At 45.7% G+C, this 72,089-nt stretch overlaps 1 protein-coding gene and 1 long non-coding RNA gene across 2 annotated transcripts; one reads left to right on the top strand and one right to left on the bottom strand.

Moving 5' to 3' along the window:
- Positions 1-33,597: 33,597 nt before the first annotated feature.
- On the bottom strand, positions 33,598-55,029 carry LOC135055474 (uncharacterized). The gene is made up of 2 exons (XR_010243758.1): positions 53,529-55,029; positions 33,598-34,274 (listed from the first exon to the last, which is right to left on the bottom strand). It is a non-coding gene; the product is annotated as an uncharacterized LOC135055474 (long non-coding RNA).
- Positions 55,030-55,370: 341 nt separating this feature from the next.
- Positions 55,371-66,971, top strand: UBE2Z (ubiquitin conjugating enzyme E2 Z). The gene is made up of 7 exons (XM_063959597.1): positions 55,371-55,675; positions 56,216-56,288; positions 57,211-57,398; positions 57,635-57,746; positions 57,848-57,960; positions 64,935-65,025; positions 66,114-66,971. Exons 1-7 carry the CDS (start codon positions 55,485-55,487, stop codon positions 66,282-66,284), a joined length of 939 nt encoding a protein of 312 aa, XP_063815667.1. The 5' UTR covers positions 55,371-55,484; the 3' UTR covers positions 66,285-66,971.
- The last annotated feature ends 5,118 nt before the right edge of the window (positions 66,972-72,089 follow it).

The raw sequence follows: 72,089 nt of genomic DNA, 5'->3' as shown, positions 1-72,089 counted from the left end.
TAAAAAATATACTATTTTTAATTTTGGGTTTTTCATCAAACAGGAGACCGTGGATATCCTTGCACCCCCTGGCTCATGACTCCTTACCGTAATCCCAGGCCAGGACCACAGATGGCATTTAACTCCGCGCTTACTGCCACTAGGCAGCTGGTGGAGCGCACAATTGGTGTCCTTAAAGGGCGGTTTCGTGTGCTCCACCGCACTGGTGGCGACATCATGTATTCGCCGGAGATGGCAAGTAAAATAGTGGTCCTGTGCGCAATACTACATAATATCGCAATAAGGAGTAGTGTAGAGCTTCCACAGGCAGAGGAATTGCCTGATGAGGAGCCAGGGGTTGTTCGACACTTCGGTGGGGGGAGTGTTACACGGAGGGGGAGCCAAGTCAGGGCAAGGATTGTTGCCGAATATTTCAGGTATAGTGTTTTTATATTATCTTTTTTATTAAAATTAAAAGCACAGTATGCTTATGTATTATTTTTAATGTTGTCATTTGTTTTGTTATTGTAAAGTGATTGTGTAATGCTTTTGTTGTGTTGGAATGTGTATTATTTCTTATAGTAAAAATCCGGAAACTTGTTAAGGTTTAAATTTTTTAAGTGAAAAAAAAAACAATGTGATGTTGCTAAATAGTGTCCTTATTTGTTTTATATCCTAAAATCCTGATTATGTAAACAAACACACAAAAAAATGATACTGAATGTTGCCCACTTTGTGACTGTCCAGCTGAATGATCACAAAAACTGTGGTGAGTACACAGATATGTATAGTAATTTAGACAAAACTGTGTGTCTGTGTTTTTTTTTTGTGTAATTATTTTTTTGGTCTAAAATTTGCTTCTGCGAATGCGTATTTCCGCTCGAGCGAAATAACACTCTGCTCTTCACAGCATTGCAAAGATCAATAAAGTTATTAGAAATGACAACATAGATTTTTGACCAATCACATGCTAACAGACACTATAAATATATGCCCAAATAAGGAAAACGCCATTGCCATGATGCGTGCTGCACCTTTCACCAGGCGGGAGCTCCGCGTCCTGGTTGCGGTGATGGACCGCCGCGTAGGCCGCGTTGGGCGCTTCATCCCAAATAGGGTTAAGCGTGAGGCCTACGCGGAGGTCCGCCGCCTGCTGCGTTCTCGCGTCCGCAGCAGGCGGACAATCATACAACTAGAGAGGAGGTGGAGTGATCTCCGCAGGAGGACTCCAGAGCTGTTGGCGGAGATCCGCCAGCAAATACGTACAATGCATACACGAAGTAAGTTACATTACATAAGATTATTAGCATAAATTGTGCTAATGGGGGTAATTCCAAGTTGATTGCAGCAGGAATTTAGTTACCAATTGGCAAAAACCAAGTGCACTGCAGGGGATGCATATTTAACATGTGCAGAGAGAGTTAGATTTGGGTGGGGTGGGTTCAATCGGCAATATAATTTGCAGTGTAAAAATGAAGCAGTCCGTTTTTACCCTGCACAGAATAAAATAACCCACCCAAATCAAACTCTCTCTGCACATGTTATATCTGCCTCCCCTGCAGGCCACATGGTTTTGGCCAATTGCTAAATAAATTCCTGCTGCGAACAACTTGGAATTACCCACAATTTACACTAAGTGGTAGGCTAATTGCAACACTGAGTGTCTATTTTGGTACAATAGGACAGTGTGTGTGGTTAGGGCAAACAGTACTGACTGTAGCAAAGTGCCACCAAACAAGTGCATGTTTTGCAGAATTAATAACCATGCAGGAAACTGTACCCAAAATCTTGATCAGTGCTGTCTATATAATAAGGTGCCTTGAATAGTGATCTGGTGATGTTGCCTAGACCATTCAATATGACTCAATGGAATAGATTAAGGAATGAGCTTCAAAATAATAGTTTGTTCTCATTTTGATTGCTGTGGGCAACATGAAGAGGTTTTTACAATGTTTTTTAAGCAAAATTAAATAAAATAAAAATTAACATGGAACAGAACAGTGAAATTTCTACTTGTTTAGTATGTAATTTAACATGCTAACTAAATTCAATAAAAATTATCTTTATAGGACGACAACAACGCCAGAGCTCTCAGCCCCCTTCCCAGTCCCCCTCCCCTTCTCACTCCCCCTCCCCTTCCCAGTCCCCCTCCCCTTCCCAGTCCCCCTCCCCTTCCCAGTCCCCATCAGCTTCCCAGTCCCCCTCAGCTTCCCAGTCCCCCTCAGCTTCCCAGTCCCCCTCAGCTTCCCAGTCCCCCTCAGCTTCCCAGTCCCCCTCAGCTTCCAACTCCCCCTCAGCTTCCCAGGCCCACTCCACTTTCCACTCCCCTTCTCACACCACCTCTCCATCTCTTTCTGTGACCCCTTCTCCTCCTTCCCATACCCCTTCTCCATCAACTTCAAAATCCCCTTCTCAGCCCCCCTCACCCTCTATTGGCTTAACTTTCTCTCCGCCCCCCTCGCCCTCTCAATCAGACCCACCCTCTGAAATTTTTTGCCCAATCCAGCCTCCTTCCCCCATCCCTCCTCCTTCCCCCATCCCTCCTCCTTCCCCAATCCCTCCTCCTTCCCCCATCCAGCCGCCTTCCCCACCCAGTGAGTGGGCACAAGAAGCACCTGATGATTTTCCTGCCAACCATCATGTTGCAGAGGAAAGTAAGTGTTTGAACATGTTGATACAAAAAAACAAAAAACCTACTTACACTTACAATGACAAAACATGCAGTGTTGTACTGTTGGAATTGTTGTACCAAGGACAACTATTTGTGTGATTCTTCATGGTCTACATGTTGCATTTACATTTTTGAGAGTGTCATTATATGTACAGTGTTTATGTGGGCAATGTTTTGTGTGTCCACTGTAGGTCGACACTCATTAGGTCGACAGGGTTGCCAGGACAACAGGGTTTATATGTGTTAGTTTTTCGGGGAAACAGTTAGACCAGAGTGGAGTTTAGTATGTTGTTGGTCTTTTACACTTGTGCCTGTGTAGTCTTAATATTTTCACTTACAAATCACATGCTTCACTTTGTTAGGCAGCCTAATGACACAATGATTGGTGGTGTGAAAGTTACACTCACAAAATGTTTTTGGGATAAATTCAAACCTGTTTGACCTTATTTAGTAAGGGCAGCTTTCAGGGAGTGTGGGCATGCTAGGATATGTTGTCCTGAAGATGTTGATATGCAGTGTGATGAGGCTGGACCAAACCCATAAAAATTAGAAAATAAACACAACAGATGTGAATGAATGCCAACATGGTGTAACATTGACGAAGATGGTAGTTATCTTGAACATGGGATGTCGCCCATAGCAAACAATAAGATTATACTTTACAATTGTGTAACCACTTCTACAAGATAAGATTATTATTTTTGCTTGTTTGCTATGGGCAACGCTCCATCTTAAATAGAACTCACATAGTAGTAAATGTACCCCATGGTCTCGTAAACTGTTAAAATATAAAAAAAAAGGCTGAGCAGGCTTGTGTGTTCTGATAATGAATGTACCATAAAACAGCCATGATGTAGTAACTTTGCCATTAAGCAGGCCTGTCCAAACTGCGGACCTCCAACTGTTGAGAAACTACACATCCCAGCATGCCCTGACACAGCTTTGGCATTCCCTGGCCCCTAAACTGTGTCAAGGCATGCTGGTATATGTAGTTTCACAACAGCTTGAGGGATGCAGTTTGGACATGCCTGCATTAAAGTGTGCTTTGTGCCTTGCTTGTATAATAAGTAATGTGAGTAAGTTAGTAATGTTTATGTTGGCTCTTAATTTCAGATGTTGCCGTTGGAGATCCCACTTCTTTTGGGGAAATTCTTCAAAACATGAAGATACATTTACAGGCCTTGCTGGGTCTGGTTGACCAAATGCAAAAGTTGCATTAGTTTTGTTTAACAAATGTTAATATTTTAATTTTTTCTATTATAAAAATCAAAAATGTTACCAAATAAAATAAATAATTTTTTCTAGTTAAGCGGGTGTTTAGTATTTATTAATGCAATACAGGAGCAGCAGATTGCCTATCACACATTTATTACCTTCAACATTTCATACATCTAACGTAAGTTTGGTTTAAAATTAAAAAATACATATGTTGTTATTGTCTTAAAAAACATGCAAACACCTTCATTCACATACTACAACGCTATTAAAAAAACAAAAAAGAACAAGTAGACCAAGCACATTTCAAACATCTATATTTCTAGTTAAAAAAAAACAAATAGATGAGGTACAATTATGGCTACAAAGTGTTCTTCAGGTATTTTAAAAAGACTTAATTGATCATGAACATTCCAATTCATTTCACTAATTGAATTCGTAATTGAGGAGGGCTTGTGGACTTTCAATTGTAAGGTGTTCTTCCACTTAATAGTTGAAAAAAACCATTGTGGTGCGTTTTTCCTTTAAAGTGAGCACTTTTAATGTAAAATGTGTAAATCTACTACAACTTAGTATTTTGACGATTAAGTATGTGTTAATGCGATGGTTTCGCATTGCTGCGATGTTTTCGCATTGCTGCGATGTCATTTGGCGTACGCCCACTTTGTGTAATACTGCGTACGAATGAGCAACAATACGTTGGGGGCGGATGTTCGCAAATTTACTACATTAACGCAAATTTACGAATAGGTTGTGCGAACGAAAAACTTAGCGACCAACTCGGAATGAGGGCCATAGACTGTTGCTTAAATACTGAATTACATTTAATAAGGCTATCTATACCATCAACAACACAAACATCAAGAGTAATAGGACCAAACTAACAATAATATAGGAACAATGGGAGTCATTCCGAGTTGTTCGCTCTCTAGCTGCTTTTAGCAGCATTGCACACGCTAGGCCGCCGCCCTCTGGGAGTGTATCTTAGCTTAGCAGAATAGCGAACAAAAGATTAGCAGAATTGCGATTAAATCATTCTTAGCAGTTTCTGAGTAGCTCGAGACTTAAGGTGCATACACACGGAGAGATTTTGACTATAGGTGCATACACACGGAGAGATTTTGACTATGAGAGATTTTGACTAACTTTTCCCTTGAACTGGCAGTAGGAGATTTTGACTAACTTTACCAGAGATTTTGTCTAACTATGCAAGAGATTTTGGCTATGGGAGATTTTGGCTATTGGAGATTTTGACTATCTCATTTAAATAAGGGGATGAGTGTCATATATAGGATGATTTTACAGGGTGGCTGGTATTTAAATAGCTAAAAGTAAAAAAAAAATTTTTTGCGTGGGGTCCCCCCTCCTATGTAAAACCAGCCTCGGGCTCTTTGAGCCAGTCCTGGTTGTTAAAATACAGAGGAAAAAATGAGTAGGGTTCCCCTATATTTAGACAACCAGCACCGGGCTCTGCGTCCGGTCCTGGTTTAAAAAATACGGGGGACAAAAGACATAGGGGTCCCCCGTATTTTTCAAACCAGCACCGGGCTCCACTAGCCAGGGAGATAATGACACAGCCGGGGGACACTTTTATATTGGTCCCTGCGACCGTGCCATTACCCCCCCAACTAGTCACCCCTGGCCGGGGTACACTGGAGGAGTGAGGACCCCTTAAATCAAGGGGTCCCCCCCTCCAGCCACCCAAGGGCCAGGGGTGAAGCCCGAGGCTGTCCCCCCCATCCGTGGGCGGTGGATGGGAGGCTGATAGCCTTTCAATAGTAATATTGTTCTTTACAGGTGGCCTACAGGTCCCAGCAAGCCTGCCCCAGCATGCTGGCACTTGGAGAGCCACAAGTGCCAGCATGCCCGGACATAAAGGGCCCGCTGGCACCTGTAGTCCACCTGTAAAGAAAATATTGAAAAAAAAACACGACACATTCTTTAAAAAATCCTTTATTAAACTGGGTCTTCACCTGGGGGCGGCGGCCTTTAAGCTCTTTTGCATGGCCGCCGCCTTCCCAGGGCTTCCGGCGTCTTCACCTGGGGGGGCGCCACCTCCCCAGGGCTTCTGGGGTCTTGCTCCGGCGTCTTCACCTGGTGGGCGGCGGCTGCTAAGCTCTTTTGCATAGCCGCCGCCCATCCAGGACTTCCACGGCGTCTTCAGTCTTCAGGAGCTCTTCTCCGCTCCTCCTCCGCCGTCGGACTGAAAGCCGCTGCCTCGCGCTGACTTATATAAGTCAGCGGGAGGGGGCGGGGCGATGATGCGGCGAGCCGTGATTGGCTCGCGGCGGCCATCTTGAATTTCAAAAATGACGCTGAGTCGCCATTTTTGAAACTGGTACCGCTCCGCTGCCAAACTCTGCAAGATAAAGGTAAATTTCCCCCGCCCGCACCGCTGGCGCAACCCGCCGTCGCCCGCACCGCCACCGCCCACACCGCAACCCGCCGCCGCCCGCACCGCCACCGCAACCCGCCGTCGCCCACACCGCCACCGCAACCCGCCGCCGCCCGCACCGCCGCCACAACCCGCCGCCGCCCGCACCACCGCCGCCTGCAACATCGCTATCGCTGGGAAAAATGCTGGCCTCTTAAAGTATTAGCGATTTTGACTAACTTTTGCAGCGACATAGCCAAAATTGACTTGCCTGCACTGACTATTTTTCCCAGCGATAGCGACCTAGCGGGGACGCGCATCGCTATCGCTGCCTGTATACACACGGAGCGATCTGCACTAACTTTCTGAGCGATTTTGACTATATAGTCAGAATCGCTCAGTTATATCGCTCCGTGTGTATGCACCTTTACTCCTACACTGCGATCAGCTCAGCCCGTTTTGTTCCTGGTTTGACGTCACAAACACGCCCTGCGTTCGGCCAGCCACTCCCCCGTTTCTCCAGACACTCCCGCGTTTTATCCTGGCACGCCTGCGTTTTTCCGCACACTCCCAGAAAATGGTCAGTTTCCGCCCAGAAACACCCACTTCCTGTCAATCACACTCCGATCACTTCAACGATGAAAATTCTTTGTTCGGACGTGAGTAAATCTACTAAGTTTTGTGCTAAAATACTTAGCGCATGCGCACTGCGTACCATGCGCATGCGCATTTTTGCCTTAATCACTCCGTTGCGAAAATCTGCAACGAGCGAACAACTCGGAATGACCCCCAAGGTCCAGTATCATAACTGTAGAGAAGGCAAATGTTTCTGGTACTGGTTTGTTACTATGTTGTACTCTGATAGCTTCTGTATTATGCAAACAAAAGTCAGGGCGATGTAATGCATGGAGCTCAGCTTCTCAAATACAAGCTGTTCAGCATCAAGAACTACATAGTTTAAATAACCTAAGGCTCTCCAGCTGAAATTGGTGAACAAATTAGACTTTTCATATGCTGCAATGGCTGCCAGTTGTTGGGTACCTGTCTCTGGGGGTCATTCCGAGTTGATCGCTCGCTAGCTAGCTAGCTGTTTTTAGAAGCCGTGCAAACGAATTGTCGCCACCCAATGGGGAGTGTATTTTCGCTTTGCAGAAGTGCGAACGCTTGTGCAGCAGAGCGCCTGCAAAATCTTTTTGTGCAAAACAAGACCAGCCCTGTAGTTACACTTCGTGTGCATTGATTCTAACGATGGAGGAGTGGCTTTTGAAGTCACACACCCGCCCAGCGAACGCCCAGCCACGCCTGCGTTTTTCTAAGAACTCCCTGAAAACGGTCAGTTGACACCCATAAACACCCTCTTTCTGTCAATCTCCTTGCAGCCGGCTGTGCGATTGGAATCTACGCTAGAACCAGTGCAAAGCCACAATGGACTTTGTACCCGTACGACGCACGTGTACATTGCGGTGCATACGCAGGCGCAGATTAGCCGTTTTTTCCACTGATCGCTACGCAGCGAACAACAGCAGCTAGCGATCAACTCGGAATGACCCCCTCTGTGCAATGTATAAATCCGGATGTGTATTACCTTGTAATCCATAACTGCCAATAGGAATGTGGCTTTCAATAGGCCTGTGTGGGATGGTATTGGAACCCCAGCGCTTGGGATGCCGGCAGACAGAATCCCAACAGCGCCATCATGATGCACAAAATCCAGATACCTGCTAGGTAAGTATTCTTACCCTCCAGTGGCGCACCCAGGGGGGGTTTCCGGGCACCCAGAAACCCCCTCCACCCAAAAAAAAAAAAAAAATATATATATATATATATATATATATATATATATTTTTTGCTGCATGAGTATTATTAATGGCTGTCTAGCGTCCTCTGCAGCCTGCTGTTCTCCTGGTGGCACTTGTAAGTGCTTAATAAAAGTTTACTTTATTTCAATTATAGTACATATATATCCATGTGCATACATATATACACACGTATATACATACATATAAACACACACATATGATATATATATATATATATATATGCGTATATACGTGGACTGTATGTATGTATATATATATGTATGCATGTTTAATATGCTATGTGTATATGTATATATGTATGTATATATATGTATGTATATATATATATATATATATACGGTTTGGGGATGCCGGCACTCCGTCTCCAGACTGTTTAGATGCCCCGGTGCCTCCAATACAATGCTAAGCAGCAAGGTGATATGTAGAACAGAGAGTAGTGGCACTCACACGGACTTCTATAGTATCCAATAAACGGGCGCAGTACGCCTCTGCAGGTTAACCTGCAGAGGCGTACTGCGCCCGTTTATTGGATACTATAGAAGTCCGTGTGAGTGCCACTACTCTCTGTTCTATATATATATATATATATATAAATATATGTGTGTGTGTGTATATACGGTATATATATATATATATATATATGTGTGTGTGTGTAGATATACATATATACATACACAGACACACTAGTTTTACAGACCCAGCATATACTAGGTTACCTCAGTCCCCACCCCCGTGCTTGGCTCCACCCAGTTCTGGAAACCCCCCCATGCAAATCCTGCGTTTGCCACTGTTACCCTGCTTTTCTACCCTCCTAACTATTCCTACCTGCATCCAGACCCTGCCACCCCCCACTGCAGCCTAAAGTGGTTAACCCTAACCCTCCCTTTTTAGTGCCCAACCATCCTTCCCCGCAGCTTAACCCTATTCCCCCCCCCCACGCAGCATAAGCCTAAACCACCATCTAGTGCCTAAACCTACAACCCCCCCCCCCCCCACGAAGCCTAACCCTCCCTGGCATACTTACAATTGGTTGGGATTCCGGCACCGGCATCGTGATCGATGTCTGAATCCCGGAGTCGGTCTTCTGCCCAGTGTACTTTCTGTCGGCATCCTGAACGCCTGTATGCTTACCGGATCCTGCCTGTGTCACAGTGTACTACACAGCAGGGAATGAAGGTGTCACTGTGTAATACATTATTGACAATGAGGAGGGGGGGGGGGGGAGTCACTATGTCATATATGTTTGGCAACTGGGGATGTCACGTGTAAGACATAGTTGTCAAATGGGGTGGGTCATTGTGTCATTGGTATTCTAGCGCTGCAGTATTTCTAAGGTGGTGGAGACAGTAAAGCAGAGGGTGAAGCCAATTGTGAATTTAAGGCTTTGGAGACAGAGGAACATCCATGTGAAGATAGCAGATACAGTTGGTTACACAAGATAGTACAGAAAGGGGGAGGCAGGGGGTATCAGAAGAGAAGATATATTTGGGTGTGGTCAAAGTAAAGGTGGTACTAAGCGCAAAATGAGCTTACAAGTTCTCAAGACGAAGAAGTGGGAAATGTGAAGGGTTGCGGCCTCTGTTGGGAAGGCAATGGAGTGAAGGGTGTGCAAAATAGGGTGATGAGTAGTGTACATGGAAGGTAGAAGCCTAACTGTGGAATGGACTAGGAGCAGAAGTGAGTTGGACAGTTGTAAAAGTTGCTCAAGTAGTTTAGAGTCAAAAGGAAAGAGAACCAAGGTACTTCGAGAGAGAAGTTGGGTTGACAGGTTGTTTTACTTAGTGTTGGCGAGAGGAGTGTGTGTTTAAAGGAGGATAGAAATATGTCAGTGGAGAGAAACAGGTTGAAGAAATGAGGTACATGTAAGAATGCACTGGAGTGAGGGTGTGAATAAAATAAGAATTTACTTACTGATAATTCTATTTCTCGTAGTCCGTAGTGGATGCTGGGGACTCCGTAAGGACCATGGGGAATAGCGGCTCCGCAGGAGACTGGGCACAAAAGTAAAGCTTTAGAACTACCTGGTGTGCACTGGCTCCTCCCCCTATGACCCTCCTCCAAGCCTCAGTTAGGATACTGTGCCCGGACGAGCGTACACAATAAGGAAGGATTTTGAATCCCGGGTAAGACTCATACCAGCCACACCAATCACACCATATAACTTGTGATCTAAACCCAGTTAACAGCATGATAACAGAGGAGCCTCTAGAAAAGATGGCTCACTGCAGCAATAACCCGATTTTTTTTTGGTAACAATAACTATGTACCAGTATTGCAGACAATCCGCACTTGGGATGGGCGCCCAGCATCCACTACGGACTACGAGAAATAGAATTATCGGTAAGTAAATTCTTATTTTCTCTGACGTCCTAGTGGATGCTGGGGACTCCGTAAGGACCATGGGAATTACACCAAAGCTCCCAAACGGGCGGGAGAGTGCGGATGACTCTGCAGCACCAAATGAGAGAACGCCAGGTCCTCCTCAGCCAGGGTATCAAATTTGTAGAATTTTACAAACGTATTTGCTCCTGACCAAGTAGCTGCTCGGCAAAGTTGTAAAGCCGAGACCCCTCGGGCAGCCGCCCAAGATGAGCCCACCTTCCTTGTGGAATGGGCTTTTACAGATTTTGTCTGTGGCAGGCCTGCCACAGAATGTGCAAGCTGAATTGTACTACAAATCCAACGAGCAATAGTCTGCTTAGAAGCAGGAGCACCCAGCTTGTTGGGTGCATACAGAATAAACAACGAGTCAGATTTTCTGACTCCAGCCGTCCTGGAAACCTATATTTCCAGGGCCCTGACAACGTCTAGCAACTTGGAGTCCTCCAAGTCCCTAGTAGCCGCAGGCACCACAATAGGTTGATTCAGGTGAAACGCTGAAAACCACCTTAGGGAGAAACTGAGGACAAGTCCTCAATTCCGCCCTGTCCGAATGGAAAATCAGATGAGGGCTTTTACAGGATAAAGCCTCCAATTCTGACACGCACCTGGCCCAGGCCAGGGCCAACAGCATGACCACTTTCCATGTGAGATATTTTAACTCCACATATTTAAGTGGTTCAACCAATGTGACTTTTGGAACCCAAAAACTACATTTAGATCCCAAGGTGCCACTGGAGGCACAAAAGGAGGCTGTATATACAGTACCCCTTTCACAAACGTCTGAACTTCAGGGACTGAAGCTAGTTCTTTCTGGAAGAAAATTGACAGGGCCGAAATTTGAACCTTAATGGACCCCCATTTCAGGCCCATAGACACTCCTGTTTGCAGGAAATGTAGGAATCGACCTAGTTGAAAATTCCTCCGTCGGGGCCTTACTGGCCTCGCACCACGCAACATATTTTCGCCAAATGCGGTGATAATGTTTTGCGGTTATATCTTTCCTGGCTTTGATCAGGATAGGAATGACTTCATCCGGAATGCCTTTCTCCTTCAGGATCCGGCGTTCAACCGCCATGCCGTCAAACGCAGTCGCGGTAAGTCTTGGAACAGACAGGGTCCTTGCTGGAGCAGGTCCCTTCTTAGAGGTAGAGGCCACGGATCCTCCGTGAGCATCTCTTGAAGTTCCGGTTACCAAGTCCTTCTTGGCCAATCCGGAGCCACGAATATAGTGCTTACTCCTCTCCATCTTATAATTCTCAGTACCTTGGGTATGAGAGGCAGAGGAGGGAACACATACACTGACTGGTACACCCACTGTGTTACCAGAGCGTCTACAGCTATTGCCAGAGGGTCCCTTGACCCGGCGCAATACTTGTCGAGTTTTATAAACATGTGGAAGACTTCTGGGTGAAGTCCCCACTTGCTGACAGTGCTATCACATGATTTTCCGCCCAGCGAAGAATCCTTGCAGCTTCTGCCATTGCCCTCCTGCTTCTTGTGTCACCCTGTCTGTTTACGTGGGTGACTGCCGTGATGTTGTCCGAATGGATCAACTCCGGGTGACCTTGAAGCAGAGGTCTTGCTGAGCTTAGAGCATTGTAAATGGCCCTTAGCTTCAGGATATTTATGTGAAGTGATGTCTCCAGGCTTGACCCTAAGCTCTGGAAATTCCTTCCCTGTGTGACTGCTCCCCAGCCTCGCAGGCTGGCATCCGTGGTCACCAGGACCCAGTCCTGAATGTCGAATCTGCGGCCTTCTAGAAGATGAGCACTCTGCAACCACCACAGGAGAGACACCCTTGTGCTTGGTGACAGGGTTATCCGCTGATGCATCTGAAGATGCGACCCGGACCATTTGTCCAGCAGGTCCCACTGGAAAGTTCTTGCATGGAATCTGCCGAATGGGATTGCTTCGTAGGAAGCCACCATTTTTCCCAGAACCCTTTCATTGATGTACTGAGACTTGGCTCGGTTATAGGAGGTTCCCGACTAGCTCGGATAACTCCCTGACTTTCTCCTCCGGGAGAAACACCTTTTTCTGGACTGTGTCCAGGATCATCCCTAGGAACAGACGACGAGTCGTCGGAATCAGCTGCGATTTTGGAATATTGAGAATCCAATCGTGCTGCCGCAACACTACCTGAGATAGTGCTACACCGACCTCCAACTGTTCCCTGGATCTTACCCTTATCAGGGAATCGTCCAAGTAAGGGATAACTAAAATTCCCTTCCTTCGAAGGAGTATCATCATTTCGGACATTACCTTGGTAAAGACCCGGGGTGCCGTGGACCATCCATACGGCAGCGTCTGAAACTGATAGTGACAGTTCTGTACCATAAACCTGAGGTACCCTTGGTGAGAAGGGTAAATTGGGACATGAAGGTAAGCATCCTTGATGTCCCGAGACATCATGTAGTCCCCTTCTTCCAGGTTCGCAATCACTGCTCTGAGTGACTCAATCTTGAATTTGAACCTCCGTATGTAAGTGTTCAAGATTTTAGATTTAGAATCGGTCTCACCGAGCCGTCCGGCTTCGGTACCACAACAGTGTGGAATAATACCCCGTTCCCTGTTGCAGGAGGGGTACCTTGATTATCACCTGCTGGGAATACAGCTTGTGAATAGCTTCCAAAACTGCCTCCCTGTCAGAAGGAGACATCGGTAAAGCCGACTTTAGGAAACGGCGAGGGGGAGACGTCTCGAATTCCAATTTGTACCCCTGAGATATCACCTGAAGGATCCAGGGGTCTACTTGCGAGTGAGCCCACTGCGCGCTGAAATTCATTGAGACGGGCCCCCACCGTGCCTGATTCTGCTTGTAAAGCCCCAGCGTCATACTGAGGGCTTGGCAGAGGCGGGAGAGGGCTTCTGTTCCTGGGAACTGGCTGATTTCTGCAGCCTTTTTCCTCTCCCTCTGTCACGGGGCAGAAATGAGGAACCTTTTGCCCGCTTGCCCATGAAAAGACTGCGCCTGATAATACGGCGTCTTCTTATGTTGAGAGGCGACCTGGGGTACAAACGTGGATTTCCCAGCTGTTGCCGTGGCCACCAGGTCTGAAAGACCGACCCCAAATAACTCCTCCCCTTAATAAGGCAATACTTCCAAATGCCGTTTGGAATCCGCATCACCTGACCACTGTCGTGTCCATAACCCTCTACTGGCAGAAATGGACAACGCACTTAGACTTGATGCCAGTCGGCAAATATTCCGCTGTGCATCACGCATATATAGAAATGCATCTTTTAAATGCTCTATAGGCAATAATATACTGTCCCTATCTAGGGTATCAATATTTTCAGTCAGGGAATCCGATCACGCCAACACAGCACTGCACATCCAGGCTGAGGCGATTTCTGGTCGCAGTATAACACCAGTATGTGTGTAAATACATTTTAGGATACCCTCCTGCTTTCTACCAGCAGGATCCTTAAGGGCGGCCATCTCAGGAGAGGGTAGAGCCCTTGTTCTTACAAGCGTGTGAGCGCTTTATCCACCCTAGGGGGTGTTTCCCAACGCACCCTAACCTCTGGCGGGAAAGGATATAATGCCAATAACATTTTAGAAATTATCAGTTGTTATCGGGGGAAACCCACGCATCATCACACACCTCATTTAATTTCTCAGATTCAGGAAAACTACAGGTAGTTTTTCCTCACCGAACATAATACCCCTTTTTGGTGGTACTCGTATTATCAGAAATGTGTAAAACATTTTTCATTGCCTCAATCATGTAACGTGTGGCCCTACTGGAAGTCACATTTGTCTCTTCACCGTCGACACTGGAGTCAGTATCCGTGTCGGCGTCTATATCTGCCATCTGAGGTAACGGGCGCTTTAGAGCCCCTGACGGCCTATGAGACGTCTGGACAGGCACAAGCTGAGTAGCCGGCTGTCTCATGTCAACCACTGTCTTTTATACAGAGCTGACACTGTCACGTAATTCCTTCCAACAGTTCATCCACTCAGGTGTCGACCCCCTAGGGGGTGACATCACTATTACAGGCAATCTGCTCCGTCTCCACATCATTTTTCTCCTCATACATGTCGACACAAACGTACCGACACACAGCACACACACAGGGAATGCTCTGATAGAGGACAGGACCCTACTAGCCCTTTGGGGAGACAGAGGGAGAGTTTGCCAGCACACACCAGAGCGCTATATATATACAGGGATAACCTTATATAAGTGTTTTTCCCCTTATAGCTGCTGTATTTTTTAATACTGCGCGTAATTAGTGCCCCCCTCTCTTTTTTAACCCTTCTGTAGTGTAGTGACTGCAGGGGAGAGCCAGGGAGCTTCCCTCCAACGGAGCTGTGAGGGAAAATGGCGCCAGTGTGCTGAGGAGATAGGCTCCGCCCCCTTCTCGGCGGCCTTATCTCCCGTTTTTCTGTGTATTCTGGCAGGGGTTAAATTCATCCATATAGCCAGGAGCTATATGTGATGCATTTTTTGCCATCCAAGGTGTTTTTATTGCGTCTCAGGGCGCCCCCCCCCCAGCGCCCTGCACCCTCAGTGACCGGAGTGTGAAGTGTGCTGAGAGCAATGGCGCACAGCTGCAGTGCTGTGCGCTACCTTGTTGAAGACAGGACGTCTTCTGCCGCCGATTTTCCGGACCTCTTCTGTCTTCTGGCTCTGTAAGGGGGCCGGCGGCGCGGCTCTGGGACCTATCCATGGCTGGGCCTGTGATCGGTCCCTCTGGAGCTAATGTCCAGTAGCCTAAGAAGCCCAATCCACTCTGCACGCAGGTGAGTTCGCTTCTTCTCCCCTTAGTCCCTCGATGCAGTGAGCCTGTTGCCAGCAGGTCTCACTGAACATAAAAAACCTAAAACTAAACTTTTCACTAAGCAGCTCAGGAGAGCAGTTACAAAGCCGTCACCGGAATCCCAACAGGCGGTGAAATTCCGCCACCGGAATACCGCGACACAGGCTATCTCCCTCCCATAGAGGGAGAATATAACCTGTGGTGAGCGCAGCGAGCCACTGTGCCTGCAGCACGGAGAGCCCACAAGGGCGAGCATACTGGCAGATGGGATCCCACTGTCGGGATCATGACAGATGGGATCCTGTAAACCGGTTTTCAGTACGTATTCCCATATAGTGTAAGTACACAGCTTAAAGCTGGGTACACGCTACACAATGTGTGTACCAAGCGACGGGACCCGGCAATGTGGGGGGGTCATCATCAAGGTAATAGCTAGGCCCTGAATATTTAAGCTCTAAAAAAAAATTAAAAATTATTTTTTATAAGTCCAAAACAAAAAACACGTTTTTTCAATCTATGTTTTAGGATTTTATAGGTTTTAAAAATTTCAGTTTAGGAATTCATACATTACATGAAAATAAACCAAAACCACATAACATATCATTATGTGTGAAACACTGTGGCTTTATTATAGATGTGTCTTGCTGCATTTGCTCCCGCAATGTGCTATGCCACGGGAGGCTGCAATCCATTTGCAGCCGTGGCTTTCCCATAAAAGCGAATGGATCTCAAAGGCATGTGTACGGTGCGCTCACATCCACAAATCTCTTGAGAAGGCAGTCGTACTGTGGGGGTTATTCAGAGTTGATCTCAGCATTAAATTTGTTAGCAGTTGGGCAAAACCATGTGCACTGCAGGGGGGGCAGATATAATATGTGCAGAGAGTTATGGTGCCCATACACTTATGAGATTATCGGTACTAGCCTTCGATTTCGACCACATCTGTCAGAGAAATCGGGGGATTGTATGCACATTTAAGGTACCTTTCGAAGCGATGCGCGGGCATGCCGGTCGAATCTCGCGTCTCAAGATATTATGTGTTGTAATTAATATTTATCGAATTGGGGAGTGATCGCATGCTGTTTTTTACCACTTTCAATTTATCTCATCGCGATGTGCGATATGTGAAGACAAGAGACGACTTCCTGGCCACTCCTCTTCCCCTCACTGCGCACATGACTGGAGAGGAGGCTGGTAGCACGCTGCAGAGCTCTGCACTTATAAACCCAATGATTATTCCCTTTTGCCAACACTGCCCACCGTTTCTGCTGCTCTACCCACATTTATATAGGCCCCTGCCCAAAATGCTGCGCCACTGCAAGTCCCAGCCAGCCGCGTCCTAAACGCCATTATACTGTGCCACTGACCACCAATGCTTATTATTGTTATTTAACACCACTGCCCACCATTTCTGCTGCTCTACCCAGGATTATACAGGCCCCCTGCCCAAAATGCTGCACTTCTGCAAGCCCCAGCCAGCCGCGCCCTAAACGCCATTATACTGCACCACTGCACCACACACCAGTAACTGGAAAACAAACTTTATTTAACCTGTATGTTTATTAATTTTCCTTTTTTGCATTCTGTAGATGTCTTATGAGAACCGTGAGTTCCTCTCTGGCTTCATCAGCCTGTACCGTGAGGAGGAGTGTCTGTGGCTGACGTCCTCACCGGATTACAGCAATAAGCAGAAGAGGGAGGCTGCTTACACACGGATGGTGGACTACTCCAAGCCCACCTTCTCTGCTGCCTCGGTGGCCTGGGTCCGTAAGTAGATCGCAAATCTACGGACAGTCTTTGTGAAGGAGAATCGCAAAGTGGAGGAGTCCAAGAGATCAGGGGCCGGCGCAGACAACGTGTATGTGCCACAGTTGTGGTACTTTAAGGATCTCAATTTCCTCCTCGAGAAAAAGTCTGCTAAGGAGTCCATGGTGGTGATGGCCGAGTTCGAGGAGGGAAGTCTGGACGAGGCTGAAGGGGTAAGTTGCCTTTTTTTCCCTTGCAGGGCCGCGTATAGTTGCATCAGGTGGTCCCAAGGAGGAAATTGGCTCTGAAAAAACATTTAGACTATCCACTAAATATGTTTCTCTTTACCCTACAGACACCCGAAGAAGACCTCAGCCGGACCCCTGCCCTCATCAACATCTCCCCTGAGGAACCTACCTCTCCGCCGCGACCTACTGGGAAGAGGAAGCCGCGCAAATTTTTTTTGTAGAGGACCCTCTCCTAGTGGAGGCACGTTCCCAACTGCTGCGTAAACCTGATGAGTTTGACGACTTTGCTGCATATGTCAGCAAAACAATGCGGAAGGTTTCTGTGCAGCCTGGTGTCGCAGGTGTTGTACGAAACACTCAACAGGGCATCTGACACCGGAGTGGAGAGTCCGCTGCCCTGAACCTAAAGCACCTGCTCCTCAATTCCCATTGTCCTTTTGTTCCCCACCACCCACCTACCCTACATCTACTACTTCCCATCCAAGCTATCATTCCAGGTATCCGCAACCACAGGCCCAATCCAACTACCCTTCCTCCACTTTCCATCCTCCTCAAACCCCTCCTCAGCAAATCATCCACCCTTCCCGTTTTCGCCAACCCCCAAACCCATCCACGCACCCTTCCCCCGCTTTCCAATCTCCTCCTCAAACCTGCTACCCTTCCCAAGCCAGCCACACATCCACCGTCTCCTCCGCAATGATGACCTCCTTGATGTCACAGGGGGGACAAGTGGACGAGGAGGAGGAGACAAGTCTCTTTCAAATGTAGGGTTATTCTCAATTACTGGTGCCCTTGTTATACATGCCAACAGATGTGGTGCACTGCAGTCTGATATTACGGTGAGTGTCAACGCTTTCAGGCGGATAATGCACACATGCTGCTAGGGACAGGTTGATGGTACCGGGGACCCATCTTCCTGCCCCTAGCTGCATGTGTGCATTGAGCCCCTGGCTGCGTTGCCACTCAACACTGCAGTATCAGAATGCACCACATCTGTTGGTATATATAACATTCCTGCTGCCCTGGTATATACGGTGATAGATCTGTTGCACTATGATATACTGCGTTTTAGTGGCGCCGCTTTCAGGTGGACAATGCACACATGCAGATTGGGTCCGGTTGATGGTGCCGAGGAGCCTGAAGCCGGTCCTACCTGCATGTGCGCATTATGCCCCTGAAAGCACTGCCACTCTAAAAACAATGTATATCATACTGCACAGTATATCATACAGCACTTATATATTGCAACAGATGTGCTGCATTTTGATACTACGGCGTTGGGTGGCACCGCAGGCAGGGGCACAATGCACACATGCAACTTGGTGCAGGTTGATGGAACCGGGGACCCGTGTGCATTGTGCCCCTGCCTGCGGTGCCACTCAACGTTGCAGTATCAAAATGCACCACATCTGATGCAATATATATAGCATTTTTTTTCCATTTTATACATGTAATGATGCACATGTGGTGCATCATGAAAACGTAATATTTGCTGACATCTAGCCATGTCGGCCACATATGTCTTGCAATAAAAAGGAACATATTTTTTCTAAGCAATTTCATGTGCTTCATCATGAAAAGTTTATACTGTTTGCAAAAGTTCAGTCATGTTGGCTACATATTTAAAAAAAGTTATAGGCATTTTTATACTTTTCTCAAATGGGAATGCTGACCTTGCATTGTGATACTGCACCGTTGGGTGGCACCGCAGGCAGGGGCACAATGCACACATGCAACTTGGTGCAGGTTGATGGAACTGGGGACCCACATGCACCACATCTGTTGCTATATACAGGTTGAGTATCCCATATCCAAATATTCCGAAATACGGACTTTTTTGAATGAGAGTGAGATAGTGAAACCTTTGTTTTTTGATGACTCAATGTACACAAACTTTGTTTAATACACAAAGTTATTAAAAATATTGTATTAAATGACCTTCAGGCTGTGTGTATAAGGTGTATATGAAACATAAATGAATTGTGTGAATGTAGGCACACTTTGTTTAATGCACAAAGTTATAAAAAATCTTGGCTAAAATGACCTTCAGGCTGTGTGTATAAGGTGTATATGTAACATAAATGCATTCTGTGCTTAGATTTAGGTCCCATCACCATGATATCTCATTATGGGATGCAATTATTCCAAAATATGGAAAAATCCGATATCCAAAATACGTCTGGTCCCAAGCATTTTGGATAAGGGATACTCAACCTACTATAGCAAGGTCAGTGTCACAACTGAGGGCCTGAGCTGACGGGAGGCAGCCTCAGTTGTAGGGGCTGAGATGTACCGGAACCTGGGAGGTTGTATCAGACCCCTGGACATGTAAGTAACATGAATAATAACTGCCCGAAGGCGTGACCACGACAACTTGGATAAAAGTCAATGATGTTTATTATGACAACTCCGCAACACAGCAGCAGTAAAAGAAAACGTAAAAGTCAGCAAATAATAAATACAGTTCCTGGGTACTACAGGATGGCAGGAGCCACAGGGCACTGGTAGTGTGAGATAGTTCTTATGATCTTCTAGATGGAAAGTCCTTACCAGGCCCGACTGTAGCAATGGAGATAACCCAGGATTGTGCCAGCTGATGTTCCAGGAAAAGCTGGGTTGCTGAAGGTAAAACAGCTGCTGTGGATACTGGCTGGAACCAGACTGTTGTTAGCACGGAGTGGATACTGGCTGGAACCAGTTAAATAATAGATGAACTTGGGAGCGATGAAATATGAACTGAAATGTAGAACTTGAGAGCGGAGAAATAATAATACCGGTGGAGAGTGGTAAAGTGTAGAAAGGACACCGGCCCTTTAAGGGAAGCTGTACTCTGCTGAAAGCTGAGCTGGAAGCAGGTAATGTTGTAGCTGGAAACAGATGAATCCACAATGGATTGGAGAGTCAGGCTACACCGCAGGTGGAATGCTGGTGCGGGTCTCTATGGTGGAAGTCTTGAGACAGGAGCTGGAACCTGGAAGACAATCACAGGAGAGAGACAAACAGGAACTAGGTTTGACAACCAAAGCACTGACGCCTTCCTTGCTCAGGCACAGTGTATTTATACCTGCAGCAAGGAAGGGATTGGCTAGGCAATTATGCAGATTAACAATACTGACAACAGATTGGAGGAAATGATCAGCTGACAGAATCCAAGATGGCTGCGCCCATGCAGACACTTGGAGGGAAGTTTGGTTTGTAATCCATGTGGTAATGAAAACAGTAATGGCGGCGCCGGCCACTGGAGACAGGAGACGCCAGGCTGACAAGTGCACATCCAACCACGCGGACACAGCGGAGGCCGCGGCTGACGTAATCGCCACTCTGACACTCTGCATGCAGAAGCTCAGGGACGGCGGCGGAGGCCGCGGGAGACGCCATGCCAGATGTAATAAGGCGTTACTGTGACAGCGTCTCAGAGAGACAGGAGAGGATGCAGGAATGTGAACATTAGGATAACAGATGGGATCCGGTCCTGGAGCGCTGAGCCAGCCTTAGGAGGCATCTGATGGGTAAGAAATGGCGTCCAGATACCCGGATCGTGACAGCACCCCCCCCTTTAGGAGTGGCCCCAGGACACTTCTTTGGCTTTTGAGGAAACTTGGAATGGAATCTCCGGACCAAGGCAGGAGCATGGACATCAGAAGCATTGGTCCATGAACGTTCCTCAGGGCCGTAACCCTTCCAGTCAATAAGATACTGTAGTTGACCGTAACGGTGACGTGAGTCCAGGATCTTGGCCACTTCATACTCAACGCCTCGTTGAGTTTGGACTTTCGGAGTTGGAGGAAGTGAGGAATGAAACCGATTCAAGATCAGCGGTTTCAACAGGGAAACATGGAATGTCCTGGGTATTTTTAAGAAGGGAGGCAACTGGAGTCTGTAAGCAACAGGATTGATGACTTGTTCAATCTTGAAAGGACCGATATAGCGAGGTGCAAACTTCATACTGGGAACTCTTAACCTCAAATTCTTCGTGGATAACCATACCCGATCACCCACCTTGAGAGCAGGAACTGCTCGACGCTTCTTATCCGCAAACTTCTTGTACCTGAACGATGCCTTGAGCAGAGCTGATCGTACGCTCTTCCAGATATTGGCAAACTGATGCAAGGTGATATCCACTGCGGGAACAGAAGTTGCTGGAAGCGGTTGGAACTCAGGGACTTTAGGGTGGAATCCAAAGTTGGTGAAGAATGGTGTTGAAGAAGATGAAGAATGATACTGGTTGTTATGACAGAACTCGGCCCAGGGAAGTAATTGAACCCAGTCATCTTGAGAGGAGGACACATAGATGCGGAGGAAGGCCTCCAAGTCCTGATTCACCCTCTCGGTTTGACCATTGGTCTGAGGATGGTAAGCCGTGGAAAACTTTAGCTTGACTTGGAGGACTTGACATAAACTTCGCCAGAATTTGGCTGTGAATTGAACTCCTCGATCTGAGATAATTTCTTCAGGAAGACCGTGGAGTCGGAAGATCTCTTGTATGAATACTTGAGCCAACTTGGAAGCTGACGGAAGACCGGTGAGAGGAATGAAGTGTGCCATCTTGGTGAACCGGTCAACTACCACCCAGATGGTATTGAACTTGTTGCACATGGGTAAGTCTGTAATGAAATCCATCGACAAGTGGGTCCATGGTCGACGGGGAACGGATAGTGGAACCAGTTGCCCCGCAGGCGACTGGCGGGATACTTTATGTTGGGCACACTTTGGGCAAGATGCAATAAACTCCAAGACGTCTTTTTTCAGAGTTGGCCACCAATAGGACCTAGAGATAAACTCCAGGGTTTTTTGGATACCTGTATGTCCGGCAAAACGGGAAGCATGGGCCCAATGCATGAGCTTCTTCCTTAGCATCGGCTTCACAAAACTTTTCCCTGATGGGGGCGTAGAGTCCATCCCTACCGTGGAGAATGCCAACGGATTTATAATAGGATGCTTGTCTGAAGACTCTGACTCATTTTCTTGCTCCCATGAGCGGGAAAGGGCATCGGCCTTGCGATTCTGAGAGCCCGGACAGAACTGGAGTTTAAAGTCGAACCTGGAAAAGAAAAGTGCCCATCTGGCCTGACGAGGGTTGAGACATTGTGCGCCCTTCAGGTATAAAAGGTTCTTGTGGTCTGTAAGTATGGTGATTAAATGAGAAGCTCCCTCCAACAGATACCTCCACTCTTCTAGAGCGAGCTTGATGGCTAGCAACTCCTGGTCGCCAATGGCATAGTTGCGCTCAGCTGGGGAGAACTTCCGGGAGAAGAAACTGCAAGGATGTAAATGGCCATCTTTAGCCCTCTGAGATAACACCGCTCCTACTCCAACGGAGGAGGCATCCACCTCTAGGATGAAAGGAGAGTCGATGTCAGGCTGTTTCAGGACAGGCGCAGAGATGAACCTCTGTTTTAAAAGATGAAAAGCTTGCATGGCTTCTTCAGACCACTTGGACGGGTTAGCACCCTTCTTGGTGAAAGCAGTAATAGGCGCCACAATGGTGGAAAAGTCTCGTATAAACTTTCGGTAATAATTGGCGAACCCTAAGAACCTCTGGACCCCTTTGAGGGTTAAGGGTACCGGCCAATTCTGAATTGCTTGTAGTTTCTCAGGATCCATCTCTAGTCCGGAACCGGACACAATGTACCCTAGAAACGGAATGGACTTGACTTCAAAGACGCATTTTTCTAATTTGCAATAGAGATGATTGACACGGAGACGGGACAGAACCTCTTTAACCCAAAAACGATGTTCCTCTAAATCGTTGGCAAAAATGAGGATATCGTCTAGATAGACCACGACATGACGGTATAGAATGTCTCTGAAGATCTCATTGACAAAATGCTGGAAGACAGCTGGAGCATTGCTCAATCCGAAGGGCATGACGAGGTACTCATAATGTCCGTCACGGGTGTTAAAGGCGGTCTTCCACTCGTCACCCTCACGGATCCGGATGAGATTGTATGCACCTCGCAAGTCCAGCTTTGTAAAGATGGTAGCTCCGCTAACTCTGTCAAAGAGCTCAGTAATCAGGGGTAAAGGATAACGGTTCTTGATGGTAATGTCGTTCAAACCTCTGTAGTCGATGCACGGCCGCAGACCACCATCTTTCTTTTTTACAAAAAAGAAGCCTGCGCCGGCTGGGGAAGAAGAAGGTCGAATGAACCCCTTTGCTAGGTTCTCTTTAATGTATTCCTCCATAGAATGCGTCTCAGGCAGAGACAACGGATAAGTTCGGCCTCGAGGTGGAACCTTCCCTGGAACGAGATCAATCGGGCAGTCCCATTCTCTATGAGGAGGAAGGATATCAGCAGAAGCTTTACTGAACACATCCGTGAAATCTTGATATGGAGGAGGTGGAACATCAGACGACCTGGGGGAGGAAGAACAGACAGGCAATACTTTAAACAAACATGTCTCTGCACAGGAGGAACCCCATGCCAGGATTTGCGTAGTCGTCCAATCAATTGTAGGATTGTGAAGACGGAGCCATGGAAGGCCCAGGACCACAGGATGTGTGGCTCTTGGAATCACTAAAAGTGAAATAAGTTCGGAATGAAGAACTCCCACTCTCAGACGAACTGGTAGAGTCCTTAGAGCAATAACAGTATCAAAAATTTTACTGCCATCCACGGCAGTTAAGGAAAAGGAGGAAGGAAGTCTCTCGGTGGGTAGGGACCACCGTTTAACATAGGCTTCAGTAATAAAGTTCCCAGCTGCTCCGGAATCAAGGAGGGCAATGACGTTCCGATAACGTTGAGCAACTTGAAGCGAGACTGGGAGATTACAATCATGAGGAGATGGAGAGGAGATCATTACTCCTAGCCGGCCCTCTCCTGGGCGAGCTAGGGTTTGGAGTTTTCCCGGACGTTCGGGACAGGCATTGATGGTGTGAGACGGAGCTGCACAGTAAAGACAAAGAGACTCAGAGAGGCGTCTTCGGCGCTCAGCAGGAGTTAAACGGGAACGGCCAATTTGCATGGGCTCATCTTTAGATGGTGACAGTTGACGAGGAGGAGGAGCAGAAGATTTTGGAGCAGATGATCTTCCACGCTCAGTTGCTCTCTCTCTGAAACGTAAATCAACTTTCGTGCAGAGTGAGATTAGCTCATCTAACTTAGAAGGTAAGTCTCTGGTAGCTAACTCATCTTTAATAAGCTCAGATAAGCCATGCCAGAATGCAGCATACAGGGCCTCGTCGTTCCATGCCAGTTCGGATGCCAGGATCTGGAACTGTATCAGATATTGTCCTACAGTACGTGACCCCTGGCGTAAACGGAGAATCTCGGATGAAGCTGAGGTTACCCGGCCTGGCTCGTCGAAGATGCGCCTGAATGTTGACAAGAATGCAGTGTAAGAAGATAGCAGGGTGTCGGACCTCTCCCATAACGGTGATGCCCAGTCAAGGGCGGAGCCACTGAGAAGAGAGATAATGTAGGCAATTTTTGTACGGTCACTGGGAAAATTGCCAGGTTGTAGCTCAAACTGAATCTCACACTGGTTGAGAAATCCCCTGCAGAATCTTGGAGATCCGTCAAATTTTGCTGGCGTTGGAAGATGAAGACGTGGAGCAGAAATGGGTAAGGTGGGTGGGGTTATAACTGGAGTCACTGTGGCTGACGCACCAGATGCGCCTGATCCACGGAGAGTTGTCTGAATCCCATCCAGCCGAGTAGAGAGATCCTGGAGACAGCGGATGATGTGGCCCTGTGCAGCCTCCTGATGTTCTAGTCGGGCTGCCAGTTCTTGCATCGGCCTGGCCGCTTGATCCTGGTCTCCGGCTGGATTCATTAGGTCAGTGCTTACTGTCACAACTGATGGCCTGAGCTGACGGGAGGCAGCCTCAGTTGTAGGGGCTGAGATGTACCGGAACCTGGGAGGTTGTATCAGACCCCTGGACATGTAAGTAACATGAATAATAACTGCCCGAAGGCGTGACCACGACAACTTGGATAAAAGTCAATGATGTTTATTATGACAACTCCGCAACACAGCAGCAGTAAAAGAAAACGTAAAAGTCAGCAAATAATAAATACAGTTCCTGGGTACTACAGGATGGCAGGAGCCACAGGGCACTGGTAGTGTGAGATAGTTCTTATGATCTTCTAGATGGAAAGTCCTTACCAGGCCCGACTGTAGCAATGGAGATAACCCAGGATTGTGCCAGCTGATGTTCCAGGAAAAGCTGGGTTGCTGAAGGTAAAACAGCTGCTGTGGATACTGGCTGGAACCAGACTGTTGTTAGCACGGAGTGGATACTGGCTGGAACCAGTTAAATAATAGATGAACTTGGGAGCGATGAAATATGAACTGAAATGTAGAACTTGAGAGCGGAGAAATAATAATACCGGTGGAGAGTGGTAAAGTGTAGAAAGGACACCGGCCCTTTAAGGGAAGCTGTACTCTGCTGAAAGCTGAGCTGGAAGCAGGTAATGTTGTAGCTGGAAACAGATGAATCCACAATGGATTGGAGAGTCAGGCTACACCGCAGGTGGAATGCTGGTGCGGGTCTCTATGGTGGAAGTCTTGAGACAGGAGCTGGAACCTGGAAGACAATCACAGGAGAGAGACAAACAGGAACTAGGTTTGACAACCAAAGCACTGACGCCTTCCTTGCTCAGGCACAGTGTATTTATACCTGCAGCAAGGAAGGGATTGGCTAGGCAATTATGCAGATTAACAATACTGACAACAGATTGGAGGAAATGATCAGCTGACAGAATCCAAGATGGCTGCGCCCATGCAGACACTTGGAGGGAAGTTTGGTTTGTAATCCATGTGGTAATGAAAACAGTAATGGCGGCGCCGGCCACTGGAGACAGGAGACGCCAGGCTGACAAGTGCACATCCAACCACGCGGACACAGCGGAGGCCGCGGCTGACGTAATCGCCACTCTGACACTCTGCATGCAGAAGCTCAGGGACGGCGGCGGAGGCCGCGGGAGACGCCATGCCAGATGTAATAAGGCGTTACTGTGACAGCGTCTCAGAGAGACAGGAGAGGATGCAGGAATGTGAACATTAGGATAACAGATGGGATCCGGTCCTGGAGCGCTGAGCCAGCCTTAGGAGGCATCTGATGGGTAAGAAATGGCGTCCAGATACCCGGATCGTGACAGTCAGCATGATGCATAATGAAACGTTTATTTTGTTGTTCAAAAGTTCAGCCATGTTGGCTGCATATACAATTATGCCTGGAAATAAAAAGCATATATTTTTCTATGCAAACTCAGTTTGCCAAATAAAATATTTTGTTATACGACAAGCAATGTGTGGTGTAATTTTCTTGCAGTACTTTGATAATAGCCTTGCAGGTTTCAGGCATGATGTGTCCCAAAGCCTGCGCAGAGATACAGGTCCCATAGTTCAGGTCCTCAAAGGTTTATATATCTCCCATATAGGCCAGCCCACTATTTACATTTTTCATAATCTGGCAGATAAATCTTGTGTGCTTTTGGGCAGCATGAGATGAGCTCGAATTCGATCATACGATACCAGTCGTTTTCCGGTCGTAAGGGCATGAGATAAATCTCAGGATTGTACGCGCATCGAATGCAGTAAAAATGCACTTTCGATGAGATTTGTCTCAAGAAAGCAATCGCACAAGTGTATGGCCAGCATTAGATTTGGGTGGGGTGTGTTCAAACTGAAATCTAAATTGCAGTGTAAAAATAAAGCAGCCAGTATTTACCCTTCACAGAAACAAAATAACCCACACAAATCTAACTCTCTCTGCACATGTTATATCTGCCCCCCCCCCCCCCCCCACCTGCAGTGCACATGGTTTTGTCCATTAGCTAACAAATTTGTTGCTGCGATCAACTCTGAATTACCCCCTGTGTACGCTGCACAGCAATGCTGTAACGGACACATCTGTATATATGAATTACATATGAACTGTTCATTCCACACATTTCCACAGTAAATTTATACAGTTTCAGCTTAAATAACAACATTAGGTCTTTTTAGGTTCTAGCAGTCAAAAATAAGAATTTACTTACCGATAATTCTATTTCTCGGAGTCCGTAGTGGATGCTGGGGTTCCTGAAAGGACCATGGGGAATAGCGGCTCCGCAGGAGACAGGGCACAAAAGCAAAGCTTTCCGATCAGGTGGTGTGCACTGGCTCCTCCCCCTATGACCCTCCTCCAAGCCAGTTAGGTACTGTGCCCGGACGAGCGTACACAATAAGGGAGGAATTTTGAATCCCGGGTAAGACTCATACCAGCCACACCAATCACACCGTACAACTTGTGATCTAAACCCAGTTAACAGTATGATAACAGCGGAGCCTCTGAAAAGATGGCTCACAACAATAATAACCCGATTTTTGTAACTATGTACAAGTATTGCAGATAATCCGCACTTGGGATGGGCGCCCAGCATCCACTACGGACTCCGAGAAATAGAATTATCGGTAAGTAAATTCTTATTTTCTCTATCGTCCTAGTGGATGCTGGGGTTCCTGAAAGGACCATGGGGATTATACCAAAGCTCCCAAACGGGCGGGAGAGTGCGGATGACTCTGCAGCACCGAATGAGAGAACTCCAGGTCCTCCTTAGCCAGGGTATCAAATTTGTAGGATTTTACAAACGTGTTTGCCCCTGACTAAATAACCGCTCGGCAAAGTTGTAAAGCCGAGACCCCTCGGGCAGCCGCCCAAGATGAGCCCACCTTCCTTGTGGAATGGGCATTTACATATTTTGGCTGTGGCAGGCCTGCCACAGAATGTGCAAGCTGAATTGTATTACACATCCAACTAGCAATAGTCTGCTTAAAAGCAAGAGCACCCAGTTTGTTGGGTGCATACAGGATAACAGCAAGTCAGTTTTCCTGACTCCAGCCGTCCTGGAACCTATATTTTCAGGGCCCTGACAACATCTAGCAACTTGGAGTCCTCCAAGTCCCTAGTAGGTGCAAGGCACCACAATAAGCTGGTTCAGGTGAAACACTGACACCACCTTAGGGAGAGAACTGGGGACGAGTCCGCAGCTCTGCCCTGTCCGAATGGACAAACAAATATGGGCTTTTTTGAGAAAAAAACCACCAATTTGACACTCGCCTGGTCCAGGCCAGGGCCAAGAACATGGTCACTTTTCATGTGAGATGCTTCAAATCCACAGATTTGACTGGTTTTAAACCAATGTGATTTGAAGAATCCCAGAACTACGTTGAGATCCCACAGTGCCACTGGAGGCACAAAAGAGGGTTGTATATGCAATACTCCCTTGACAAAGTTCTGGACTTCAGGAACTGAAGCCAATTCTTTCTGGAAGAAAATTGACAGGGCCGAAATTTGAACCTTAATGGACCCCAATTTGAGGCCCATAGACACTCCTGTTTGCAGGAAATGCAGGAATCGACCGAGTTGAAATTTCTTTGTGGGGCCTTCCTGGCCTCACACCACGCAACATATTTTCGCCACATGTGGTGATAATGTTGTGCGGTCACCTCCTTTCTGGCTTTGACCAGGGTAGGAATGACCTCTTCCGGAATGCCTTTTTCCCTTAGGATCCGGCGTTCCACCGCCATGCCAACAAACGCAGCTGCGGTAAGTCTTGGAACAGACATGGTACTTGCTGAAGCAAGTCCCTTCTTAGCGGCAGAGGCCATAAGACCTCTGTAAACATCTCTTGAATTTCCGGGTACCAAGTCCTTCTTGGCCAATCCGGAGCCATGAGTATAGTTCTTACTCCTCTACGTCTTATAATTCTCAGCACCTTAGGTATGAGAAGCAGAGGAGGGAACACATACACCGACTGGTACACCCACGGTGTTACCAGAACGTCCACAGCTATTGCCTGAGGGTCTCTTGACCTGGCGCAATACCTGTCCCGTTTTTTGTTCAGACGGGACGCCATCATGTCCACCTTTGGTATTTCCCAACGGTTTACAGTCATGTGGAAAAAACTTCCCGATGAAGTTTCCACTCTCCCGGGTGGAGGTCGTGCCTGCTGAGGAAGTCTGCTTCCCAGTTTCCATTCCCGGGATGAAACACTGCTGACAGTGCTATCACATGATTTTCCGCCCAGCGAAAAGTCCTTGCAGTTTTTGCCATTGCCCTCCTGCTTCTTGTGTCGCCCTGTCTGTTTACGTGGGCGACTGCCGTGATGTTTTTCCCACTGGATCAATACCGGCTGACCTTGAAGCAGAGGTCTTGCTAAGCTTAGAGCATTATAAATTTACCCTTAGCTCCAGTATATTTATGTGGAGAAAAGTCTCCAGACTTGATCACACTCCCTGGAAATTTTTTCCTTGTGTGACTGCTCCCCAGCCTCTCGGGCTGGGCTCCGTGGTCACCAGCATCCAATCCTGAATGCCGAATCTGCGGCCCTCTAGAAGATGAGCACTCTATAACCACCACAGGAGAGCCACCCTTGTCCTTGGATATAGGGTTATCCGCTGATGCATCTGAAGATGCGATCCGGACCATTTGTCCAGCAGATCCCACTGAAAAGTTCTTGCGTGAAATCTGCCGAATGGAATTGCTTCGTAGGAAGCCACCATTTTCTACCAGGACCCTTGTGCAATGATGCACTGTTTTTAGGAGGTTCCTGACTAGCTCGGATAACTCCCTGGCTTTCTCTTTCGGGAGAAACACCTTTTTCTGGACTGTGTCCAGAATCATCCCTAGGCACAGCAGACGTGTCGTCGGGATCAGCTGCGATTTTGGAATATTTAGAATCCACCCGTGCTGTTGTAGCAGTATCCGAGATAGTGCTACTCCTACCTCCAACTGTTCCCTGGACTATGCCCTTATCAGGAGATCGTCCAAGTAAGGGATAATTAAGACGCCTTTTCTTCGAAGAAGAATCATCATTTCGGCCATTACCTTAGTAAAGACCCGGGGTGCCGTGGACAATCCAAACGGCAGCGTCTGAAACTGATAGTGACAGTTCTGCACCACGAACCTGAGGTACCCTTAGTGAGAAGGGCAAATTTGGGACATAGAGGTAAGCATCCCTGATGTCCCGGGACACTATATAGTCCCCTTCTTCCTGTACGTTATCACTGCTCTGAGTGACTCCATCTTGATTTGAACCTTTGTAAGTGTTCAAAAATTTTTTAGATTTAGAATAAGTCTCACCTAGCCTTCTGGCTTCAGTACCACAATATAGTGTGGAATAATACCCCTTTTCTTGTAGTAGGAGGGGTAATTTAATTATCACCTGCTGGGAATACAGCTTGTGAATTTTTTCCCATACTGCCTCCTTGTCGGAGGGAGACCTTGGTAAAGCAGACTTCAGGAGCCTGCGAAGGGGAAACGTCTCGACATTCCAATCTGTACCCCTGGGATACTACTTGTAGGATCCAGGGGTCCTGTACGGTCTCAGCGCCATGCTGAGAACTTGTCAGAAGCGGTGGAACGCTTCTGTTCCTGGGAATGGGCTGCCTGCTGCAGTCTTCTTCCCTTTCCTCTATCCCTGGGCAGATATGATCTTATAGGGACGAAAGGACTGAGGCTGAAAAGACGGTGTCTTTTTCTGCAGAGATGTGACTTAGGGTAAAAACGGTGGATTTTCCAGCAGTTGCCGTGGCCACCAGGTCCGATGGACCGACCCCAAATAACTCCTCTTCCTTTATACGGCAATACACCTTTGTGCCGTTTGGAATCTGCATCACCTGACCCCTGTCGTGTCCATAACATCTTCTGGCAGTTATGGACATCGCATTTACTCTTGATGCCAGAGTGCAAATATCCCTCTGTGCATCTCGCATATATAGAAATGCATCCTTTAAATGCTCTATAGTCAATAAAATACTGTCCCTGTCAAGGGTATCAATATTTTTAGTCAGGGAATCCGACCAAGCCACCCCAGCTCTGCACATCCAGGCTGAGGCGATCGCTGGTCGCAGTATAACACCAGTATGTGTGTATATACTTTTTATGATATTTTCCAGCCTCCTGTCAGCTGGTCCTTGAGGACGGCCCTATCTATAGACGGTACCGCCACTTGTTTTGATAAGCGTGTGAGCGCCTTATCCACCCTAAGGGGTGTTTCCCAACGCGCCCTAACTTCTGGCGGGAAAGGGTATACCGCCCATAATTTTCTATCGGGGGGAACCCACGCATCATCACACACTTTATTTAATTTATCTGATTCAGGAAAAACTATGGTAGTTTTTTCACATCCCACATAATACCCTCTTTTGTGGTACTTGTAGTATCAGAAATATGTAACACCTCCTTCATTGCCTTTAACGTGTGGCCCTAATAAGGAGTACGTTTGTTTATTCACCGTCGACACTGGATTCAGTGTCCCTGTCTGTGTCTGTGTCGACCGACTAAAGTAAACGGGCGTTTTAAAACCCCTGACGGTGTTTTTGAGACGTCTGGACCGGTACTAATTGTTTGTCGGCCGTCTCATGTCGTCAACCGACCTTGCAGCGTGTTGACATTATCACGTAATTCCCTAAATAAGCCATCCATTCCGGTGTCGACTCCCTAGAGAGTGACATCACCATTACAGGCAATTGCTCCGCCTCCTCACCAACATCGTCCTCCTACATGTCGACACACACGTACCGACACACAGCACACACACAGGGAATGCTCTGATAGAGGACAGGACCCACTAGCCCTTTGGAGAGACAGAGGGAGAGTTTGCCAGCACACACCAAAAACGCTATAATTATATAGGGACAACCTTATATAAGTGTTTTCCCTCATAGCATCTTTTTTATATATTTCTAACGCCAAATTAGTGCCCCCCCTCTCTGTTTTAACCCTGTTTCTGTAGTGCAGTGCAGGGGAGAGCCTGGGAGCCTTCCCTCCAGCCTTTCTGTGAGGGAAAATGGCGCTGTGTGCTGAGGAGATAGGCCCCGCCCCTTTTTCGGCGGCCTCGTCTCCCGCTCTTAACGGATTCTGGCAGGGGTTAAATATCTCCATATAGCCTCCGGAGGCTATATGTGAGGTATTTTTAGCCAAAATAGGTTTTCATTTGCCTCCCAGGGCGCCCCCCTCCCAGCGCCCTGCACCCTCAGTGACTGCCGTGTGAAGTGTGCTGAGAGGAAAATGGCGCACAGCTGCAGTGCTGTGCGCTACCTTTAGAAGACTGAGGAGTCTTCTGCCGCCGATTCTGGACCTCTTCTTATTTCAGCATCTGCAAGGGGGCCGGCGGCAAGGCTCCGGTGACCATCCAGGCTGTACCTGTGATCGTCCCTCTGGAGCTGATGTCCAGTAGCCAAGAAGCCAATCAATCCTGCACGCAGGTGAGTTCACTTCTTCTCCCCTAAGTCCCTCGTTGCAGTGATCCTGTTGCCAGCAGGACTCACTGTAAAATAAAAAACCTAAGCTAAACTTTTCTAAGCAGCTCTTTAGGAGAGCCACCTAGATTGCACCCTTCTCGGCCGGGCACAAAAATCTAACTGGCTTGGAGGAGGGTCATAGGGGGAGGAGCCAGTGCACACCACCTGATCGGAAAGCTTTGCTTTTGTGCCCTGTCTCCTGCGGAGCCGCTATTCCCCATGGTCCTTTCAGGAACCCCAGCATCCACTAGGACGATAGAGAAACAGGTAATTTTAGGTACTAACAGCCAGATGTTAGACTGTGTTTGAAAAATGACAGTTAGGAGCTGATCAGTTGCTACTTTATTCCCGTGCAATTTATCACTCTCCAAGGCTTGATAAATCTTGGCATATGTATGTTTTTCCCTGGTACATAAAATGAAACTGAAATTTTGAGTGTAATAGGAAAGGATTAGAATAGGTTAGAACCTAAGGGTTTGGTATCTGTTACCGCTGCACGGGATGCCGAATGTCAGTATACCGACATCGGCATCCCGAGCGGTAGGATGGCGAGCGCAACGAAGCCCCATGCGGGCTCGCCACAGGTTCTATTCTCCCTCTCGTGGACACTCATAGAGGGGGAATCACCTACCTTGCCCATATAACGGCAGCAGTATGGTGCCCTCGCCGGAATCCCGGCGTCGGTATTGTGACAGCTGGGATCCCGACGAGCTAAGAATCCTGAGCTTAGTGATAACGCACCAGGCAGTCAGCTCCTGTCATTTTTCAAACCCAGCGGCAGCCTGTAACTTGACAGTTAGGAGATGACTGGCTGCTGCGTTATCACCTTCCACTTTATCACTTCTCCAGGCTATATACATCTGCCCCACAGGATATGCGGGCACAAGTTCTGATAGTCTTACACCCCAGCCCACAGCAGCAAGTAGTAATCCATCAGCTGTTTGGGCATGCAGTCTCAGTAATTTACCAGCTTGGTCATGACCAATCTATGAAATTACATTTAGCAGATTTGTTCAAATGAGAGTGGTTCCTTTGTTTTCTTTATAATGAACAGTCTTTACAAGTACATAAGTCATGGAGGGGTAGTGGCAATAGTTAGAGGGAGAATACGGAACGGGTAGGAGGCACAGCCACATTATAGCAGTCAAAGACACAAAGATGTGTTGTTTTATTCCAATTTTATTATATATCTTATATACACATTAACTAAAGAACTAATAATATATGTATACATATTTACCTATATATTACTTATTATGGGTGTCCTCATATAACCTTTTGGCACATGAATATCACCATTAAACAAACATTCCATCACATCAGGTCCTGTGCATCTATTACTATTATGCCGTTAATCCACAAGGTTGTCTTGACATGCTGGACTTTAACTGTTTAATCAGTCGTTTCATGTTTTTTATCTTATGCTTCTGTCTCTGTGCCCGTCGATGTAAACGTCTAATTTTTCTTTTAAGCATAATGGTATCAGGACTTAGAGCGGAATATGGGATATCAGTTTCGGGCTCATAACATGTTGCTGAATATGTGTGGTCAATGTGCTCAGGTTTTCCTGTGTCCTGACTCTGGTCCTCGATCTGAGCTGCATACTCACTGCAGGCATCCAATAGAGAGCCGCCGTTCATTTCCACTGCAAAGGTTGCACTGCTGTTATCCAAACCTGAAGGTGCGTCATTTGTCTGTACAGAATAGGCCAGTGCTCCGGTGCCCATTCTAAACTTTGTGGAATGTTCTAGACATGTCTTCACTGAAATCTGAAGGATTTTAACGTCACATGGTCTTGCTGAAGACTAGTTTTTAGGACTAGGATCAGTGTTTGAAATCTAGAGTGAATTCAGAAGTATTCCCATAAGTTATAATTTACATTTCTCATATAGCACATCATGCTTTACACTTTACATGCAGGTTTCTTTCAGCCACAACAGACTTCACTTTCTGTGACTTAAGCTGGGCATACACTATACAGTTATCTGTCAGATCTGGCTGGTTGGAATGAAAATCTGGTAATGGATGAGAGCAACTGCAATCGACCATTTGCTCTCAAACACTAGAAAAGGGACAAAACCTGTCGTTCAGATATGAATGACAGTTTTTGTACGTTTTCCAGTATTTGGAAGCAAATGGTCGATTGCCATTTGCTCTCATCCATTACCAGATTTTCATTCCAACCTGCCAGATATAGCAGATGATCTGCCAGATAATTGTATAGTATACGCCCAGCTTTAAGGTGTGTACACATGGTAAGATATTTTCTTTCGATTTTGACTATATAGTCAAAATCGCAAGAAAAGTTAGTGCAGATCGCAAGGTGAAAGTCACCTTGCAATCCCGATTTGATCCTGGTGCGCGGTCCCGCCAGGTCGGCATCGCAAGAAAAGATAGACTGTGCAGGCAAGTCAATCCTTGCTAGATCGGTGTACTATCTAGTTCATCTCACAGGTCAATGACATCTCACATAAGCCGAAATCTCACATAAGCCAAAATCGTAAGCACACATAGTCCATATCTCAAGAAACGTCAGTCAAAATCTGTCCTATCTGGGCTCCGGGGAGTTCAAGGGAAATCGCAAGTAAAAATCGGGCATAGCAAGGATCTTACCGTGTGTACACACCCTTAGACAGATTGGTCAAAAGAAGTGTAATTACTGATGTCTCTATCAAGATTCCTGGTGTCATTTAAGTGAGTGCAGAGTGCCATTATTGCAAGCTTAACCATTAAATTGTTATCAGATACACTTGTTAGGATCCAGTGTGCTCTGCAGTTGGGAAAACAGGACATATATAAAACAGATACAATGTAGACAAAATTAAATCAGACATGAAAACAAACAGTAGTAATGGCACTGCTCATGAGGGTTAATATTCCAAAAGGAAGTAGTCACACCTAAGAGTCATTAAGGCCTGTGTTCGGCTGTTATACAAAACTGAAGGTCTGTACAGAAGAGGCCAGTGTACCAGAGAGCCTCCTCTACCCTTTGTGAAATGTTGATATTTATTGTTCTATTAATAATTAATATGAAGAATATATTTTAGGAACTATACTTGGGACAATGGACAGTTCTTGAACAGTGACAGACATGTAAAGATGCAGTTTGCTCGGGATTCAAATAAATCACTTAAAAACCAAATTGTACATCAACTGGAACCAGAGTTTTGCATTTCTATGCAGTTATTTTATATACAATATATCCAACCTTACAAAATGTTTGCTTAGCCTGACCTATGCCCAGGCTTTTACCCATTTATTTTGGCATGTTCTGTTGAATTTCAAGATGTGTATGATTCAGAGATCTTGAAAATTATCCTGGATGAATATATAATATATCCATGAAAAAGAAAGAACAAAAGAGAAACAGGAAAAAAAGATAAGCTGCTCTTCCACCTCGTTCTGTACGCCACTGATGTGGCGTTGTCGGACAGTACATGAATGTCCTGATTGTAGTAGATAGAAGGCCTAATGTAGAGCATTGTAAATTGAAGTCAGTTCCAAGATATTTATGGAGACTTAATGTGGTTTCAGGACTAACCGAACTAACGTCTGGATTCCTCAGGCTCTTTCCAGAGGAAGAAAACTTTGTAAGATACTGTGTTCAGAATCATACACAGAAACTGAAATCTCCGAATAGGCTTTAAGTGGGATTTCTGTATATTAAGAATCCCCACGTAATGCCTTAATAGACCTTTTGTCGAGAATGATGCTGTGCAATAGCTGTTTGCAGGACAGCGCCCTTATGAGGAAACGTCCAGATACTAAACTATGTTTTTTGAATTAGGAGTTGAAGCCTCCTCTCCACCATGACCTTTTGAATATCTTCGGAGCTGATAAAGGACCGAAAAGTGAGACCTAGAATTCGTGGTGGATATTTTTTATTTGAAATTGTAGGAATGCTAGATGATCTCTGCCATGACCTTTGTGAACGGCCATATTAGAATGTGAAGGCAGGCCTTCTTGATATCCAAAGATACCAAGAACTCCCCTTGTTCCAGTCCTGTGATGACTGCCCTAGCGAATTCCTTGTTGAAGTTAAAGACCCTTAGGGTTCAGGGACTTCATTCAGGAAGGGTCCGACTGACTAATTCAGTCTCGGAACTACCAAACAGGCTGGAATAGAATCCCTTGTTCCCTGACGAGTAGGAACTAAGACAAATACCTGTGTTTGCAGGATTCTGTGTATGGCCTCCTGTAGGGATACCTGTCTTTCGAGGAAAAGTGGTAAACCTGCAGTGAAAACCTATGAGATACTCTATTTTGTATCCTTGAGTGTTAACCCAGGCATCTTGGTAGGAGCTTTTCCCATGTGACTGAAATGTCTTAGGCGTGCTCCTACACGGAGATCCTCTAGGCGTGGAGGGAGAGCGTCATGCTGTAGGTCCTGCCTGTAACAGCTGATTTCCGTCCCCTGCCTTCTGGGACTACGGGCCACATTTGAGGCTCCTTAATGGGACCACACTGGGACTCAAACTAAGATTCTTGAGCTTACTGAGCTTATACACACACACACACACACACACACACACACACACACATATATATGTGTATATATACACATATATATATATATATATATATATATATACATATACATATATTTTTTTTATTATTATTATTTTTTTTTATTATAATTTATTAGTGGCTCTCTTATAAAAGCCAGCAGGCATAGTGAAGTTTGTGAACCCCTAAAAAGCAGCTAAATTGCTAAATTTGTAAACATTATCTGTGATTTACATTAATGTGAAAGGTATGGAACTAGCAGTGGGCTTATCTATCTATATATATATATATATATATATATATATATATATATATACATACACACACACACACACACACACATATACACAGTGGTGGCCAAAATTGCGGACACTTTTTGAAATTTGGATGTTTTTCAACTTCGAATGCTTCTAAAAACTGTTACACTTAATGCAGTGTAATGATTCATATATCAAATGAAAGGAAATGTAATGCTGAATTTAACACAATAAACAGAGGTCAGATATTTGCATTACAAAGGAAGTTATGCAGCGAGAACAACACTTAGGGTGAAAATCCCTGAGTACTTATGATGTCACTGTCCTAAAAGTATTTTGTCGGATTTTCACCCGAAGTGTTGTTTTCACTGTTTTCCCTTGTAATGAAAATACCTGATCTCTGTTTATTGTGTTGAATTTAGCATTACATTACCTTTCATTTGATATATGAATCATTGCACTGCATGAAGTGTAACAGTTTTTATAAGCATTCGAAATTGAAAAACATTCACATTTCAAAAAAAGTGTCCGCAATTTTGGCCACCACTGTGATTATTTTTATATATATATATATATATATATATATATATATATATATATATACATACATACAGGTTGAGTATCTCATGTCCAAATATTCCGAAATACGGACTTTTTTGAGTGAGAGTGAAATAGTGAAACCTTTGTTTTTTGATGGCTCAATGTACACAAACTTTGTTTAATACACAAAGTTATTAATAATATTGTATTAAATGACCTTCAGGCTGTGTGTATAAGGTGTATATGAAACATAAATTATATGTGTGAATGTACACACACTTTGTTTAATGCACAAAGTTATAAAAAATAAGATTTTACTCACCGGTAAATCTATTTCTCGTAGTCCGTAGTGGATGCTGGGGACTCCGTAAGGACCATGGGGAATAGACGGCTCCGCAGGAGACTGGGCACATCTAAAGAAAGCTTTAGGACTATCTGGTGTGCACTGGCTCCTCCCCCTATGACCCTCCTCCAAGCCTCAGTTAGGACACTGTGCCCGGAAGAGCTGACACAATAAGGAAGGATTTTGAATCCCGGGTAAGACTCATACCAGCCACACCAATCACACCATATAACTCGTGATAGGAACCCCGGTTAACAGTATGATAACAATGGAACCTCTGAATAGATGGTTCGCAATAACAACCCGATTTTTGTAACAATAACTATTTACAAGTATTGCAGACAATCCGCACTTGGGATGGGCGCCCAGCATCCACTACGGACTACGAGAAATAGATTTACCGGTGAGTACAATCTTATTTTCTCTGACGTCCTAGTGGATGCTGGGGACTCCGTAAGGACCATGGGGATTATACCAAAGCTCCCAAACGGGCGGGAGAGTGCGGATGACTCTGCAGCACCGAATGAGAGAACTCCAGGTCCTCCTCAGCCAGGGTATCAAATTTATAAAATTTTGCAAACGTGTTTGCCCCTGACCAAGTAGCAGCTCGGCCAAGTCGTAAAGCCGAGACCCCTCGGGCAGCCGCCCAAGATGAGCCCACCTTCCTTGTGGAATGGGCTTTTAGAGATTTAGGCTGCGGTAGTCCCACCGCAGAATGCGCAAGCTGAATAGTGCTACAAATCCAGCGCGCTATAGTCTGCTTAGAAGCAGGAGCACCCAGCTTGTTGGGTGCATCTAGGATAAACAGCGAGTCAGTTTTCCTGACTCCAGCCGTCCTGGAAATATAATTTTTCAGGGCCCTGACTACGTCCAGTAACTTGGAATCCTCCAGGTCCCTAGTAGCCGCAGGCACCAATAATAGGTTTGGTACAAGTGAAAACCTGATACCACCTTCGGGAGAAAGTGAGGACGAGTCCTCAACTCTGCCCTATCCATATGGAAAGTCAGGTAAGGGGTTTTTTTTTTTATGACAAAGCCGGCAATTCTGACACATGCCTGGCCGAAGCCAGAGCCAACACATGACCACTTTTCATGCGAGATATTTCAAATCCACGGTTTTAAGTGGCTCAAACCAATGTGATTCCAGGAACTCCAAAACCACATTGAGATCCCAAGGTGCCACTGGGGCACAAAGAAGGGGCTGAATATGCAGCACTCCCTTACAACGTCTGAACTTCAGGCGTACATCCTTCCTGGCTTTGATCAGGATAAGAATGACTACCTCCGGAATGCCTTTTTCACTCAGGATCCGGTGTTCAACCGCCATGCCGTCAACGCAGCCGCGGTAAGTCTTTGAACAGACAGGGCCCCTGCTGCAGCAGATTCTGTCTGAGTGGCAGAGGCCATGGGTCCTCTGAGATCATCTCTTGAAGTTCCGGGTACCAAGCCCTTCTTGGCCAATCCGAAACAAAGAGTATAGTTCTTACTCCTCTTTTTCTTATTATCCTCAGTACCTTGGGTATGAGAGGGAGAGGAGGGAACACATAAACCGACTGGTACACCCGCGGTGTCACTAGAGCGTCCACAGCGATCGCCTGAGGTTCCCTTGACCTGGCGCAATATCTTTTTTATTGAGGCGGGACGCCATCATGTCCACCTGTGGTCTTTTCCAACGGTTTACTAGCATTTGGAAGACTTCTGGATGAAGTCCCTATTCTCCCGGGTGGAGTCTCCTGCGGAAGTCTGCTTCCCAGTTGTCCACTCCCGGAATGAACACTGCTGCCAGTGCTACCACATGATTTTCCGCCCAACGGGGAATCTTTGTGGCTTCTGCCATTGCCCTCCTGCTTCTTGTGCCGCCCTGCCTGTTTACATGGGCGAGCGCCGTGATGTTGTCTGATTGGAACCGTACGGCTGGTGAAGCAGGGACCTTGTTTTGCTTAGGGCCTTGTAAATGGCTCTTATCTCCAGAAAATTTATGTTAAGTGAAAACTCCTGTTTGGACCATAGTCCTTGGAATTTTATTCCCTGTGTGACTGCACCCCAGCCCCGAAGGCTGGCATCCGTGGTCACCAGGACCCAGTCCTGTATTCCGAATCTGCGGCCCTCTAGTAGATGAGCCCTCTGCAGCCACCACCGCAGCGACACCCTGGTTCTTGCCGACCGGGTTATACGTTGCTGTATCTGGAGATGGGACCCGGACCATTTGTCCAACAGGTCCCACTGGAAAATCCTTGCGTGGAACTTTCCGAATGGAATTGCTTCGTACGAAACTACCATTTTTTCCCAGGACTCGTGTGCATTGATGTACCGACACCTGTCCCGGTCTTAGGAGGTTTCTGACTAGAGATGACAACTCCTCGGCTTTTTCCATTGGAAGAAACACTTTTTTTCTGGTCTGTTTCCAGAATCATTCCCAGGAACAGAAGACGTGTCGTCGGGACCAGCTGTGACTTTGAGATTGAGAATCCAGTCCTGCTGTTGCAGCACTTCCCGAGAAAGTGCTACCCCCTTACCAACTGTTCCTTGGACCTCGCCTTTATCAGGAGATCGTCCAAGTACGGGATAATTAAAACTCCCTTCTTGCGAAGGAGTATCATCATTTCGGTCATTACCCTGGTAAAGACCCTCGGTGCCGTGGATAATCCAAACGGCAGCGTCTGGAACTGATAGAGACAGTCCTGTACCACAACCTTGAGGTACTCCTGGTGAGGAGGGTAAATGGGGACATGCAGGTAAGTATCCTTGATGTCCAGAGAGACCCTGTAATCCCCCTCGTCCAGGTTCGCAATAATCGCCCTGAGCGATTCCATCTTGCACTTGAATCTTTTGTTATATGTGTTCAAGGATTTTTTATATTTAAGATGGGTCTCACCGAACGGTCCGGTTTCGGTACCACAAACATTCTGGAAAAGTAACCCTTTTTCTGTTGAAGGAGGGGTACCTTGATAATCACTTGCTGTGAATACAGTTTTTTGGATTGCCACCAACACTGCCTCCCTGGCAGAGGGAGTTGCCGGTAAGGCAGATATTAGGAAACGGCGGGGGGGAGACGTCTCGAATTCCAGCCTGTACCTCTGAGATACTGTTTGAAGAACCCCGGGATCCACCTGTGAGAGAGCCCACTGTGCGCTGAAATTTCTGAGACGGGCCTCCACCGTACCCGGGTCCGCCTGAGCAGCCCCAGCGTCATGCTGTGGACTTACCGGACGCAGGGGAGGACTTCTGCTCCCGGGAACTAGCTGTGTGCTGCAGCTTTTTCCCTCTACCTTCTCCTCTTGGCAGAAAAGATGAGCCTCTAGCTCTCTACTTTTCTGGGGCCGAAGGGACTGTACCTGATAATACAGTGCTTACTTTTGCTGTGGGGTAGCTTGTGGCAAAAGTTTTGATTTCCCAGCCGTAGCTGTGGAAACGAGGTCTGAAAGACCATCCCCAAACAGTTCCACCCCCTTCTAGGGCAAACTTCCATGTGCCGTTTTAAATCGGCATCGCCCGACCATTGCCGAGTCCATAACCCCCGTCTGGCGGCAATGGTTTTACATAGCGCTTATTAGTGATGCCAGTCGGCAAATATCCCTCTGTGCATCACGCATGTATAAGACAGCGTCTTTTATATGCTCTATTTTCAGCAAAATATTGTCCCTATCTATAGTATAAATATTATCCGACAGGGAATCTGACCACGCAGCTGCCGCACTGCACATCCATGCCGAGGCAATAGCAGGTCTCAATATAATGCCGTGTGTGTGTATATAGCTTTAAGGGTAGTTTTCTGCTTTCTATCAGCAGGTCCTTCAGGGTGGCCGTATCCGTGACGGTAGTGCCACCTTTTTTAATAAGCGTGTAACCGCTTTATCTACCCTAGGGGTTATTTCCCAACGTGACCTATCCTCTGGCGGAAAAGGGTACGCTGCTTTAGAAATTATCCATTTCTTATCGGGGGAAGTCCACGCTTCCTCACACACCTCATATCAATTCCTCAGATGCAGGAAAACTACTGGTAGTTTTCTGTCACCAACATAATACCCTTTTTTGTGGTATCTGGGGTATTATCAGAAATGTGTAATACATTTTTCATTGCCTCAATCATGTAACGGGTGGCCCTATTGGAAGGTACACTAGTCTCATCGTCGTCGACACTGGAGTCGGTATCCGTGTCAACATCTGTGTCTGCCATCTGAGGTAGCGGGCGTTTTAGAGCCCCTGATGACATGTGAGACGCTTGGACAGGCACAAGCTGAGCAGCCGGCTGTCCTATGTCGTCAAACCTTTTATGTAAGGAGTTGACACTGTCACGTAATTCCTTCCATAAGTCCATCCACACCGGTGTCAACCCCGCAGGGGGGTGAAGGGTTAAACATGCTATATGAATTGTTATGTGTTTGAATAGACACGTACGCACTCTCTACAAGATGCCTTTGTCTGTTCATATAATATAAGGCTTGTGTGTGTCTTATCTTCAAGGACAATTACATACCAGATCAAAACTGTTACTTCTGTGTGTTACTAAAATATCCTGCATGTAATGTCGTATGCTACTTCTATTTATCCAATCATATGCTTGCACATATTGTATACACCCATGTTTCTTTTCTATATAGTACGCTGTAATTTATTAAATAAACAGAGTGAATCTTAACTACTGGGTGTCAGACTCATTACATTGTATGTTAAGGATTGCTCTCACTGACGTCAGATAGACCATCACATCGAGGGTTAAAGAATAGAGCAAAAAATCCTTTCAAGTGGGGGCTACGTCCGCGATTCAGTGATCGTCCCCGAATGGTAAGATAGAGAAATTATTGTCTGTCTTTGCTATACGGGATTGCGGTCATACACTGAAGCTGAATCCGTGTCAGTGTTCTGGGAACACGTGACCAAACATCTTTAATGTCTGGGACTTAAAGATACGTCTGAGAAGGGACCAGGGGTCCAAGCGCAATTCTCCAAAGACGTGAGTATCTGGGATACTTAAAAATAGACCTGGGGTCTATACATAACGTAGATTATACCTCGATTTGATCGTCTATATATTCTTGTATGTTTGTAGTGAGATAAGTTCTTATATTTGGTCCAGACGGCTGGTAAGTTTTCATCTGCCAGATATCTTTACTCAAACACTTTTCCTGCTTCCTGTTTAAAACGCTGTATTTTTCTGACATCTTGTACGAATGGTAAGTATCGTACACGTCAAAAGATTTCATGTTCTCACTATACAGATAATATTGTGATATTGTCAATGACTAATTAACTGGTTAGCTGATGCATGCATAGAAAGTTGTTAATTGCATTGTTGTTGTTAAATTGCATAGAAAGTTGGTGCAAATTGCATTTTTTACTATGGGAGGGAGTCAGAGTAAGACAGTCATTTACCCCCCACCTTTACCAGGGGAAACATGTAAGGAGTATGTTGCCCGTAACTCCACCACAGATTATTATTTAGTTAACCCTTGGGTAGATAACTTAGCGGGGTGGACAGAGAAAGTTGGCAGCCCCAGCCCATTCCCCCGTGATGGTATTAATTATCCATTTTATATGGACATGATCAAAGGGCTTTGTCTGGAAGACAAGGAAGCCTGGCCGTGGTATGATCATGACCCACAATGGGACATGACATATATGCGCGCTGGAGGAGAGCAATGGCTCACGATAGCACCTCATTGGTATGACAAAAATATCAAGCAGAAACAGCGTAGAATAAAATCTGTAACTTCCCGACTACACAAAGCTGAGGAATTTAGAAGCAACAAGTTTCTGAAAAACTCTTCTCCTCCGCCCTACAGTCCCCTATACCCCTCCTTAAAAGACACAGATCTTTTAGCTGCAGTTGCTTTGTCACGAATGCCGATGCAAAGGGGAGGGGGAGGAGGGGAAGGAGAAGGAGGCTCAGGAGGAATAGCCCCCCTGACAGTACCCTCCGCATAGACGTAACCACCCCCGCCCCTAGTGCCCCTACTCCTAACAGACAAACCGCCTCCCGCCGCAACGCTGACTTAACTATTGCTACTGACAACCCTCTCACCCCCTCCACAACGCGATCCGGCACTGGTTTCCTCGGTGTCGCCACCCACCTGCCCTTCATGACAGTAGGGGATCAATTGTTAAAGAAACCCATTGAGATAGAGGATTTAGACAGAATTGTTAAGAACTGTCCCAAACCCACTGTTGCACCCGATGGTTGCATAGCCTACTTGAAAAAGGCTTGCACGGGGCGCAGCTATACTCAAGAGGATATGAGGTTAATTGTAGACGGGGTTATAGACCACTACAACGGGTGGGATTGGAAAAAGATTCCCTCTATCAACACTCCTGCAGTCCTAAACAATGCCACTGATTACCCCCTCAATACCGAGGAAGGTGTAAAGCAAATGTGGAAGGAAATTGGAGAACACATGAAAGAAATCTTTAAGACCCGTGCCTCCCTTCCCATTGCTGTAGCATGCAAGCAAAAACCTACTGAAACTGTCACTGAGTTTTGGAAGAGGTTTAAAAAGTGCTGGTCTGAAGATGCAGGTCTCACCCTTGTAGAAACAGACCATTTACTTATTTCCACCTTTGTAAATAACTTGTTGCAGTCTATCATGGTCCCTGTCAAACAGAGTGTCTCATCTTGGACCTCTGACGACATTAAGGAGTTTGAAAAACATTTATATGAAAAAGAAGCTGCAGGATGCTTCGATGTAAAAAAACCCTCACAAAATGTCCCAACCCATAGTTTCCAAAATCAGAGAGGTCGGGGAGATAGACGCCAGCAGCACTCCACTGGCCCACCCCGTAATCCAGCCCGATATCAAAACCCACAAGCCAGGCCACCCCATCCCCCTGACTCTGCCGGCAGGAAACAAACCTCCTGCTTTAACTGTGGAAAGGACGATCATTGGGCAAGGGATTGCCCTTATCCCTCACAACAGCCCCAAGCTCCGGCCCCTTCCCGGGATCATCCCCGACAATCACACAACAACCCCTTTCGGGATCATGTCCGATTCCGGGTTGATTGGCAGGACCCCTCCCACTGACGGGGCCCGGAGGAGGGTATCCCAGCCTTTGCCCAACTCACCAGACACTGGAAGGACCCACCGCTACTAACCTTGATTATAGGAAAGAGAGCAATCCCTTTCCTGGTGGATAGCGGGGCAACTACTAGTGTTTTGTGTGCTGACCTGTACGACGGTCACTTGGAAAAGACTGCTCCTTCAATGGGAATCAATGGGATACCCACAGATGCTTACCTGACAGATGCCCTTAGTGTCAGAACCACGGGAGGCACATATATGGGTAAACACAATTTCACTGTAATACCTGAATGTCCAATTAATCTTCTGGGAAGGGATCTTCTTAGCAGGCTCGAAATCTCCATTCTCCCTTCACCCACTGGCAGTGGCCTGGAGGTTGAGTCTCCACACCTACCGGTGTGGGAAGCAACAGACATTACACCTGATTTTGACAAAGTAAACCCTGCTCTATGGTCAGAGGGTCCCTATGACACTGGCCTCATTCCTTGTACACCATATAGAGCAACCCTGAAACCTGACACACAACCTGTCTATCAAAAACAATACCCCTTGTCACAAGAAAAGATTGAAGGTCTTAGACCAATGATACAACAGTTTCTCCAACAAGGCATTCTCAGACATGTAATCTCACCTTACTGCACACCAGTCAACCCAGTTGCCAAGTCAGATGGCAGTGTAAGGTTTGTACAGGACCTTAGGGCAATTAACCAACTCATTGTGCCCATAGCACCCATTGTACCTGACATTAACTCACTCATTTCAGCTATCCCTGCAGATGCTGCATTCTTTTCGGTAATTGATTTAAAAAATGCATTTTTTAGCATACCTGTGGATGCACAGACACAGCTACTTTTTGCCTTTTCTTTTGAGGGCAAGCAACTCACCTGGTGTCGTTTACCCCAGGGCTATATTGACGCACCCGTTGTGTATAGCATTGTACTCCAGGCCACATTGGGGCCCTGGCAACCTCACCATGGTTCAGTCCTGCTACAGTATGCAGATGATCTGCTGCTCTGTGGTCAAACTGAGGAGGCCTGCCGAGAGGATGGTATATCACTGTTAAACTGGCTCTGTGAATGTGGACACAAGGTGTCCAAAACAAAAATGCAATGGTGTAAGAAGCATGTGGATTACTTAGGTTTTGTGCTCACTCAGGGGGAAAGGAAAATCAGTCCACAGCGCATTCAGTCTGTATTGGGCCTGGTCACCCCAACTACCCAGAAAGAACTGCTGTCTTTTTTGGGTATGGTAAATTACTGCAGACAGTGGATATCTGATTGTTCCTACTATGATAACATTTTGAGACAAGCCACACTGAAAGACAAACCTAATACTGTACAATGGTCACAAGAAATGTTAACCGCTTATGAAAGCTTAAAATGTATGTTAATGAAAAGTCCGGCACTTGGCCTCCCCAATTATGTACTATCTTTTCACTTGTTTGCAAGGGACAATTGTAAAACCATGGCGGGGGTGCTCACACAGTTTCATGGAGGAAAGTTGCGCCCAGTGGCATTTTTTTTCCAAAGTAATGCCTGTCACAGTGCAAGGTATGCCTGCTTGCCTCAGGGCACTTGCAGCCTGTGCAATGGTAACTGAAATGGCCACCACACTCACCCTAGGCCACACAACAGTACTTCACACCACTCATGATGTTCTAACCATTTTAAAAGGGTTACACACACAACACATGTCAGCTCAGCGCCTCAGTGGATATGAGGTTCTCCTTTTAAACAACCCCTCACTTACCATTCAGTATGCCACCAACTCTTCAGGTCCTGCACCCATTCTCAACGCTCTACTGGGGCTCAAAGGTCCTGAGGACCACCCTCCAGAACCCCATGACTGCTCAGCCTCCATTGAGTCAGACACATCTCCCAGACTGGACATGTCTCCTGTTCCTATCCCTAAGGCAGATGTTGTTTTTGTAGATGGCTCCTGCAACAGACCCAACGATACCACTTACCAAGCAGGCTATGCTATCGTCACCCTCCCTGACATTGTTCTGGAAGCACAGCCCATTCCTTACCAGTCGGCACAAGCTGCAGAACTCATTGCTCTCACAAGGGCTTGTCACCTATACCAGAATAAACCAGTCACCATCTACACTGACTCCAAATACGCTTACGGCGTCGTCCATGACCATGGGGTCATTTGGCAACGCCGTGGGTTCCTTGGAGCTGATGGAAAGGGCATATCACACGCCCAACTCATCTCTGACCTTTTGCATGCCATAACTCTACCCTCTGACATTGCAATTCTCCACTGCAGGGCACACACGGGGGGGAAGGACGAAGTCTCTCTAGGAAATGCCCTTGCTGACTCTGCTGCTAAATATGCTGCTCTACAGCCCATTACTCATGCCCCTATGACCATCATGACTCCACCAGCCCTTGACAACCTGTACCTAATCACTCAGTTGCAAGCAGCTGCTTCCAACATTGACCTAGCTGACTGGATTTACCCAGTTTTGCAGAAAAATCCTAAAACAGGATTGATCTGCAAAGAGGGGAAACCCTGTATACCCCAGTCCAGTGCACCCCTGTTTATTGCCCACTACCATGGCATAGGTCACCACAGCAAGGCAACAACCACTTTGCTCCTACGCAATGACTTTTATGTCACTAACATCAAGTCATTAGTAGACCAGTATGTCAGTAGATGCATTACTTGTCTGCGGAACAACCCCAACAACCCTGATAAGGCAGAACATCAGCATCTTGAATACCCCACCACACCCTTTACACATTTGCAAATTGACTTCACCCATATCCCAGGTACTGGTAAGCAGGAGTATGCCCTGGTCATTGTAGACATGTTCTCTCGATGGCCAGAGGTATTCCCCACTAAATCTGAAGATGCAAAGACAGTTGCTAGGATCCTGACTCAGGAAATCATCCCCAGATGGGGGTGCCCATTGCAAATCAATAGTGATAAAGGCTCCGCCTTTACAGCAAAAATTACACAGGCTCTGGTAAAGACCCTACAGGTGGAATGGAAGTTCCACATCCCGTACCATCCGCAGAGTTCAGGGGTCGTAGAACGCATGAATAGGACCCTCAAAGACAAGCTTAGGAAGGCCACAGGGGGTACCTTCCATAAATGGAAGAAGGTCCTTCCTATTATCCTAGCAGAGATCAGAATGACCCCACAAAAGACTCTGGGTTACTCCCCATTTGAAATACTAATGGGTAGGCCTTTTCCAACACCCTGGGCTAAGAAACCACTAGTAATACAGGAAGGAGATCTAGAACTCATCAGAGAAGAGTATGTCAGGTCCCTGATAACAAAACTGAATGAAATTGAACATGAGGTTGTTTGTAAAAACCCTTTGAATCCACAGGAACCTACACACCCCTTTAAAGTCGGAGACAGAGTCGTGGTGAAGGTGCTCCCCAGGAACAAGAGCCCAGGAGACTTCACCTATGGTCCAGAGACAGAGGTCGTAGCAGCTACCCGAACAGCAGTCCTGACAGAGGAAAGTCCTACCTGGATCCATGCATCCCGAGTAAAAAAGGTTCCTAGACCAGACCTAGAGAGGGAAGCAAGTGATTCCAGTGAGGTACGAACCGGGGCAGACAGCCCTGACCTCCCACCTAGCGAAGACAGAAGAACAGAAAACGATGAAGAACCTGCCCCCTATCTCTATCCTGGGGACTATCTCGATAGCCCTACTGGCCCTCATTCACCTCACAATATGTGAAGTCGGCATCACACAAACAGATGGGGTCCCCACCTTGTGGTACAATTCCTCTAACACACACGTAGCCACATATATCCTTGACTATTTTATGTTCCCCAAAATTGCTGATGACAAATATTATATACAACAAAGAAGGAAATCAGGAATGTCTGAGACAGTATATATTTGTGTTACTGACGAATGGTACTATGACATTAGATATTATGGATCTAATTGTAATTCCTGGGAAGCTGTGGGGTGGAATACAGGAACAGATTGGGGATATCGCCCATCAGCTGCCAGAAACAGATATGGTCAACATCTGAACTTACTTCAAAGATTGTCTATTCATAAAATGGAAGAGGGCCCAGACTCATATCGGTTCAGGCTAAACATAGTGCATCCCAGCAACCGGGATAATGCAACTTATGTAGTTGGTATATGGTGGCAAGCAGGATACTATAGTGCAAGACAAAGGTTTTACTTATGGGATATGTACAAAAACCCAAAATATCAGCCCAAAATTGACCCCCAAAATAAACCCTTAAAACCCCATATTTCCACTTTTAAGGATATGGTTGCCATTAATGACCCTACTTTTAAAGACACTTTAGCCATTGAAACTGGTTTCTCTGACATTAATTTTTGGTTGGAATGGATAAAGTATAGTGCTAACAAACACAATAAAAGCAACTGTTATGTCTGTGGCAAATCTAGGCCACACCTAGGTACAGTGCCCCTTAATATACCCCTAGAACAGGAAAACTGTTTTTTCAGCCTTTTTAATGACACCAAAACAAATGACAGTCAGTGCGAAATGTGGAAAAAGGAATATCCCATATTGTCAAAAAATCCCAACCCAGGAAGCACCATAACCATATATCCTGGAAACTATACCTGTTATACATCTAACACCACCACAGGGAGAAATTTAAAAACCTTCCCACCAGGGTATTGTGCAAATAAAAGAACAACTGTTTTAGTCAACCAAACTAGATCATTAGGCGACATTTATTACATATGTGGGGATATGAAGCTTAGAATTAAATTAGACACACCATGGTATGGTGAGTGTGCCCTGGCCAAAGTCATAATGCCACTCCTAATGATCACCGATGACCCCACTCCTCCCTCTAATACTCCTGCTAATCGAAAGAAAAGAGCACTCCCAGGAGGTAGCTTTGACCCCCACGTATACATTGATGCTATAGGGGTCCCAAGAGGTGTTCCAAATGAGTTCAAAGCTAGAGATGAGGTGGCTGCGGGTTTTGAGTCATTGTTTCCTATAGTAACTGTAAATAAAAACGTAGCCTGGATTAATTATATATATTATAATCAACAAAGATTTGTTAATGATACCAAAGATGCTCTTAAAGGTATAGCTGAACAGCTAGAAGCCACTTCCCAAATGACATTCCAAAATAGAATGGCCCTTGACATGATTCTAGCAGAAAAAGGCGGTACATGTGTTTACATTAGTAAGGTGGGAGGCTGTTGTACATATATTCCTGACAACACTGGCCCCAATGGTAAGGTTACTTTAGCCATAAACAAGTTAGAAACCTTATCCATAGAACTTAAGAAAAATTCAGGTATTGATAACCCATGGAGCCAATATTTTGGGTGGGTTGAAAATTGGAAACAGGCTCTTGTGCAAATAAGCATATTCATACTTGTAACTTTAATTCTTGTAGGCATTATAGTTTATTGTGTAATTCCCTGTGGAAAGAAACTTACCTCCAAAGGCATTGATAAGGCCCTGATGTACTATGATATAACCACCAGTCCTGTCACCTCCTCTGATAGTAAGGGACCCGACGATTATGTCCAATATCTCAAAAACTGGAGGAACAAGAAAGGAGCCTCACTCAAGAATCATGTTATATAACAAACATGATTCTAAGAGGGGATTGAAGGGTTAAACATGCTATATGAATTGTTATGTGTTTGAATAGACACGTACGCACTCTCTACAAGATGCCTTTGTCTGTTCATATAATATAAGGCTTGTGTGTGTCTTATCTTCAAGGACAATTACATACCAGATCAAAACTGTTACTTCTGTGTGTTACTAAAATATCCTGCATGTAATGTCGTATGCTACTTCTATTTATCCAATCATATGCTTGCACATATTGTATACACCCATGTTTCTTTTCTATATAGTACGCTGTAATTTATTAAATAAACAGAGTGAATCTTAACTACTGGGTGTCAGACTCATTACATTGTATGTTAAGGATTGCTCTCACTGACGTCAGATAGACCATCACATCGAGGGTTAAAGAATAGAGCAAAAAATCCTTTCAGGGGGTGACATCCCATTCACAGGCATTTGCTCCGCCTCCACATCATTATCCTCATCATACATGTCGACACAGCAGTACCGACACACAGCACACACACAGGGAATGCTCTGACAGAGGACAGGACCCCACAAAGCCCTTTGGGGAGACAGAGGGAGAGTATGCCAGCACACACCAGAGCGCTATATATCACAGGGATATCACCTATAGAGAGTGTTTTCCCTTATAGCTGCATAATATATATATTGCGCCTAATTTGTGCCCCCCCCCTCTTTTTAACCCTTTTCTGTAGTGCAGGACTGCAGGGGAGAGCCAGGGAGCGATCCCTCCAGCAGAGCTGTGAGGGAAAATGGCGCCAGTGTGCTGAGGGAGATGGCTCTGCCCCTTTTTCGGCGGGCTTTCTCCCGCTATTTTATCGTTTCTGGCAGGGGTTAATATACACCTATATAGCCTCTGGGGCTATATATGGTGTTAGTTTTGCCAGCCAAGGTGTTATTATTGCTGCTCAGGGCGCCCCCCCCCAGCGCCCTGCACCCATCAGTGACCGCAGTGTGTGGTGTGCATGAGGAGCAATGGCGCACAGCTGCAGTGCTGTGCGCTACCTTGGAGAAGACAGAAGTCTTCAGCCGCCGATTTTCCGGACCACCTTCTTGTTTCTGGCTCTGTAAGGGGGACGGCGGCGCGGCTCCGGGAACGGACGACGAGGTCGGGTCCTGTGTTCGATCCCTCTGGAGTTAATGGTGTCCAGTAGCCTAAGAAGCCCAAGCTATCACCACTTAGGTAGGTTCGCTTCTTCTCCCCTTAGTCCCTCGTTGCAGTGAGCCTGTTGCCAGCAGGTCTCACTGAAAATAAAAAACCTAAACTATACTTTCTTCTAGGAGCTCAGGAGAGCCCCTAGTGTGCATCCAGCTCAGCCGGGCACAGAAATCTAACTAACTGAGGCTTGGAGGAGGGTCATAGGGGGAGGAGCCAGTGCACACCAGATAGTCCTAAATCTTTCTTTAGATGTGCCCAGTCTCCTGCGGAGCCGTCTATTCCCCATGGTCCTTACGGAGTCCCCAGCATCCACTAGGACGTCAGAGAAAAATATTGGCTAAAATTATCTTCAGGCTGTGTGTATAAGGTGTATATGTAACATAAATGTATTCTGTGCTTAGATTTAGGTCCCATCACCATGATATCTCATTATGGTATGCAATTATTCCAAAATACGGAAAAATCCCATAGCCAAAATACGTCTGGTCCCTAGCATTTTGGATAAGGGATACTCAACCTGTATGTATATATATATATATATATATATATATATATATATATATATATATATATATATATATATATATATGTGTGTGAAAGCCCTCACTCACTCTTCACTAATTCTCTTACTTCCCGATATGTTAGAAAGCTGAAATTTAACATAAGTCTTCTGCAGGTGGGAAATAGGGAGAACTACGCAATTGGAATTTTAATAAACCTTCCCTAAGGGGATGAAATGGGGGGTTGACATAATGATGTCCTTACCGATGCGTGGCTTGCATTGTGTGAACGGTAACGCCCAAACGGACAACCGGATCACTATTTGCATTGCACCTCCAGTGGGTAGAATTTAATCAACTACAAAAATGCATACCTCCCAACATGACCCCCTCCAGGAGGGACAGAATGCTCTGTTCCTGGACTTCCCTCTTAATTTATCATTACCATCACCGGCGCTGAAACACCTTTCTTTATTCATTTACCTGTTCAAAACAGGTGCTGGCAATCACAAATTAAGAAAAAAGTCCAGAAGCAGAGCATTGTGTGCCTCCTGGAGAGGGTCATGTTGGGAGGTATGAAAATGGTCCTGTCACTTTTTACCGAATATGCTAAGGGTGCTCCTCGGGTAAAGCCAAGAACCATGGATTAATATTTGCTTACATTAACACATCTCAAATTTACATCTCTATAGATTTACCAAATTTTTAACACTTATTTATATTTACAACCTTGAAAATCAGAAACTCCCGTGCGAAGAATGGGTAGAACAGCTAGTCGCAGTATAAAGCACTTCTGTGTGTACAAGCCCAGGCTAAAAAGATGAATTTTAAGGCTAAACCCACTTCTGGCTTCAAACTGGGTGCTTAATAAAAAGTGACATTCCTTTTAGATTTTAAACAGATTATTAATGCCACAGTCATACAAAGATAACACAAATCCAAATGCTCTCTCTTTTCAAGCACATTTTCCAGGAGTTTTCAATTAATTAATTTTGGAATAAATACAGATTACTATACACAGGTAGAACGTCATCAACACACAGGTGGAAGTGGGAGATATTATACCTAGCTAGTAACACAAAGTAGTATATAGCAAGCACATACGGCGGGTTTTGGATCTGCAGTTCTGCAAGTACAGCTTGTGGGACAGTTTTTGTGAGTGAGATTAACCAACAAAATGGCTACTTACTGTCTATGCGGCGACCGATTTAACAAGCAACTGAACGAACAGGACTCAGGTCAGGTGATCGTACGGCGGAAGTCAGCGCACTCCGTAAGGGTTGTGTCTATGTTGCCTTCGTGCTAAGGACCTGGACGTGACAAAACGAGAGGGCAGGAGAGCACTTCCGCCCTTACGGCATCCTGACGAAGGGGAGTTTGGTCCCCGAAACGTAGATGTCACTTGCTGTGAATACACTGTAATTTGCAAGTCTCCGAGTGCCGCCTCTTTTTTTCTCTGTTTATATATATATATATATATATATATATATATATATATATATATATATATGTGTGTGAAAGCCCTCACTCACTCTTCACTAATTCTCTTACTTCCCGATATGTTAGAAAGCTGAAATTTAACATAAGTCTTCTGCAGGTGGGAAATAGGGAGAACTACGCAATTGGAATTTTAATAAACCTTCCCTAAGGGGATGAAATGGGGGGTTGACATAATGATGTCCTTACCGATGCGTGGCTTGCATTGTGTGAACGGTAACGCCCAAACGGACAACCGGATCACTATTTGCATTGCACCTCCAGTGGGTAGAATTTAATCAACTACAAAAATGCATACCTCCCAACATGACCCCCTCCAGGAGGGACAGAATGCTCTGTTCCTGGACTTCCCTCTTAATTTATCATTACCATCACCGGCGCTGAAACACCTTTCTTTATTCATTTACCTGTTCAAAACAGGTGCTGGCAATCACAAATTAAGAAAAAAGTCCAGAAGCAGAGCATTGTGTGCCTCCTGGAGAGGGTCATGTTGGGAGGTATGAAAATGGTCCTGTCACTTTTTACCGAATATGCTAAGGGTGCTCCTCGGGTAAAGCCAAGAACCATGGATTAATATTTGCTTACATTAACACATCTCAAATTTACATCTCTATAGATTTACCAAATTTTTAACACTTATTTATATTTACAACCTTGAAAATCAGAAACTCCCGTGCGAAGAATGGGTAGAACAGCTAGTCGCAGTATAAAGCACTTCTGTGTGTACAAGCCCAGGCTAAAAAGATGAATTTTAAGGCTAAACCCACTTCTGGCTTCAAACTGGGTGCTTAATAAAAAGTGACATTCCTTTTAGATTTTAAACAGATTATTAATGCCACAGTCATACAAAGATAACACAAATCCAAATGCTCTCTCTTTTCAAGCACATTTTCCAGGAGTTTTCAATTAATTAATTTTGGAATAAATACAGATTACTATACACAGGTAGAACGTCATCAACACACAGGTGGAAGTGGGAGATATTATACCTAGCTAGTAACACAAAGTAGTATATAGCAAGCACATACGGCGGGTTTTGGATCTGCAGTTCTGCAAGTACAGCTTGTGGGACAGTTTTTGTGAGTGAGATTAACCAACAAAATGGCTACTTACTGTCTATGCGGCGACCGATTTAACAAGCAACTGAACGAACAGGACTCAGGTCAGGTGATCGTACGGCGGAAGTCAGCGCACTCCGTAAGGGTTGTGTCTATGTTGCCTTCGTGCTAAGGACCTGGACGTGACAAAACGAGAGGGCAGGAGAGCACTTCCGCCCTTACGGCATCTATTCTAAATGTCTCCTTCGTTCTTCGATCGTTTGGGGCAAATTTATTTCTCTATGCAGCATTGGACGCTCGCCACGCATCGGGCTCGGTGTCTCGCTCCGCTTCGCTCGCCACACTTTACTATTCCAAATAGATTGTGAGATGGACCCAGGGGGTTATGGGAAAGGTCCTTAGCGCGAAGAGAATCTAGACGCTACCACTCAGTAAGACACAGGCTCTCCTAGCCGCTCCAAGACTCTATGGTCTTCTCTTCAGCGGAAGTAAACAGTCTGGCTGCTGTTTCTATGACAGTGAGAGTCTCTCTGCCCTGTCATCTCACTGCTCCGGAGTCCCGGAAGAAGCGAGTGTGTGAGTGAGGCAGAATGGCGGAGAGTCCGGCAGCTGAGGCGATCATCCTCCCGGGGGCGGTTGGCGGAGGCATGGTGCCCCATCTCAGCGGCCTGCAGCCTCCCGGAACCTCGCACCTCACAGCCTCCTCCGTGTGGGACCCAACGGCCAGCACGGACTGGGACAACGAGAGGGCGTCAGCGCAGTGTGTGCTGCGGATCAAGCGGTGAGAGCCGGGGGTGGTCTCGGATATCCGATCACTCACTGCTGAGTCTGATGCTCCCAATACCCGACCACAGGCGCCACTGTTAGCCGCTTACAGCTCTGATCAGGGGGAGCGGCAGTGACCTGTCACTCGGTGGTTCTTCCCACCCCACCGCCTTCTCCCCCTGACACACGTCTGTGCCACCTACTCTCCCTGGGGCAGATGTACTAAGCCTTGGTATGGGATAAAGTACCAGCCAACCAGCTCCCAACTGTCCTTTTTGGCTGCCACCTTATCTCTCGCCACTCTATCACTCTCCCAAGGCTTAGTACATCACCTGCCCATGTATGCAAGCCAGATGGTGGTAATACCCTCTATGGAAGGATCAGCCCCCCATCCCCAGAGCAAGGGATCACCGTCTCCCTTATATTCCCCCTTGTGTCATGTGTTTTTCTTGCTGTTGTTGTCAGGAAATGTCACACCCACTTTGTCCAGTCATCTGTTTCACTTTCAATTCATATTTGTTTTGTGATAATATTTATATATATATATATTTTTTAGGGATATTATGTCCATTTATAAAGAACCTCCCCCTGGGATGTTTGTGGTACCAGACCCTCATGACATGACAAAGGTAAGTCACATTTGGGTTGGGTCTGACTGCATCGACTACTGAGATGATGTGTTCCTTATCCTACATAAAGAGACTTGTTATTGCTCACATAAGCACAAATGACTAAAAGATGTAGTTGTAATTTTATTTTTAAATAAAACATGTTCCATTATTTAAGAGGCTTCCTCTGCATACCAATAAGGTGAATCCCTTTTCTTGGAAGGGTGTTCATAGACCTCCAGCTCTAAGGACAGTAGAGCGCAGATAGAAACCTTTCTCATTTCATCCTGTAGACCAGATTTGAATGTCATTGGGTAATAAACTGTTAATCCTGGGACCTCCCAATTTAGTGATGATGTGTCATAGTTGTCCCCCTACTGTCTTACCTCACCAATCATGATTCATGAATTATATTTTTTAGAGCAAAATCAACAAGTATATAGTGGATGTTGTACGGTCTGGTGTTTGCAAGTGGGACCACTACCTTAAATAACAAAACAAACACTGAATCTTACCGAAGATGGTGTTCCTTTTAATTTTTACCTAATCAATTATAGAACGCTCTGCGGGAAAAAGGGAGGACATACACAAATGTTAAGACTGTCTACAGTACACATACAATAATGGTAGCCAGGTCTGTCAAGTGGATTAAGTGGTTTTTGTCGTTAGCAAAACATACCTAGGGTTTTATTTACTAAGCGTCGGGTTCCAAAATCATGCGTTCCGATCTTGTTTATGCCCAAACTTTAAAGGGCAATGATTTTACTAGCAAAACACAGCTAGTATAAGCATTGCCCCTTACATTTTGGTCATAAACACCAGGTTTTAGAACCGGAAGCTTCGTTAATAAACCTCCTAATGTTTGAACTGTAGTATAAAGTGTATGATTCTTTTGGTTACTATGGATGAGTTCCATTATATACTGGATGCTCTTGTTTTGCAGATCCATGCACTTATCACAGGCCCTTTTGATACACCTTATGAAGGTGGATTCTTCTTGTTCTTATTCCGGTGTCCCCCAGATTATCCCATTCACCCACCTCGCGTCAAATTGATGACAACTGGCAACAATACTGTGAGGTTTAACCCCAATTTTTACCGTAATGGCAAAGTCTGCCTGAGCATTCTAGGGTAAGGATACACTTCAGAATAACAATGCCTTGCCTTCTCTCTTATTTCACACAGTCCCTAAAGTTTCCATTTTGATATAGTAGTCAAGAGCTGTGTTCTCCAGCATGCACATTTAGTTCAGTAACAGCTCTAGAAGTCCCATTGTTGACAGTAGCACAGAGCCACAGGTTGCTGATCCATAGCCTAGTGTACAGTCAGAATCTTTACCAGTGCTATTTGTTTTCTTCCAACACCAGTACTTGGACAGGACCCGCATGGAGTCCAGCTCAGAGCCTGTCTTCAGTGCTCATCTCTATCCAGTCCCTGATGACTGAAAATCCTTATCACAATGAGCCTGGCTTCGAGCAGGTATTAGTTTTCCTTCTGTGCCCCTCATCTTTCCCTTGGACCTACTACTGCATTATGTCATGTCACTCAGCGTGAATTATTTACCCTTTCTTCTTTCTCAGGAAAGACATTCAGGAGACAGCAAGAACTACAATGAATGCATTCGTCATGAGACCATCAGAGTGGCAGTATGTGATATGTTGGAGGGGAAGTGCCAGTGTCCAGAGGCCTTACGGTAGGTTGGGCGCCTCTGTTATCAGTGCTCTGCATTAAAAGATGGACTAAAGTTACAATTTAGTGCAGGCCATTCAGTATGATAAAAGAAATAGCTTTACCTTTGATTGTGCTGCTTGTCCCCTGCCATTTAGTGAGCCACGAGTATAACGTATTTGTTGGCTTTTGCAACTGCCTCAATATGCACTATTTATTATTATTATCCTTTATATGGCGCCACAAGGGTTCGCAGCGCCCAATTACAGAGTACATAAACAAATAATCAAACAGGAAAACAGCAACTTACAGTTGACGACAATATAGGACAAGTACAGGGTAAATAAACATAGCTGCATCAGCAGATGATACTGGAATAAGTATCAGGTGGCAGAAGACTGCTGGATTTTGTGCAGCTGAAGATTATTAAAGTAAGAAAAGGGTAAGCACATGAGGGAAGAGGGCCCTACTCGTGAGAGCTTACATTCTAAAGGGGAGGGGTAGACAGACAGGGGTGAGACAGATGGGGTACATAGAGAGCGTGGAACAGAGGTTTAGGATGAGATTTGGCTGGGTTTGGTGAAGAGGTGGGTCTTGAGAGCCCGTTTAAAGTTTTGTAGAGAGGTGGAGAGTCTGAGGGGGAGAGGTAGGGAATTCCAGAGAAGTTGTGCAGCACGTGAAAAATCTTGGAGGTAGGAGTGGGAGGAAGTAATCCGTAGGCAGGAGAGTCGGCATGCATTAGCAGAGCGAAGAGGACGGGTGGAAGTGTAAAGCGAGATAAGGTCAGAGATGTAGATGGGAGAGGAGTGGGTGAGGGCTTTGTAAGCAAGTGTGAGAAGCTTGAAATGGATTCTGAAAGGGAAGGGGAGCCAGTGAAGGTCTAGTAAGAGAGGAGAGGTGGACGTAGTGCGTTTGGTGAGGAAAATGAGCCGGGCAGCAGCATTGAGGATAGATTGGAGTGGAGAGAGGTATTCGTCAGGAATGCCAGTCAGGAGGAGATTACAGTAGTCCAGTCTGGAGATGACCAGTGAGTGGATAAGAGTCTTAGTAGCATCCTGGGTCAGAAAGGGTCTGATCCCGGAAATATTTTTTAGATGAAAACGGCAGGTTTGTGAGAGGTGCTGAATGTGTGGTTTGAAGGAGAGGGAGGAGTCCAGGATTACTCCAACACAGCACACTTGGGGGGTAGAGGAGATAGTAGTGCCATCAATAGATAATGAGATTGTAGGAGGTGAGGTTATGCGGGAGGGAGGGAAGATGATCAGCTCGGTCTTAGACATGTTAAGTTTAAGAAAGCGCTGGGACATCCAGGAAGAGGTAGCAGAGAGACAGCTTTAGATACGAGTGAGGAGAGCAGGGGAGAGGTCTGGAGAGGAAAGATAGATTTGAGTGTCATCAGCATAGAGATGATATTGGAAACCAAAAGAACGAATGAGCTTACCTAGTGAGGACGTATAGAGAGAGAAGAGGACCAAGGACAGAACCTTGCGGTACCCCTACAGTTAGTGGAAGTGAGGGGGAGGTGGAGTCATGTGAGGAGACAGAGAATGAACGGTCAGAAAGGTAGGAAGACAACCAAGAGAGGGCAGTGTCACGCAGACCAATGGAGTGAAGGATTTGCAGTAGGAGAGGATGGTCCACAGTGTCAAAAGCAGCAGAGAGATCAAGTAGAATAAGTAGAGAGTAGTGTCCCTTAGATTTAGCAGCATGGAGGTCATTGCATACTTGTGTAAGGGCAGTTTCAGTGGAGTGGAGAGGACGGAAGCCAGACTGGAAAGGGTCAAGCAGTGAGTGTGAGGAAAGAAAAGAAGTAAGGCGGTTGTAGACAATGTGCTCAAGGAGTTTGGAGGCAAAAGGGAGGAGAGAGATGGGTCGGTAGTTGGAGAGAGTGTTTGGATCAAGGGTAGGTTTTTTAAGAATAGGAGAGATGAGTGCATGCTTGAAGACAGAGGGGACAGTGCCTGATGAGAGGGAGAGATTGAGAAGGTGGGAAAGATGGGAACAAGCAGAAGGAGAGAGGTAGCGGAGGAGGTGGGAGGGGATAGGGTCAAGTGGGGAGGTGGTGAGGGGACAAGAACGAATGAGGGCCATGACTTCCTCTCCAGATGCATGGGAGAAAGATGACAGAGTTGGTGCGAGGGATGGGGAAGGTTGGTAAGGGATGGGAGAAGGCTGGTTACTAATGGTCTGGTGTGATGAGATGTCCTGACGTATGGAGTCAATTTTGGATGTGAAGTAAGTGGCAAAGTCAAGAGCAGAGAGTGAGGAAGGGAGACGAGGTGGAGGTGGGCAGATGAGTGAGTTGAGAGTGGCAAAGAGGTGCCGGGGGTTGGAAGACTGGGAGGAGATGAGGTTCTTGAAGTATGACTGTTTACCAAGAGAAAGGGCAGCACTGAAGGATGAGAGAATAAGTTTGAAATGGAGGAAGTCTGCCTTAGAGCGTGATTTCCTCCAGTGTTGCTCAGCAGTACGTGAGCATTTTTGCAGATATCTGGTGCATTTGGTGTGCCAGGGTTGAGGTGTTAATTTGCGAGGGTGAATAGTGGTTGGTGGAGCAACAGAGTCAAGAGCAGAAGTAAGGGATGCATTGTATGTGGAAGTGGCTTTTTCAGGGCATGAGAGAGAGAGAAGTGAGTCAAACAGGGAGGAAAGGAATGTGGTGTCAATAGCTTCAATGTTACGCTTAGTGATGGTAGCCTTAGGAGGTAGAGATGGGGAAGTCGAGAGAGATAGGTTAAAGGAGAGCAGGTGGTGGTCAGAGAGGGGAAATGGGGAGTTGGAAAAATCCGAAATATCACAGCGGTGAGTGAAGACCAGATCCAGTGAGCTCCCATTCACATGGGAGGGTGAGGAGGTCCACTGGGAGAGACCAAGTGAAGAGGTGAGGTTAAGGAGTTTAGAGGCAGGGGACTGTGTGGGGATGTCAATAGGGATGTTGAAATCGCCTAGGATAATGGTGGGAATGTCAGAAGAGAGGAAGTGAGGCGGTAAATGACAGCTACTCTAAGATGGACTGGTTGGAAGAGGCGTATGGCATGGATCTCAAATGTAGAGAATGTAAGGGATGGTTCTGGTGGTATGAGTTGGTAGGAGTAACTAGAAGGTAAAAGGACCCCAACACCACCCCCATGGCGACCCCCCAGGTCGGGGTGTGTGTGTGAATGTGAGGCCCCCAGCAGAGAGAGCAGCAGGAGAAGTAGTGACCAAGGGCGTAATCCAAGTTTCAGTAATGGCTAGTAGGTGTAGGGAGTTGGAAATGAAAAGGTCATGAGTGGGGACCAGTTTGTTAAAAACAGATCTGGCATTCCAGAGGGCACAGGATAGGGGGTATGAGTTTGTGGGAGAGATGTGAATGAGATTTTCAGGGTTGCTGTAGCGATGAGGTGAGATTAACTTTGAGGGCAGGGATGATGAGAGAGTAGTGATGGTACGGGTGCCTGAGCTAGGAGGGGAAACTGCAGGAGGTGGGCAGGGAGGGAGGTCAGTGTGATGTGGATGGGGGTGTGGGGAGGTGACAGGGAAGGGAGAGAGGGAGCAGGGCTGAGTTGTGGGGTAGCAGGACCATGGGGCAGAGGTGAATGAAAGTGGGTTAACAGGAAAGGTGGGGGAAGGAAACAGAGGGATGGAGGGGAGACAGAGGAGGGGAGGGAGGAGGAGGTGTAGGAGACTATGGGGGAAGGATAAAGATACATTATTAGGTAGACACTGAGTGATGTGGGGAGTATAAGAAAGCCTTGACATAGTGTTAAGTAGGTAAGTAGGTTGAGGGAAAGTGGAAGTAGGAGAGGAGACTGTAAGGGAATCCGAGCAGAAGAATTGCAGAAATGCAGGTGAGAAAAGCAGTGTAGGCTCAATGGGTGTAGATTTAGTATGAAATGAGTCAAAAGCGTCGATAAAGTGGGTGCAGAAATGTATTTGGAGTGTAAGAAATTAAAGGATTGTGAGAGGCTTAAGAAGCAATGGTAATTATGTTAGATGTTTTAAGTGTTTTCAGGTAAAATTGCATTGGCGCAGCTGTGCTTAAAAAAACAAAATTACAATAATACAGATACAGGCATTTGTAGGTGAAATGGACGGTTTTTGAAATGTCCAAGTAAGGTAGTTCCGTGCTATTTAATCAGATGCAACAATGAGGAGGTGAGTGATCTGAGGAGTAAGTGACTCACATTTGTTATTAGTTTTTCAGTTTTCTTTGTTTTGTTAGATTGGTGTGCTTCTGTTTTCCTTCTTTTTCACTTCGATTGAACGCTGATGGAACGCTGCTGTTGTGTCAATTTTATCACGCTTTGATAAAAATGCACGCTTCAATAAATAAATGCACAGCCAAACGGCTTTGCACAGCCTACACCATTGGACTTAGTAGAGGACATACAATAGGACTTGGCTGGCAGACTAATTTAATGTATTGGTTTGTATATATTTTCCTGCAGTGTTTACTAAATACATTGCTTTTATCTTTGTGCCTTTTTTTGTGTTATTTTCCATAGACCCCATTTATCTGCAAGACAGAGGGGGTTTTATTCATGTTTGTTAACAAACCAAAAAAGCAAGTAACTGGGCAAAACTATGTTGTACTGCAGGTGGGGCAGATGTAACATGTGCAGATAGATTTAGATTTTGGATGGTTTATATTTTCATTTTCCTTGCTCCTAGTTATAGTATAAAACAGCTTCAGGTTGCATAATTATGTCCTATAATGGCAATGCAAGTAAAAATGAAGGATATCTGAATGGGGTAGACTTTCTGAATGTTTTTCAAACATAAGGCAGCATAATATTTATACGTTGTCTTTTGTGTACTGCACCACTATGACAGGCGTTATGTTCTGTGGGGAACCCTGCTCCCTCATTGATTAGTTTTAGTCTGCTGTTATTAACTTGCCTACATTCCCCAGCTCCCGTAATGACGCTGGGTTTCTTCTTGTCTCAGTTTCTGGGGCATGCCAAAGCCAGCGCCTTAACTGCCTTCGGCAGCTTAGCTGCAGTGGCCGTTCTGAACAATTTTAGGGTTGCTTAGAGGTCTGAAGTTTGCTGCATTGGTGATCTGATGCTGCATCTTCAGATGTATGCAGCAGATCTGAGAAGCTGGTAGTGGGTGCCTTTTTATAAAAGATGCCTCCTTTTGTATTTACATAAATTCTCAGATCCGCTGTTACCGAAGACACAGCACTGACACCACTTCTATCTACCTCCTGAATCAGGCCCACTGTCTGTGTTATATGCAGCCCTGTCCTCACAAGCCACACAAGAAGACAGATCACTACCGCCGTACTAGATCGACATATACATCTTGGAAAATAATATCTGATCACTTTTGTCAGACAACGAAGAATACACTAATCTGTACATCATTGGGTTGTACTAAGATATATATTTTTTTTAATTATTATTATTTATTATTTTTTATGATTGTATTCAGTTGAACATTTGTGCCATATGTAATGGATAATGGGCCTTATTCAGCACAACATGCTGTTTCAAATGTCCAAGCAGATTGCTGATGCAGAGTGGCCCAGGGTCTGCATCTCTGGGTGCATACACTTCCTGGCCTCACAGGGCACCTGTAAGCCTGAGTAAGCTGGAGCTTGCAAAAAACAAAAAGAGGGGGGCTTTTTCTCCCCAGGTGTACCCCAGCTCACTAAATAGTACTTGCAACAATACTTGAAAAACTATATGATAGTAGAAATTCAAAGATATTTGGTGCATGCATTTGCAAATAGCATGGTAGCATACTCAGTAGGCCGTCTGCAGGAAACAAAGAGACCATCGTAGCGATGTTGATCCCAGGCTGCGACCTCAGTCACAGCGCTGGAATTACAAGTGCAGCAAGGAGGTGTCTGATACCTCCTCCTGCATTTGCATTTTCAGTGGCTTTGAAAATGTCTACTATAGCATAGATTTTGCTTCACATTGCATTTGCCATGACTATCTACAAGTGTTTCTGCAAACTTTGGGGACTGAAATGGAGATAAACTAAGTAATTTTAACACCACCTTACAACAAGTACAATAAATGGCTGTAAATAGCATGAGTGTGGCATTTTCACCTCCTATCATGTTATGGGGTATATTCAATTAAAGTCGGATCCATTCCGACATGTATCCCATCTTAATTCGACTTTTTCAAGTCGAATTTAGATGGGACGCAGAGGAGGAGAAGGGGGGGCGAGCCGCGTGGAGACAAGCAGGGGACAGCCGGCGGGCATACAGGGAAGATCAGCGCTACAGTAGCGTGCTGGAGCCGGGTGGAAGCTGCCGTGAGGTCGGGCGGCTGAGTGACATCCAGCTGCAGCGCTGCTGTAGAGCTGATCTCCCTGTATGCCCACCGGCTGTCCCCCCCCGTCTCCCTGCAGCTCCTCCCCCTCGCCTCCTCTGGTCCGCATCTCGGTCCGACATCCTTTTGATGTCGGACTGAGATGGTCGAAAAGCTTTCGACACAAGCACGTGGATCGGCAGCTATTCTTCCGATCCACGTGCTTTTTGACAAGTTGAATTCATCGACTTGTTGAAAAATTTAGGCAAATATTGAATAGGTCGAATCAGGATTCGACCTTAAGTCAAAAACTGCCGCCTTTTCGACAGACGGCAGTTTTCGGCTTCAATTGAATATACCCCTATGACTGTTAGGTGCCCCTATTTCATTGTGCGTTCTATATTGCATTATATGACCAACCTCCCATATCTGCCTGCCTTTGCAAAAATTACTTCCACACTAGTTTTTTGCACATGTAAAATGCAGCAGTCACCTACACTGGGATAAGGTCGCCATGCTGTGGGCTGAATTTTATGAGTGTGCAGCCTTTAATCCATCATCTAATGTAGGTCTTAGTTATGTAACTGGTGGCTAGTGAAATGCACGGCTGCATTCTCATAAGGAATGGTTCAGTCTACAAGATGGCCGTCCCCACAGGTACACTGTAATCTTGGTTTATATAACCTCTATATGGGATATGACCATGCAAAATCATTACTGCATTTCAGTGTCTTCTCTTTCACTGCAGGAGTGTAATGGAGAAATCCTTTTTGGAATATTATGATTTTTATGAAGCGGTGTGCAAGGACAGATTTCATCTACAAGGACAAAGCATGCAGGTAATGTGTTATGCAGAGCTTTTCATTATAAGTGCCAAGAGTGACAGACCATTAAGAGAAAACTGAAGGGAAGGCGGCTTTTGTACATCATGGAGAAAGATGGCTATGCTATTAGAAATCGCATATGCCAGGTGTGGCTGAACTCCAGCAGAATTAAATATGTATTTTGTCCACTTTCTGCAATATTTCTTACTAAACGTAATAAGATGCAACTGAATGTGCAGCTAACGCATATGTAATAAAATATGCAGCTATTCTAAATCTAAAAATGTTCCTAACATATATTTTATAAAATATACATGTAAATGTGCATCTAATACATATATGTAATGAAAATATTAAACAGCTAGAATAGACATGCAACTAAGCCAATTCACAAGCTTTCTTGTAATAAGTACAGTGATGCACATCAATGCCTTCCTCTGTGCTTAAGAATCTCATTGAAACCTTAATGGCAGAGGACTAATAATACTAGTCATCTGTACCCAAGCTTGGTTACCTTTAATTCCTGGACCATTAGGGTGTCTTGGGGACCGTGTTTGGGAACCTCCATCCTAGCCATTGACCAGGGTGATTGCTATACACTATTCCCAAAGGTGAAAGAAATAATTAAATTAGGCTTCAGCTGAGTGATATGCAGAAACAGGATACTGATGTAGTACTGGTAAATGACTTCATTTCACATTTATGTACCAGTTTTGTATTTATTTAGAAATGTTGAATGAACATATATGAAAATATTTGGGGAACTTAATTTAACTCTATAGAATGTGATACATGTTTCCTGCAAGAGGACAGTCCTTTCAGATTGTCATGCACCTTGTTTTGGTAAAAGTATGCCAGTTAAGTTTTCTAGTGTCCCCAAGTAGCAGAGAGCATGACTCCTTCACTAGCAGATGTCAAATCCAATATCAACAACAATCTAACTTCAGGCTGCATCAGGATCTCCTGCACAATGTGGGTTCTAGTAGACCGCAAGATTCTGATAATGTGTGGAGGAGGTGAAATGCTTTTCTGCAGTTCTACTTTAAGCCAGTGACCTTTTTGTACATTGATAGTATCTTACACGGTGTGTGGTGTGATTTCAGGACCCATTTGGGGAAAAGCGAGGACACTTTGACTACCAGTCTCTGCTCAGCCGCCTGCAGCTCATCCAGCAGAAAGTACGGGAAAAACATCGGCGGGAGACTGTTGATATAGACTCAGAGTCCAGCTCTTCTGAGACAGAAATGGACATTCAAGGAAGTTCAAACCCATAAGGTGTGGGAATGTAACATGTAGAGCATTGAGCGTCGTCACTTCAGACAGTAAACGTAGCTGAGATATCATGGATTATGCTGGATAATAAAAGACTTTGTTTTACACAAAGCCAGTCCTGCTTTTGGCTGCTGTTTTGGAGGCAGATTTAGTCAATATCTCTCTGCCAGTACCAAGAGGAGAGGGTCTGTGGCCATTTTATACATAGCAAGGCTTGGACAGATGGAGCCTGGATGAAACACGAAGGCAGCACTTTCTGTTACCAATCCTCCTTTACTTCGTGAAATGGTCATTTAATGGCCCAGACAAGCCAAAGAACTTAATTACAAGTGAACCAAGCCTTGGCCAGCCACAGGAGTAAACACAACAGACGCAACTTTATGTTCGACATGAAAAAGAGACGCCATCTTTTTATTTTACATTTCCACTCTTTGAAGGCGCACTTCATCTTTTACCTGGTGGGCATTGTCCATTTAGCTGTTAATACACATTTGCTGCAGGAATAAATCGAGGCTTCTTATGTATCTTGTTTTGGGGTTTTTTATGTTATATTGTAACCTTTTATTTGTGATGGCTGCAATTCAGCATAAGCAATGTGAATAAGTCTATTATTTTACCAAATCATGTAAGAAACGTACAGAAAGGCTTTGGACAGGGAATGGCTATAATAAAAAATATTTTCCTCATTATGGCTTGTTCACATCCATGTGTTTGGGATTTACAACAGAGCACACCAGAAATGCATTAAAACAGCAAAATACTTTTCCCATGAATTTAGCAGGACTTAATTCATATGAGTAAATGTGCAGTAATAATATGGTAACTGGAATATGTTACTTTGGAAAGTGGACAATGGGGCAGATGTATTAAGCCTGGAGAGGCTTGGTGATAAAGAAATAAGTGGAAGGTGATAACTCACCAGCCAATCATAACGGATTTGATAATTGACATTTAGGAAATGATTGGCTGATGCATTATCACCTTGCACTTATCACTTCTTTATCACTTCTCCAGGTTTAATACATCTGCCCCAATGTGCTATAAGGTCAGTGCAGAGATGTGAATAGAGCCATAGAAATCCATGAGGGACATTCATGAAACCTTTTTCCAAAGCTAGCTTTTCATGGTTTCCTTTTGAATAGTTTTCATAAATGTCCCTCTAATACACCAGCAGCTACAACTGAGGTATGCAAACAGCCAGCTGGCTGCAGCTCTCTAGCATTTATTTCTTAAGTAGGAGATGGCATTTGAACACCCACTACAATGGTGGTAGAACAAGCTGTACAGTCTATGACTTACTATTTGTTTTGTTGCTAAATTTGCTGTGTTCTTTTTTTTACCCCCAATTAATTATACTTTGGATTAACTCGTGTTCTTTTTTTTGTTTTTTGTTAACAATCTCTGCGTAACAAGCTTTGTATTGTGTGATGATGTGTGACTTAACACTGAGGTAATAGCTGTAATGATGCATAGAGGCTGTAATAAGCTTTCTGTAGACCAGACCTAAAGCTTTTGTGGAACTATAAATCCCAGCCTTTTGCGCGAGGTCATACTAGGGCTCTTAATTCACTAGTTGCCTGATCCAGCAGTAGTCATATTAGTAGAAGGTTTAACTACAGGGAAATTAAAGTTTTCCCAATAACTGGGATGGGAGGGAGATGGAGTTTGCTGCCTTCTGTGGCTAACAGTCTTCTCAACATGGCCAAGGCACTTAAGTCAGGAGGGCCCTGGGGGAAGAGGGAGGGGGGTGTATACCTCCCAACATGACCCATTCCAGGAGGGGCAAAATGCTCTCTACCTGGACTTCCCTTAATGTATGATTGGTATCACCTGTGTTGAACTATTTAATTGGTAAGAAATTTGCCAATAGATTTGCCAATAGATGTGCTTGCAATCATAAATTCAGAGGGAAGTCCAGGTAGAGAACATTTTGTCCCTCAAGGAATGGGTCATGTTGGGAGGTATGGATTGTGTATATTTAAACTAATAGTTTAATAATGACTGAGTACTGTTTATAGCTCTGCCTAATTGAGAGGCAGCTGTTTTTTTTTAAAGTTTTCTTGCAGTGGAACAAAGACAACTTAAGATAAATTATAGATTTTATTTTTCTTTATCACATCCAAGAATAGCAGCTGCCCCTCTGTACTACTTACACACTGGGACGGGACTTCAGGAGGACTGTGTGTGTGTGTGTGTGTGTGTGTGTGTCTCTTTCTAGACACAAATGCTCTCATTCGATAACAGGTTACACTGGAACCAGACACCCAGGCAGGGAGGAGGAGAACCTGGGTCACTTACAGCTCTCTCACCCTCCTATACTCTGGTTAGGAAACTCTGTTGGTAGCTCATGTAACCTGATACTTCTGTGTCTCTGCCTGCTGTCCTGCTCACATTCTGGCTGCTTAGTTCTGCTGCTGCACAAGAGGGAAAGCTACTGATGTCAGTGTACTACAGCTGGAGGGGGTCCCGGGGTGCATTATCCCCTGCAACCCTACCTTAATCTGTCTATGCTTCTCACTGTATTAAAATTGTACACACAGTATGCATATTTGTGTATTACAGAATTAAGACTGGAAGCACCAGTGAGCCAAGGAACGATATGAATGATGTTCTCAGAGGTGTAATATTTTGTGCCCATGTGTGTGAGTCCTTAAAAGTGCATGTATACACTGTCATGTGCATGTGTGATTTGTGACATGACTCGTTAGTTTTCTAGAAGTTGCCATTAGAAGATGGGCAGACTGCATGTGTTCAGCAATACTCACGTAGGCTGTGCCATTCAAAATATGAGGGGACTAATGTATACCAAGAAAACACTCACCACACCATTACACCTCCATCAGCCCTGGTACAACTCGGTCTTCTTTCCTGAGAGTTGAATGCATTTGTTTTAACTGCATGTTAGGGTGTGTACACACGGTGAGATAAATCTGTAAGATTTTGACTGTATAGTCAAAATCTTAAGGAAAGTAAGTGCACATCTCAAGGTGTTAGCTTGCGAGATTGATTCGATCGCGATGCGCGGTCCTGTTGGGTCGTTATCGTAAGGCTAGATAGACTGTGCAGGCAAGTCAATCTTGACTATCTAGGACAAAGTATAATCAAAATTGGCACTTAGTCAAAATCGTACATCGACAAAATCGAAAGTACAGATAGTCAAAATCTGGGCTCTGGGGGAGTTCTAGGGAAATCGCATAGTCAAAATCGGGCATAGCAAGGATCTCACCATGTGTACACACCTTTAGAAGTAGATATATCAATTTAAGAACTTGCAAACAATGCAGGACTGTGACAAGGTTTGCAAACTGAAATGCTTTGATCAAAATGTGAACTAACACCTCACATTTATTATCCTAGATATGTACAGATGTGCAGTAGTGAGGGTAAGCCCTGACAACGCAGGGGAAGGCTTGTATGAAACACCTTGGTATTCCAGCCAGAGCCCAGTAGGTAATCTGGGATGTTTTATGGTAAAGAATACACAGGTGAGGTCAGCAGGGAAGAGTCAATGTTATCTTTAGTGCATGTTCTGAAACAGTACTGTATATAAACAGTACAGTAAAACAATCTAACGGAACACACAAACAACTGTCAAAGAATCACCAATTCCTTAGCTGAAGTCTTACCTATATTGCTTAACAATGCTCCACACCCCAGTATTCTGCCAGATCTACAACCCCATTCCCCAAGTCTTGTTCCTTTTAACCACCTCTGAATCCCCATGATGTCCAGGTATGTCCCCAGGCAGGGGCCCATTAACGTGGTGTGGCCCCTACCAATAAAATTGCCAATAATATATGCTGGTGGTGTTCTTAAAGTATGATGTGTAAATACTCGCAGCATCACACTGTAGTAGCTGCAGTTCACATATGCCACAGTGCCCCGGCCACTCTGTTGTTAATCTGGCTCTGTCCCTGGGTAAGTAACTCATAGTGGGCCTAATTCTGATTTGCATGCAAAAATGAATGCAGCAGCATCATTTGGTGATCGCCCGTCTGCAAGTTCATGCAAATGGACTACAAACTACTTCCCTTATGTACATCCGTGCTGCCAAATGCGCAAGGACTGAGGCGCCCATGCACGCAATAATTCCAGATGGTGCGCCCTTATATGCCACCATTGGTTGCACCAGCACTATGGAAAGCGCAGTTTCTCCATCTGACAACGCCCGCCTATGCTTGTGGCTGGGAAATCAGCCTCTTGCATTGCCACATACCCATAATACGCCCGCTTTACGGACCATTATTGTGCCCAGTACTAGCCCCTGTCCATTTCTGATACCGTCTGTCCTGATCACAACAAGACCTTTGTGTGTACACTCTGTGTAATGCATGTGCCATAGGAAATGTCAGAATTGCTCAGCTACATGATATTAGCATTGCACGTGGCTCTGTATATCTCCTGACGGACTGTTTCAGGTGTCTGACAGGTCATATTTACGGCTTCCCTCCTGTTGTGTGGGGGCTGTTGTCTGCAACACCTACTTTGATAGAATAATGCAGCCCAGTGAATATTAATGAAAAGGGGAAAGTAGTATAATGAAGGGACCCTTTCCGAGGTAACCCATTCTATGTTGTTCCTAGAGGATTCTGCTCCCAGCTGGTCAGACGTCTGGTCTACTGGATACTCGGGAACAGAAGGAAGATGGAATTTTCATATAAGGACATACAGGCCAGCAAGGACTACAATCCTGCTGACTAGATTTTAAAGTGGCGATGTTGCCCATTACAACCAATCATATTTTCTCTAACGTCCTAGAGGATGCTGGGACTCAGTAAGGACCATGGGGATAGACGGGCTCCGCAGGAGACATGGGCACTTTAAGAAAGACTTTAGATCTGGGTGTGCACTGGCTCCTCCCTCTATGCCCCTCCTCCAGACCTCAGTTTGATACTGTGCCCAGTGGAGACTGGGTGCTTTCAGGGAGCTCTCCTGAGTTTCCTGTAAAAGAAAGTATTTTAGTTAGGTTTTTTATTTTCAGGGAGCCTGCTGGCAACAGACTCCCTGCATCGAGGGACTGAGGAGAGAGAAACAGACCCACTTCTCTGAGTTTCAGGGCTCTGTTTCTTAGGCTACTGGACACCATTAGCTCCAGAGGGATCACACACGCCGTCCGTCCCAGAGCCGCGCCGCCGTCCTCCTCGCAGAGCCGGAAGAAAGAAGCCGGGTGAGTATGTGAGGAAAAGACTTCAGAGGCGGCAGAAGACACCTTGATCTTCATAGAGGTAACGCACAGCAGTGAAGCGGTGCGCCATTGCTCCCATTCACCTCACACACTTCGGTCACTGTAAGGGTGCAGGGCGCAGGGGGGGGGGGGGTGGCGCCCTGGGCAGCAATAAACACCTCCTGTGGCAAATACACATATATACATGTACAACTGGGCACTGTACATGTATAAATAGAGCCCCCACCATGTTATTAGAAAATTTGAGCGGGACAGAAGCCCGCCGCCGAGGGGGCGGGGCTTCTCCCTCAGCACTCACCAGCGCCATTTTTTCTCCACAGCACCGCTGAGAGGAAGCTCCCCGGACTCTACCTTGCTTGACACACAGTGAAAGAGGGTTTTAAAGTAGAGGGGGGGGCACATAATTGGCGCATATACATGATACAAAAGCGCTACTGGGTAAACATTCTGTGTTTTTTCCTGGGTCATATAGCGCTGGGGTGTGTGCTGGCATACTCTCTCTCTGTCTCTCCAAAGGGCCTGGTGGGGAACCTGTCTTCAGAAAAGAGCTTCCCTGTGTGTGTGTGTGGTGTGTCGGTACGCGTGTGTCGACATGTCTGAGGTTGAAGGCTCACCTAAGGAG

Source organism: Pseudophryne corroboree, chromosome 3, assembly GCF_028390025.1.
Source record: "Pseudophryne corroboree isolate aPseCor3 chromosome 3, aPseCor3.hap2, whole genome shotgun sequence".
Lineage (NCBI taxonomy): Eukaryota > Metazoa > Chordata > Amphibia > Anura > Myobatrachidae > Pseudophryne > Pseudophryne corroboree.
The sequence above is the reverse complement of the archived record's forward strand: the minus strand, read 5'-3'. Positions and strand labels throughout refer to the sequence as shown.

Bases quoted from the DNA above. Each gene is read 5' to 3' on its own strand.
- UBE2Z (XM_063959597.1), top strand. From the start codon at position 55,485: ATGGCGGAGAGTCCGGCAGCTGAGGCGATCATCCTCCCGGGGGCGGTT. The intron at 57,399-57,634 runs GTAAGGATACAC...TTCCAACACCAG, and splicing joins GTCTGCCTGAGCATTCTAGG to TACTTGGACAGGACCCGCAT. The intron at 65,026-66,113 runs GTAATGTGTTAT...GTGTGATTTCAG, and splicing joins TACAAGGACAAAGCATGCAG to GACCCATTTGGGGAAAAGCG.